Source organism: Oncorhynchus tshawytscha, linkage group LG05, assembly GCF_018296145.1.
Source record: "Oncorhynchus tshawytscha isolate Ot180627B linkage group LG05, Otsh_v2.0, whole genome shotgun sequence".
NCBI classification, from domain to species: Eukaryota; Metazoa; Chordata; class Actinopteri; order Salmoniformes; family Salmonidae; genus Oncorhynchus; species Oncorhynchus tshawytscha.
The window spans coordinates 58,287,300-58,359,388 of record NC_056433.1 but is presented as its reverse complement, the minus strand read 5'-3'; the positions used below and the strand labels follow the sequence as shown (position 1 = coordinate 58,359,388).

The 72,089-nt window shown below is 42.0% G+C and overlaps 2 protein-coding genes across 6 annotated transcripts; one reads left to right on the top strand and one right to left on the bottom strand.

The window, feature by feature from the left end:
• The first annotated feature begins 29,798 nt into the window (after positions 1-29,798).
• Positions 29,799-31,649, top strand: dnajc19 (DnaJ (Hsp40) homolog, subfamily C, member 19). Of its 3 annotated transcripts, XM_024421542.2 has the most exons (7): positions 29,800-29,950; positions 30,212-30,266; positions 30,420-30,471; positions 30,562-30,635; positions 31,174-31,253; positions 31,326-31,396; positions 31,510-31,649. In XM_024421542.2, exons 3-7 carry the CDS (start codon positions 30,429-30,431, stop codon positions 31,578-31,580), a joined length of 339 nt encoding a protein of 112 aa, XP_024277310.1. In that variant the 5' UTR covers positions 29,800-29,950; positions 30,212-30,266; positions 30,420-30,428; the 3' UTR covers positions 31,581-31,649. The 3 variants fall into 3 exon arrangements, with proteins under 3 accessions (XP_024277309.1, XP_024277310.1, XP_024277311.1); XM_024421541.2 differs by lacking the exon at positions 30,212-30,266 and having other exon boundaries at positions 29,799-29,950; XM_024421543.2 differs by lacking the exon at positions 30,212-30,266 and having other exon boundaries at positions 30,420-30,467.
• A 43-nt stretch (positions 31,650-31,692) lies between these two features.
• On the bottom strand, positions 31,693-66,028 carry fxr1 (fragile X mental retardation, autosomal homolog 1). 3 transcript variants are annotated; one of them, XM_042322149.1, is made up of 17 exons: positions 65,918-66,028; positions 63,920-63,972; positions 63,708-63,801; positions 63,540-63,611; positions 63,222-63,370; positions 63,016-63,109; positions 51,619-51,735; positions 51,310-51,480; positions 35,426-35,504; positions 35,228-35,337; positions 35,024-35,116; positions 34,726-34,930; positions 34,331-34,522; positions 33,979-34,179; positions 33,687-33,764; positions 33,172-33,257; positions 31,693-32,646 (listed from the first exon to the last, which is right to left on the bottom strand). In XM_042322149.1, the coding sequence occupies exons 1-17, from the start codon at positions 65,984-65,986 to the stop codon at positions 32,476-32,478; spliced, it is 2,034 nt and encodes a 677-aa protein (XP_042178083.1). In that variant the 5' UTR covers positions 65,987-66,028; the 3' UTR covers positions 31,693-32,475. The 3 variants fall into 3 exon arrangements, with proteins under 3 accessions (XP_042178083.1, XP_024278319.2, XP_042178084.1); XM_024422551.2 differs by having other exon boundaries at positions 35,024-35,110; XM_042322150.1 differs by lacking the exon at positions 33,687-33,764 and having other exon boundaries at positions 35,024-35,110.
• Positions 66,029-72,089: the final 6,061 nt, after the last annotated feature.

The following is a 72,089-nucleotide window of genomic DNA, read 5'->3' as shown; positions in this document are numbered from 1 at the left end:
GGGCACATGCTCTTGTGCCCCATATGAACATGACACCTCTGCCAGTGGTGCTATAAAGTGTCATAGAGCAGATGTGTTCTTACTGCGGTCTGAGCTGAATACAATTTATATTTCATTGCATTCATTTCACAGCTCATTTCAAATCATTTACAAATGATGACCACTGCGGGCCATAATGAGAGTCCACCCGCAAGCATAACCATTTGTCTATCGTTATGATAGATAGACCACAATTATCCATTTAGGTGGAATTGAATATTGCATTGATTAATATTAATGTTGCAAATGTGCTTCAAACCAATATATCAATGCATGCTTTATGATTTGTCATATTAGTTGACCTGCTCTTGAGTCTCAGGGCCTGCCTGTTCCAGTAGGCTAGCCCTTCACATGCCAGTTCAGAGTGACATGTGGAAAGCAGAGCCAGATCGCGCTGGTGGAAAGTGTCAAATCAAATCAAATTTATCACATACACGTGTTTAGCAGATGTTTGTGTTTCTATCTCTAACAGTGCAGTAATATCCAACAGTAATATCTAAAAATTTCGCAACAAAACATACACATCTAAAGTAAAGGAATGGAATTAAGAATATATAAATATTGGGCGAGCAATGTCAGAGCGGCATAGACTTAGATACAGTAGAATAGGATAGAATACAGAATATACTTATGAGATGAGTAATGCAAAATATGTAAACATTATTAAAGTGACTAATGTTCCATTATTAACCTCTACGGCAGTGGTTCCCACACTTTTTATAGTCCCGTATCCCTTCAAACATTCAACCTCCAGCTGCGAACCCCCTCTAGCACCAGGGTCAGCGCACTCTCAAATGTTGTTTTTTGCCATCATTGTAAGCCTGCCACATATTTATTAAACATAAGAATGAGTACGAGTTTCTGTCACAATCCGGGTCGTGGGAAGTGACAAAGAGCTCTTATAGCTCTTTAATAATAATATAATAATATCAATCATTTTGCTCTATATTTAACCATCTTGCATATAAAACCTTATTTGTTCATCGAAAATTGTGAATAACTCACCACAGGTTAATGAGAAGGGTGTGCTTGAAAGGATCATTTTCCAAATCATTTTCCACACACAGTCTGTGCCTGTATTTAGTTTTCATGCTAGTGAGGGCCGAGAATCCCCTCTCACATAGGTACATGGTTGCAAAGGGCATCAGTGTCTTAACAGCGCGATTTGCCAATGCAGGATACTCTGAGTGCAGCCCAATCCAGAAATCTGGCAGTAGCTTCTGATTAAATTCAATTTTCACAGAACCGCTTGTTGTAATTTTGATGGGGCTCTCTTGCTCAGATATCGGTAAGTGGACTGGAGGCAGGGCATGAAAGGGATAACAAAACCAGTTGTTTGTGTCATCCGTTTCGGGAAAATACCTGCGTAATTGCGCACCCAACTCACACAGGTGCTTCGCACATTTGACATTGTCCGTAAGCTTGAGTTAATTTGCACACAAAAAAATCATACAATGATGGAAAGACCTGTGTGTTGTCCTTGTTAATGCAGACAGAGAAGAAGTCCAACTTCTTAATCATAGCCTCAATTTTGTACCTCACATTGAATATAGTTGTGGTGTAAGGGTCTGTGTGTAGCTGGTGCAGAGGAGTCAGGCGCAGGACAGCAGAGATGAGTAAATAAAACTTTACTCAAAGTCATCAAAATACAAGAGAATTACCAAGCCCACAATACAGACCACAATACAACAAACAATCACTCACAAACATACATGGGGAAACAGAGGGTTAAATAATCAACAGGTAATTGGGGAATTGAAACCAGGTTTGTAAGACAAAGAAAAACAAATGGAAAATGGGTGACGTCGAACGCCGCCCGAACAAGGAGAGGGACCGACTTCGGCAGAAGTCGTGACGTGGAGAGTCCCTGTAATCCTAGATTCAGATCATTCAGGCGAGATGGGCCAGATAGGCCAGTCATGTGAGAAACTCGTTATCATGCAAGTGGACACACAAGTGAAAATTATGATCAGTAAAGAAAACAGCTCATCTCTCAATTTTACAAAAATGTGTCAATACTTTGCCCCTTGATAACCAGCGCACTTCTGTATGTTGTAAAAGCGTTAAATGGTCGCTGCCCATATCATTGCATAGTGCAGAATATACACAAGAATTCAGGGGCTTTGCTTTTTTTTCCAAAACGCCTTTCAAGCTGTCAGGCATTCCCTCAGCAGCAAGAGTCTCTTGGTGGATGCTGCAGTGTACCCAAGTGGCATCGGGAGTAACTGCTTGCATGCTCGTTACCACTCCACTATGTCTCCCTGTCATGGCTTTTGAGCCATCAGTACAGATACCAACACATCTTGACCATTTGATGTCACAAAGCTGTACAGTACTTTAAAAATATCCTCTCCTGTTGTCCTGGTTTCCAGTGGTTTGCAGAAGAGGATGTTTTCCTTAATTGACCCCCCATAAACGTAAAGGACGTATACCAGGAGCTGTGCCAGGCATGCCACGTCTGTTGACTCATCCAGCCGTAAAGCATAGAATTCACTGGCTTGTATGCGAAGCAGTAATTGTTTCAAAACATCTCCTGCCATGTCATTGATGCTTCATGAAACAGTGTTTTTTTGGCCTTTTCCCCCAGCATTGTTCCAGCCATATCTGCGGCAGCAGGAAGAATTAAGTCCTCCACAATAGTATGGGGCTTGCCTGTCCTAGCCACTTGGTAGCTCAACTTATAATACGCTTCTAACCCCTACTTATTAATGGTATCTGTTGTTTTTATACATGTCTTACTACTCGAAAGTCGACTTAATTCTCGCTCAAAAAACTCCTGTGGCTTATTTTTCAAACGGGCATGTTTTGTTTCTAAATGTCTGCGCACGAGTGAAGGTTTCATCGAGTTGTGAGATAATACTTTTTGCACATATAACACACTGTGGCTGAGGAAAGGCACTACTCCAAAAATAAGTGATATTTGCGCCTCTTCAATGGTCCAACATCCCTGTCTGTTGTTCGGTGCTTTCCCGGGTAAGGGGGCAGTAGCTCTTTGACTGCATCAGAATCACAACTGTCAGTGTCCATGCTAGCTGGACTAACAACAAATGTGGAATTACTGATGCGAGCATTGGATGTGCATGTGGAAGCAGAACAACTTGTGTCGTCGACAGGTGCAGGTGTAGTACTGCTGGTAGTAGCAGCACTACCAGTAGAGCTGGTATATGTTTCTATGGATGCGGGCCTTACTTTTTCAAAAGTTTTATAAAAAAATAAAAAAATTGAAAGGGAAAGAGCATCAGCTACGTTTGACTACATACGGACCATTAGTGGAATTCCCGCGAGAGAGTATAATGGTTAATGTGATTGGATGTTAATTATTTGACTAGGCTACATGTATTTGACATTGTGTTGTTATTTCGCTGAACACTAGATGGTTTAATTTTATTTTTGGCAGTGAAACCAGGTGACTCAGGTGAGAATAAAACGTCACCCAAATGTATAGCCCCGTTGGAAAATATGAATGGACTGTTTGAAAGTGTGAATAAGAAAAAAATGATTTATATATTTTTAAAATATATTTTTAAAATGTGAATCACACTTTTATTTGGCGTACCCCTGCCAGCATTACGTGTAACCCAGTTTGGGAATACCTGCTCTACGAGATCGGTGTCCCCACCACAGGACGGTTGATCTAACGTGCGCTAATGTGATTAGCATGACGTTTTAAGTAACAAGAAAATTTCCCAGGACATAGACATATCTCAAATGGGCAGAAGCTTAAATTATTGTTAATCTAACTGCACTGTCCAATTTACAGTAGCTATTACAGTGAAAGAATACCATGCTATTGTTTGAGGAGAGTGCACAGTTATAAACTTGAAAATGTATTAGGCCCAATTGGGCAGTCTTGATACAAAATTTTGAACAGAAATGAAATGGTTCATTGGATCTGTCTAAAACGTTGCACATACACTGCTGCCATCTAGTGGCCAGAATCTAAATTGTGCTTAGATTCCTAAGTCACATATTGGCCTTTCTCTTGCATTTCAAAGATTATGAAAAAAATAACATATTTGTATTATCTTTTACCAGATCTAATGTGTTATATTCTCCTACATTAACTTCAAAGTGTTTCCTTTCAAATGGTATCAATAATAAGCATATCCTTGCTTCAGGTCCTGAGCTACAAGCAGTTAGATTTGGGTATGTCATTTTAGGCGAAAATTGAAAACAAATGCTCTGATCCTTAAGAGGTTATATAAAGTGGCCAGCTTTAAGTCTATGTATATAGGTCAGCAGCCTCTAATGTGCTAGTGATGGCTATTTAACATATTTTAACAATCTAATGGCCTATAGATAAAAACAGTTTTTCAGTCTCTTGGTCCCAGCTTTGATGTACCTGTACTGACAAAGCCTTCTGGATGATAGTGGGGTGAACAGGCAGTGGCTCGGGTGGTTGTTGTCCTTGAGGATCTTTTTGGCCTTCCTGTGACATCGGGATCTGTAGGTGTCCTGGAGGGCAGGTAGTTTAACCCCGGTGATGCATTGGGCAGACCGCACCACCCTCTGGAGAGCCCTGCTGTTGTGGGCGGGGCAGTTGCCCTACCAGGCGGTGATACAGCCTGACAGGATGCTCTCAATTGTGCATCTGTAACAGATTGTGAGGGTTTTAGGTGCCAAGCCAAATTTATTCAGCCTCCTGAGGTTGAAGAGAAGCTGTTGCGCCTTCTTCACAACACTGTCTGTGTGGGTGGACCATTTCAGTTTGTCAGTGTTATGTACACTGAGGAACTTGAAGCTTTCCACCTCCTCCACTGCTGTCCTGTCAATGTGGATAGGGGGGGGCTCCCTCTGTTGTTTTCTGAAGTCCACTATCAACTCCTTTGTTTTGTTGACGTTGGGTGAGAGGTTATTTTCCTGGCACCACACTTCCACACCACATTGAGGGGATTCGATTAAGAGGGTCCAGTTCACCAGGTGGTGGAGTTTGTATGGAGTTCCTTTTGTGCCATTAATATCAAGTAAAACTTTTGAAGGTGAGAACAAAATTCTTTGTATTGCAAACAAAATCATGATATTGAAAGCAGAACATAAACCCAAAAGAATTGAGAGCAAAAATATTGCAAGGAAATAATTTAGAAATGCCAGAACAAATGTATTGTAAATTGATGCCCCCATGTTTGATGCATTTATATGATAACACATTTAAGTAAACGCCTCCCTCTTTGCCTGCAAATGTTCCTTGCTTTTGTTACATTACCCTGGTGTTTGCTTTGGTTTGTAAGTTCTGGTGTATGCTTTCCAGTAGCATAGCAACCTGCTTTCCACTGCTGGTTTGTCTCCAAAGCTAAGCAGTGTTGGTTCTGGTCAGTCCCTGGATGGGAAACCAGATGTTCCTGGAAGTAGTGTTGGTGGGACAGTAGAGGGAACCCTTCCTTCTGGTCTTTTGGATGGGCTGTTAAACTGATGTCCTGACTCTCTGTGGTCATTTAAAACCCTATGGCACTTATTGTAACATAAAGCTGAATTATCACGACAAAGCTGGTTGGCTAATGAAGATGCATTATATATGCTGTCCTCTAAACCCTACCTACATTGACTGATATGATTTATAATAGTGTCTTTCTACTTTTTTACATAGTAAGGGGGAAACTCACCTTATCCACCCCTTGGGTGATGTACAGCAACCATTTTGTGCTAAAAAACACTCACCCACAATACTTTAAAGTAATACTTAAGTAGTTTTTTGGGGTATCTGTACTTTGCTTTACTATTTATATTTTTGACAACTTTTACTTTTACTCTTTTACTACTACATTCCTAAAGAAAATAATGTACTTTTACTCCATATATTTTCACTGATTACTGGTTACATTTTGAATGCTTAGCAGGTCAGGAAAATGGTCCAATTCTTGCACTTATCAAGAGAACATCCCTGGTCATACCCTGCCTCTGATCTGGCAGACTGACTCAACATAAATGCTTTGTTTGTAAATGATGTCTGAGTTTTGGAGTGTGCCCATGGCTATCTGAACATTTTTAAAAAGAGAATTGTTCTGTCTGATTTGCTTAAAAATGAACTTGAAATTATTTATACTTTTACTTTTCATACTTGACTATTTTTTAGCTATTACATTTACATTTGATATTTAAGTATATTTAAAACCAAATACTTTTTGACTTTTAATCAAGTAGCATTTTACTTGGTGATTTTCACTTTTATTTGAGTCATTTCTATTAAGGTATCTTTACCTTTACTCAAGTATGACAATTGGATCGTTTTTTCACCACTGCCTGGGGTCCACACAATACTTGAAACATGACATAATACAGAACATTAATAGACAAGAACAGATCAAGGACAGAACTACATACATTTAAAAACAGCACACATAGCCTACATATCAATACATACACACAAAATATCTAGGTCAAATAGGGGAGAGGCGTTGTGCTGTGAGGTGTCGGTTTATCCGTTTTTTTAAACCAGGATTGCTGTTCATTTTAGAAATATGAGATGGGAGGGAGTTCCATGCAATACTGACTCTATATAATACTGTACATTTTCTTGAATTTGTTCTGGATTTTGGGACTGTGAGGAGGAGGTGTTATGGTGTGGGGGTGCTTTGCTGGTGACATTGTCTGTGATTTATTTAGAATTCAAGGCACACTTAACCAGCATGGCTACCACAGCATTCTGCAGAGATATACCATCACATCTGGTTTGGGCTTAGTAGGACTATCATTTGTTTTTCAACAGAACACTACATGATTCTCCTATAGGATTATCTGATACAGAGCAGAATTCATGGTTCCTTCTAGTAAGGCAAGTCATCCAGGTCCTGAGGCAACAAAGCATCCCCAAACCATCACCCTTGACCACCATGCTTGACCATTGGTATGAGGTTCTTACACTTGGAAGCACCTGAAGGATCATCAATAATGTTCTATGGACAGATGATTCAAATGTATAACTGTTTGGATGACATGGTCACATTTCAACTGGTGAAAACCAATCACTTAATTCCACAATGTTGACTCAAGTTTGCCATAAAAGCACCTGGAAGCATTTGTAAGCACCTGCATGATCATCAAGACTCTTGGAAGAATGTTCTATGGACAGATTATTTAAAAATATAACATTTTGGATGACATGGGTCCCATTATGCCTGGTGAAAACCAAACACTTCATTCCACAGTAAGAAAGTATGGTGATGGTAGTGTGATGGTTTGTGGATGCTTTGCTGCCTCAGGACCTGGACATCTTGCCTTAATAGAAGGAACCATGAATTCTGCTCTGTATCAGATAATTATATAGTAGAATGTCAGGCCAACCGTCTGTGAGCTGAAGCTTAAGCGCAGCTGGGTCATGCAGCAGGACAATGATCCAAAACACACAATCAAGTCTAAATGAAAATGCAAGAAATTTGAAGTTTTGGAATGGCCTAGTCAAGTCCAGACCTAATCCCAATTGAGATGTTGTGGCAGGACTTGAAACGCACAGTTCATGCTTGAAAAACCACAAATGTTGCTGAGTTACAGCATTTCTGCATGGAAGACTAGGCCAAAATTCCTCCACAGCAACGTGAGAGCTTGATAAACAACTACAGGAAGTGTTTGGTTGGAGTCATTGCAGCTAAAGGTGGCACTTGAGTGTAAGGGGGCAACTACTAGGGGTGTTGCTTAATAACTTTGATTATGAAATAAATTAAATACATATGTAATTATTGTGTTATTTGTTCACTCAAGTTCCCTTTATCTAATATTAGGTTTTGCTTGAAGATCTAATGATGTTCAGTATCCAAAATATGCAAAAGTTGAGACAATTAGAAAGGGGGCAAATACTTTTTCACGACACTGTAACATATATCCGTGGCCATAGAGTCAGCCACCATACTCAGTAGCTTTCCATCTAAGTTGTCAATGTCAGGAGGTTTGTCATTATTGATCGATAACAATCATTTCCCCACTTCTCCCACACTAACTTTACAAAATTCTAACTTACAATGCTTTTCTTTCATTATTTTGTACATTTTATGCATGAATACATTGGCTCACTGTTCGTTGTTGGCATTTCCTGCCTAAGTCTGCCCACTTGGCCAATGAAGTAATCATTCAAATAATTGGCCTATATCAAATTATTTTGTGATGAATAAGCCATCTGATTCGATGAAAGATGGAGTTGAATCTGTCTTTCTGTCCATAATTTCATTTAAAGTACTCCAAAGTTTTTTTCCCATCTTTCTTTATATCATCGATCTTGGCTTCATAATATAGTTTCCTCAATTTGCAGTAAGTCAGCCAGTCAGATGTGCAGACAGACTTATTAGACACTCCTTTCACCCCATCTCCTTCAACCATAGAGTTTTTAAATTCCTCATAAATCAATGGAGCCGTAATAGTTCTAATAGTCCGTTTCATAACAGGGGTAATAATTGAAAGAAGTTCAGCGTCTGGATGCTCCTCATTAATCACATCAGACCAACACATATTTTTAACATCAAACATATGAGTCACAGCAACATCTTTTGTATGATCTCTAATACATTATTGTAGGCCCAGCTTTTGGAACTTTGGCTCTGCTAGATACAGCTACTAGATTGTGATGACTGCATCCAACGGGTACGGATACAGCTTTAGAACAAAGTTCTACAGTATTAGTACAAATGTGATCAATACATGTGGATGATCTTGTTCCTGTAGTGTTTGTAGACACCCTGGTAGGTTAATTAATAACCTGAACCAGATTACAGGCACTGTTTACAGTGAGAAGCTTTCTCTTGAGCGGACAGCTTGATGTAAACCAGTCAATATTCAGGCCACCAAGAAAGCTGGCCTCTGTTTACATCACATACACTATCAAGAATTTCACACACATTATTTAGATACTTACTGTTAGCACTTGGTGGCACATAGCAACATCCCAAAATAATATGCTTTAGATGTCAGGTGAACCTGCAACCACAGCACTTCAATAACACTTGACACGAAATCTTCTCTAAGCGTTACAGGGATATGGCTCTAAAAGTATATAGCAACACCTCCCCTATGAGAATTCCTGTCTCTTCTATAGATGTTATATCCTTGTATTGTTACTGCTGTATCATCAAAGGAATTATCTAAGTGAGTCTCAGAAATGGCTAATGTATGAATGTTATCTGATGTTAGCAAGTTATTGATTTCACAAACCTTATTTCTAAGCTACATATATTAATATAGGCTATTTTCTGGGTAGCTTTTCAGAGATAAACATAATATGGGAAATAACAAACGAAACAAACAAACATTCAGAAGTCCATCAATCAGGTGTGTGTAAGTATGTGTGTGTGCTGAAGCTACAAACCCATAGGTAAGGCTCTCTCATACCTTCTAGGCTTTTGGGAGGGAGGGTGGACAATGACCCTATCATAGCGGATGTAAGCAATGCCCCTACGCGCTCTGGCAGCTTTCATGGCCATGATAAGTTATTTTCTCTTCTGGCACATAGCTTCAGAATGGTCCTTGTTGAGGAAGATGTACATTCCTCTCAAGTTCTTGGCTATTTCCAGAACAGCTACCTTGTCCTTGAACCTCTGGAACTTGACTGGGCCGGTCACCTGAGCCGGTGGTTGGTTTTCCAATCCTGTGGGCACACTTCACTTCAATATTCCTGTCGTCCATCTTCAATTTCTAAGAGATCATTTCCCTCACTTTGTCCTCAGACTCCATCCAGGTCTCATGTGGAGATTCTGCAAATAGTTCCGCCTTGATTATCCCTTGAAATAATCTGATTTCTCCATCATTGTTATCATGGATTCACATACAGAACTGATGTCCTCTCTCAATGACATGCAGATTGCTGTTATCTTGCCTTTTAACTGTTTGAACTCATCGAGCTGACCCTGGGAGAACTATGTACTGTTCTTCAGGTCCTGGACCTCTGGTCAGGTCGTCCATTATTTTATTAGTTGACTCCACCAGTAATTATCAACATGGAATTGGGCCATGTTGGTAATTTAGCCATGACATCAGGTAATTACCACCCCTAGTCTTACATTAAGTACCATGGGATTTTTTTAAAGAACCACACAGAATCAGGACATCAGTTTAACGTCCCATCACAAAGACGGCACCCCAGACAGGGCGATGACCCCATCACTGCCCTATGGCACTGGAATATGATAGTAAAACCAGAGGGAAAAGTGTCACCTACTGGCACTCCAACACTACTTCTAGCAACATCTGGTCTCCCATTCAGGGACAGACCTTGCTTCGCTTCAGAGGTAAACCAGCAGTGGGATGCAGTGTGCTATGCTGCTGGAATCGATGTGATAAACTTGCAACTGCAAAAGAAGTCAGTGAAAGCAAAGGCCAGGGTACAATAACCAGGCAAAGAGCAAGGCATTTGACCACAATCACCTCATCATCGAAAATTATTTTCCTGCATTCAATTAATTTACAAGCCTGGGTGTGAAGTTGGTGATGTAAAACATTGTTTATTATAATGCATTTCTTTATAATTATGAAATAAACATGTCTCCAACCACCATATCAGACACTCACAAAGTGAAATCATATGTGTGTACATTGAACAATCAATTGGTGAGCCTCAAATATTCCATTCATATGTACACTGAGTGTACAAAACATTAGGAACCCCAACTCCTTCTATGACATAGACTGACCAGGTGAATCCATGTGAAAGCTATGATCCCTTCTTGAAATCCACTTATATCAGTGTAGATGAAGGGGAGGAGACAGGTTAAAGAAGGATTTTTAAGCCTTGAGACAACTGAGACATGGAGTGTGTATGTGTGCCATTCTGAGGGTGAAAAAACAAAATATTAAAGTGCCTATGGACGGGGTATGGTAGTAGGTGACAAGTACACCGGTTTGAGTGTGTCAAGAACGGCAGTGCTGCTGGGTTTTTCACACTCAACCGTTTCCCATGTGTATCAAGAATGGTCCACCACCCAAAGGACATCCAGCCAACTTGACACAACTGTGGGAAGCATTGGAGTCTTCATAGGCCAGCATCTCTGTGGAACGCTTTCGACACCTTGTTGTCCATGCCTCAACGAATTTAGGCTGTTCTGAGGGCAAAGGGGTGGAACTCAATAGTAGGAAGATGTTCCTAATGTTTTGAAAACTCAAAGTATATATCCACTGCGTAGCCTACATGAATCGCAGCAAAGTTGGTTCCTGTTTCAGTCACATCTGTGGCAGGGGTGAAAGTAGATTTAATTTCTTCCAAGTGTGGTGAAACTGATGGTTTGTCGGGAACTGATGGCTTCTACGATTGTAGCTAGATGGAGTTAGGAGGTTAGGAGAATTAGATTAAGGTTAGGAAAAGAGTTATGCTTAGCTAAAATGCTCGGTTGTCCCTAATGCGACAACTAAGTGGAGCTATACTCCATCTAGCCACAAACGTAGAATCCATCAGCTCTGAGAAGCCGTCAGTATCACCATACCAGCTCACTTTTACCCCTGGTCTTTGGTCATACTTGTGTGGGTAAAATAAACACCATAATGATTGGTTGACAATAGAGCCTACCACAATGCAGGCGATGGCTGCAGAATGAAGATGATAAAGAGAATCTGCGGCAACTTGCAGTCAACTGAAGTTAAAACTTCATGACTGTTGATCACGTGGCTTTTATAAAGTTCATGCAGTCTACATAAAGGTGCAGGTCAGACAGTTTATTCCCATAATGCAACACACTGACTTTGTAAAACCAAACCGCCCAATATGATCAGTTTTGGAGTATTTTCCAAAACTGAGATTTGCGAGATTTAGGGAAAACTATTATGTTCCTAAATCCTTCGATATTTTAGGGTTGGATTTTGATTTCAGTCATGCCCAGTAATGCCCACTTGCCCACTAACATGGAATGGTAATGCTGTATTCGTAACCAGGTAGGAATTTACCAGTTGTGAAGTTGTAAATATCAGTTGGATGCATTCATGTGCTTTGAACTCATTGAGAAATGCAGATTGGCTAATGGCCAACAAGCTGCATCAACCATAAAACGAAAAGTATCATGCTTGTAAATTCTAGTGTTCAAAATCCATAGATTACTTTTTATAAATAATGTTTTATTGTAGCATTTAACTGCCAAAAATGCTGTTATCGAGGTGACATCAGAGGTTAGTATGTGGGAGAAGTTGCAGCTAAGGATTAAAGACGAGTTTCCCACAAATAATTACCAGTTTGAGGGCCATTCAAGTGGATTTTTCCCAGTCATATGTGGTTTATTCGCACTTCCCACTTGGTTACGAACACAGCATAATGCCTAAGAAGAATTATCATGCAAGGACAAACAGCTGCACTGAGTGCGCTCTGTCCAATCAACCAACATAATCAACCTACAGAAATACATGAGACAGCAATACATAGACATCTTTGCCAATGTTATGTTGAAATAAGGAGACTTGGTGTTTATAAAGGACTTTCCAACTCAAACATCCTCACATTGGTGAGCTAACAAACACAATGGTCATCAAAGATAGAGGTTGTGTTCCCCTGCTCAGATGCTTCTGAAGCATGCCAGATATTACAACGCCTGGATACTGTAGGTAGGCTATTTTCCTTATCAGCTAGCCACATCTTATGTTATAACAATCTGTTGCCCGAAGCTACAGTTAATGATGTGACATGCAAAACCTGAGCAGGGGAACATGACCAGATACTGATACTCTAGATACTCTACTTTCTGATACTCTACTTTAGGAAATGCTCGGAGGTTGGGATTCTTGACAAATCACATTCATGTTGTCATGCGTCACAAGGATGCTAAGCCATTCGTCAGTGGCTGTTTGGGATGTTTCAAGTAAAGAGGAAGCATAGAGATAGAGGACTCTAGTGCCAAAAAGCCAGTTTTAGCATGGGCATTTTCAAGTAGTAAACTGGATGGGACTTCCTATGGTCTAATGATGAATCACATAATTCCATCCAGGTCACCAGGAAGGATCAGCCAATTAATTCTACTAGTAAGGAAACATTCCATAACTGCAGGAGGCAGTAAATTGCCAAACTTGGCTTTATATCTGTTGAAACAACACACTCTAGGTGTCAGTGTGCACCTGTTCAGTTTTTTTGCCAACTCATAGAAGTAGTAAAAAGTACAATTGACTACTACAAAATAGAGCCCCACAGTGGAGGTGTCATAACACCCATAAAACCTAGCGGTCAAACAGGGAAATGGTACCAATCATTTTTCCACCATTCATTTTTTTCTCATAGGGAATTTTATCAACACTTAAAATAAGTGCTGTGTTTCGTGTAGGCTTATCTCGACGTGACGTTTTGATAACCATGTAAATCTCCGGACAAGGTGACTTTTATCAATATATTCAGCTTAATTTACTCTCAGATCCAGAAATGCTAATTAGGATCAGCAGACATCATGCAAGACTACAAATCCCTGCAAGCTCCTGCACGTCCTCTCTAGCTGACACCTTTGTCAACAGGTATTGGGTCAATTTAAAACTTGCACAAGGCAGTTCACAGAATTGTACATTTAAAGACATTTTGCCAATTTATTCATTACTAAATTTAGCTAACATTAGATAGTTAATCCAGAGATTCTTACCTTTGCCTCGATATGGCAGTCTCGTCTAGATCATCATGGCATTTGTAGTTCTTTATGATAGCCACATTATCAGCTAATTAGCATTCATTTTTATGGGGTAAATACAGGCAAATATATTGATAAAAGTCACCTTGTTCTAGAGCAATTTACACAGTTATCAATATGTCACACCAGGGTAAGCCTACACTGAACACAGCCCTTTAGCATTTCTAAAATCCGCTATAGGAAAAATGAGTGGTGGAAAAACGATTAGAACCATTTCCTTGTTTGACCTCTAGGTTTTATGGGTATTATGACGTATACTGTGGTATTCTATCGAGATGGCCTAAGTGGCGCTGCCTGTGCTCTCACAGACACCATAATGGGACAGATACAATGATGTGATCAGTGTTGGGGAGTAGTGAACTACATCTAATTCAATGAGTAATTTAATTACATTTTGCAGTAGCTTGGTGGCAGTTGAACTCAATTCAAGTCTTGGTAGTGCTGTCAGTAGTTAATGACTTTTTTGTCATGCAGTGGTGTAGCCAGCTAATGGAACTACACAGAATTGTCTTTGCTAAAATAAAATATGGGTGAAATAGGCAAGAATGTCCTTTCTTTTTCAGCATCAGACCTGCCTAATTCTTACTTGAAACATCGTTTTTGTGGATAATAGGCTAAATTACACATTCTGCTAACATCTGACTCCAGAGTGATCTGACCTTGCAATTTGTAGTCTATAACATTTCAGATTTAGATATGATAATTTATCACAGAGTAGTTTGGATGTGGTGAACTGCTTTTTCAAAGAAACTTTAATTAAGTAAACTATATGTTTCCCAAGGGCTTTAGTGTAGCTTAACTTTTCCACTGTGAAGGTATTGGTAGCTTGGTAAACTATATTTTCAGAGTAGCTTCCCCAACACTAGATGTGATGTCCATCTAACTCTACGAGAGGAACACACAATGGTAGCGAACATAACACACCCACTTCAAACACTTCAAGTTCAGCCCTCCTTTAATCAACTCCATCAGTTTTTGATGACGCTGGTATTGTCACACCCAGATCAGTTTCACCTGTCTTTGTGTTTGTCTCCACCCCCTCCATGTGTCTCCTATCTTCCCCATTATCCCCTATGTATGTGTACCTGTGTTCTCTGTTTATATGTTGCCAGTTCAAATCAAATCAAATTTTATTTGTCACATGCGCCGAATACAACAAGCCCTTAACCAACAATGCGGTTTCAAGAAAATACCTAAAAAAAAGTAAGAGATAATAATAACAAATAATTAAAGAGCAGCAGTAAAATAACAATAGCGGGGCTATATACAAGGGGTACTGGTACAGAGTCAATGTGCGGGGGCACCGGTGTCGAGGTAGTTGAGGTAATATGTGTATGTAGGTAGAGTTATTAAAGTGGCTATGCATAGGTAATAACAGAGAGTAGCAGCAAAGTAGAAGAGGGGGGCAATGCAATAGTCTGGGTAGCCATTTGATTAGATTTTCAGGAGTCTTATGGCTTGGGGGTAGAAGCTGTTTAGAAGCCTCTTGGACCTAGACTTGGCACTCCGGTACCACTTGCTGTGCGGTGGCAGAGAGAACAGTTTATGGCTAGGGTGGCTGGAGTCTTTGACAATTTTTAGGGCCTTCCTCTGACATCACCTGCTATTGAGGTCCTGGATGGCAGGAAGCTTGGCCCCAGTGATGTACTGGGTCGTATGCACTACCCTCTATAGTGCCTTGAAGTCAGAGGCAGAGCAGTTGCCATACCAGGCAGTGATGCAACCCATCAGAATGCTCCTGATGGTACAGCTGTGAATCCTTTGAGGATCTAAGGACCCATGCCAAATCTTTTCAGTCTTCTGAGGGGGAATGGGTTTTGTCATACCCCCTTCACGACTGTCTTGGTGTGCTTGGACCATGTTAGTTTGTTGGTGATGTGGACGCCAAGGAACTTCAAGCTCTCAACCTGCTCCACTACAGCCCCATCGATCAGAATGGAGGCGTGCTCGGTCCTCTTTCCTGTAGTCCACAATCATCTCCTTGTCCTTGACTTGATCATGTTGAGGGAGAGGTTGTTGTTGTTATTGCACCACACGGTCAGGTCTCTGACCTCCTCCCTATAGGCTGCCTCATCGTTGTCAGTGATCAGGCCTACCACTGTTGTGTCATTGGCAAACTTAATGATGGTGTTAGAGTCGTGCCTGGCCATGCAGTCATGAGTGAACAGGGAGTACAGGAGGGGACTGAGCACACACCCCTGAGGGTCCCCCTTGTTGAGGATCAGCATGGCGGGTGTGTTGTTACCTACCCTTACCACCTGGGGGCGGCCCGTCAGGAAGTTCAGGATCCAGTTTCAGAGGGAGGTGTTTAGTCCCAGGGTCCTTAGCTTAGTGATGAGCTTTGAAGGCACTATTGTGTTGAACGCTGAGCTGTGATCAATGAACAGCATTCTCACATAGGTGTTCCTTTTGTCCAGGTGTGAAAGGACAGTGTGGAGTGCAATAGAGATGGCATCATCTGTGGATCTGTTGGGGCGGTATGCAAATTGGAGTGGGTTTCTATGATAATGGTGTTGATGTTAGGCATGACCAGCCTTTCAAAGCATTTCATGGCTACAGACGTGAGTGCTACGGGTCAATAGTCATTTAGGCAGGTTACCTTAGTGTTCTTGGGCACAGGGACTATGGTGGTCTGCTTGAAACATGTTGGTATTACAGACACTTGCCAGTTGGTCAGCGCATGCTTGGAGGTACACGTCCTGGTAATCCATCTGGCCCTGCGGCCTTGTGAATGTTGATCTGTTTAAAGGTCTTGCGCACATCGGTTGTGGAAAGCGTGATCACACAGTCATCTGGAACAGCTGATGCTCTCATGCATGTTTCAGTGTTATTTTCCTCGAAGTGAGCGTAGAAGTTATTTAGCTCGTCTGGTAGGCTCGTATCACTGGGCAGCTGTTGGCTGTGCATCCCTTTGTAGTCTGTAACAGTTTGCAAGCCCTGCCACATCCAACCAGCATCAGAGCCAGTGTAGTACAGTTTGATCTTAGTCCTGTATTGACGCTTTGCCTGTTTGATGGTTCGTCTGAGGGCATAGCGGGATTTCTTATAAGCTTCCGGGTTAGAGTCCCGCTCCTTGAAAGCAGCAGCTCTACCCTTTAACTCAGTGCGAATGTTGCCTGTAATCCATGGCTTCTGGATGGGGTATGTAAGTACAGTCACTGTGGGGACGACATCATCGATGCATTTATTGATGAAGCCAGTGACTGATGTGGTGTACTCCTCAATGCCAATCGAAGAATCCCTGAACATATTCTAGTCTATGCTAGCAAAACAGTCCTGATCTGCTTCATCTGACCCCTGGTGCTTTCTGATTCAATTTTTTATGTGTAAGCAGGAATCAGGAGGATAGAATTATGGTCAGATTAGCCAAATGGAGCGCGAGGGAGAACATTGTACGCTTCTCTGTGTGTGGAGTGATGGTGGTCTAGAGTTTTTTCCCTCTGGTTGCACATTTAACATGCTGATAGAAATGAGGTAAAACTGATTTAAGTCCCCGGCAACTAGGAGTGCCACCTCCTAATGTCTTGTCAGGTCTTACTAGCGTGCTTTCCATGTCTTCCTGCTTTCTCAAGTTTCTGTTTCCTAGTTTCCCGGATTACGAACCTCTGCCTGCCCTGACCCCGAGTCTGCCTGCCATTCTGTACCTTACTGACTCTACCCTGGATTACGGACCTCTGCCTGCCCTTGACCTGTCTTTTGCCTGCCACATGTTTGGGTCAATAAACATTTGTGATTCTAGCTGTCTGCATCTGGGTCTTTTCCTGAGTTCTGATAGATATAGTCAAATGGAATTTTGGCAAAGTTGGGAATCCCCTGAAAGAAACAGATAAGAAGGCTTTTGTAGCCACGCCCTTAAAGTAGCACTCCAGTCTCCTTTTCACCTCATTTATCACTTGACTTACTTAACAAAAGGCACATCTTAATAGGTGGTCCAGGTATGTCATGACATAGTACAAGTTCTCTATTGTTCAAGAAGAGGGAAAGCAGATGACATCGCAGATTCTCATCAGACCAACTCCTTGAAGTTTGCAGTTGTGTCTAAAAAAATAAATTTTGCTCAAAAAGTATTTTTTTACCCTTCAGTGTGTGTATTTTACTGAATTTATACTTAGGATATTGCTTTTCAACAGTAAAAGTTAAAAATCACTGAAAGACGTCTTTAATTGTACAGTGGCTTGCGAAAGTATTCACCCCCTTGGCATTATTCCTATTTTGTTGCCTTACAACCTGGAATTAAAATAGATTTTTGGGAGGGTTGTATCATTTGATTTACACAACATGCCTACCACTTTGAAGATGCAAAATATTTTTGTTGGTGAAACAAACAAGAAATAAGACAAAAAAATGGAAAACCTGAGCGTGCATTACTATTCACCCCCCAAAGTCAATACTTTCTAGAGCCACCTTTTGCAGCAATTACAGCTGCAAGTCTCTTGGGGTATGTCTTTATAAGCTTGGCACATCTAGCCACTGGGATTTTTACCCATTCTTCAAGGCAAACTGCTCCAGCTCCATCAAGTTGGATGGGTTCTGCTGGCGAACAGCAATATTTAAGTCATACCACAGATTCTCAATTGGATTGAGGTCTGGGCATTGACTAGGCCATTCCAAGACATTTAAATGTTTCCCCTTAAACCACTCAAGTGTTTCCTTAGCAATATGCTTAGGGACATCGTCCTGCTGGAAGGTAAACCTCTGTCCCAGTCTCAAATCTCTTGAAGACTAAAACAGGTTTCTCTCAAAAAATGTCTCTGTATTTAGCACCATCCATCATTTCTTCAATTCTGACCAGTTTCCCAGTCCCTGGCGATGAAAAACATCCCCACAGCATGATGCTGCCACCACCATGTTTCACTGGGATAGTAATCTCGAGGTGATGATAGGTGTTGGGTTTGTGCCAGGCATTTTCCTTGATGGTCAAAAAGCTAAAGTTTAGTCACATCTAACCAGAGTACCTTCTTCCATATGCTTAGGGAGTCTCCCACATGCCTTTTGACAAACACCAAATGTGTTTGCTTATTTTTTTCTTTAAGCACTGTTTTTTGTTCACCCCACTCTTCTGTAAAGACCAACTCCGTGGAGTGGATGGCTTAAAGTGGTCCTATGGACAGATACTCCACTCTCCGCTGTGGAGCTTTGCAGCTCCTTCAGTTTTATCTTTGGTATCTTTGCCTCTCTGATTAATGCCCTCCTTGCCTGGTCCATGAGTTTTGGTGGGCGGCCCACTCTTGGCAGGTTTGTTGTGGTGCCATATTCTTTCCATTTTTGTAATAATGGATTTAATGGTGCTCCGTGGGATATGCAAAGTTTCTGATATTGTTTTATAACCCAACCCTGATTTGTACCGCTCCACAACTTTGTCCCTGACCTGTTTGGAGAGCTCCTTGGTCTCCATGGTGCCACTTGCTTGGTGGTGCCCCTTGCTGAGGGGTGTTGCCGACTCTGGGGCCTTTCAGAACAGGTGTATATCTACTGAGATCATGTAACAGATCATGTGACACTTAAATAAAGTCCACCTGTGTGCAATATAACTAATTATGTGACCTCTGAAGGTAATTGGTTGTACCAGATCTTATTTAGGGGCTTCATAGCAAAGGAGGTGAATACATATGCACGCACCACTTTTCATTCATTCTTTCCTTTACACGGATCAGTCGTCCTGGTCCCGTTGCAGAAAAACAGCCCCAAAGCATGATGTTTCCACCCCCATGCTTCACAGTAGGTAGGGTGTTCTTTGGATGCAACTCAGCATTCTTTGTCCTCCAAACACGACGAGTTGAGTTTTTACCAAAAAGTTATCTTTTGGTTTCATCTGACCATATGACATTCTCCCAATCCTCTTCTGGATCATCCAAATGCTCTCTAGCAAACTTCAGACGGGCCTGGACATGTACTGACTTAAGCAGGGGGAGACGTCTGGCACTGCAGGATTTGATTCCCTGGCAGCGTAGTGTGTTACTGATGGTAGGCTTTGTTACTTTGGTCCCAGCTCTCTGCAGGTCATTCACTAGGTCCCCCCGTGTGGTTCTGGGATTTTTGCTCACCATTCTTGTGATAATTGTGACCCCACGGGGTGAGATCTTGCGTGGAGCCCCAGATCGAGGGAGATTATCAGTGGTCTTGTATGTCTTCCATTTCCTAATAATTGCTCCCACAGTTGATTTCTTCAAACCAAGCTGCTTACCTATTGCAGATTCAGTCTTCCCAGCCTGGTGCAGGTCTACAATTTAGTTTCTGGTGTCCTTTAACAGCTCTTTGGTCTTGGCCATAGTGGAGTTTGGAGTGTGACTGTTTGAGGTTGTGGACAGGTGTCTTTTATACTGATAACAAGTTCAAACAGATGCCATTAATACAGGTAACGAGTGGAGGACAGAGGAGCCTCTTAAATAAGAAGTTACAAGCCTGTGAGAGCCAGAAATCTTGCTTTTTTGTAGGTGACCAAATACTTATTTTCCACCATAATTTGCAAATAAATTCATTAAAAATCCTACAATGTGATTTTCTGGATTTTTTTTCTCATTTTGTCTGTCATAGTTGAAGTGTACCTATGATGAAAATTACAGGCCCCTCTCATCTTTTTAAGTGGGAGAACTTGCACAATTGGTGGCTGACTAAATCATTTTTAGCCCCACTGTATGTGGGAACTCCTTCAAGACTGTTGGAAAATTATTCCTCATGAAGCTGGTTGAGAGAATGCCAAGATTGTGCACAGCTGTCATCAAGGCAAAGGGTGGCTACTTTGAAGAATGTCAAATATAAAATACATTTTGATTTGTTTAACATTTGTTTGGTTACTACATAATTCCATATGTGTTATTTCACAGTTTTGATGTATTCACTATTATTCTACGATGTAGAAAATAGTAATAATAAAGAAAAACCCTGGAATGAGTAGTTGTGTCCAGGGAGCTGACAGAAGCAGAAGGGTGTGTTAAAAATCAACTCTGTTACATTGAAAAACTGCTGAAATGTAGAGGCAAAATGTTGTATGATCGATTTATGATTGGTTTCAAGTGCGTAACATTACTATCCTGTGCATAGGAATTACATTTTTGTACCATCAATAAATATTTTTGCTTAAGTCTTGTGAGCACTGTCAATAGTCACCAGGTTTAATTGTACTTGCAATACCTGGGCTCGCTAGTTTTTAATCAATGCTATTGATTGATAACATTGCAATACATCTAGGCTAAACATGCATTATCTTCTATTCCCTGATGAATCTGAATAACCATATAGTATCACTTTACAGTGCATTCAGAAATTATTCACACCCCTTGACATTTCCACATTTTGTTGTGTTGCAGACTGAATTTAAAAATGATTAAATTTAGATTATTTTTGTCACTGGCTTACACACAAAAACCCATCATGTCAAAGTGGAATTATGTTTTTTGAAAATGTTTAAAATGAATAAAAAAATGATCAATAAATATTCAACACCTTTGTTATGGCAAGCCTAAATAAATTCAGGAGTAAAACATTTCTTAACAAATTGCATATTAAGTTGCATGGACTCATTCTGTGTTCAATAATAGTGGTTAACATGATTTTTGAATGACCCCCATCTCTGTACCCTTCACATACCATTATTTGTAAGGTCCCTCAATCAAGTAGTGAATTTCAAGCACAGACTCAACCACAAAGACCAGGGAAGTTTTTCAGTGCCTCGCAAAGAAGGGCACCTACTGGTAGATGTGTTAAATATAGAAAAAGCAGATGCCGAATATCTCTTTGAGCATGGTGAAGTTATTTATTTAGCTTTGGATGGTGTATCAATACATCCAGTCACTACAAAGATACAGGTGTCCTTACAAACTCAGTTGCCGGAGAAGGATTTCACCTTGAGCCTAATGGGGATTTTAAAACAGTTACAGAGTTTAATGGCTGTTATAGGAGAAAACTGAGGATGGATCAACACCATTGTAGTTACTCCACAGTACTAACCTAATTGACGGAGTGAAAAGAAGGAAGCCTGTAGAGTATAAATAAATATATAGTGCTGGGAAAAGTGCCCAATTGTCATACTTGAGTAAGTAAAGATAACTTTTATTTTATTTTATTTTTTTATTTCACCTTTATTTAACCAGGTAGGCCAGTTGAGAACAAGTTCTCATTTGCAACTGCGACCTGGCCAAGATAAAGCATAGCAGTGTGAGCAGACAACACAGAGTTACACATGGAATAAACAATTAACAAGTCAATAACACAGTAGAAAACAAAGGGGGGAGTCTATATACAATGTGTGCAAAAGGCATGAGGAGGTAGGCGAATAATTACAATTTTGCAGATTAACACTGGAGTGATAAATGATCAGATGGTCATGTACAGGTAGAGATATTGGTGTGCAAAAGAGCAAGTAAATAAATAAAAACAGTATGGGGATGAGGTAGGTGAAAATGGGTGGGCTATTTACCAATAGACTATGTACAGCAGCAGCGATCGGTTAGCTGCTCAGATAGCTGATGTTTGAAGTTGGTGAGGGAGATAAAAGTCTCCAACTTCAGCGATTTTTGCAATTCGTTCCAGTCACAGGCAGCAGAGTACTGGAACGAAAGGTGGCCAAATGAGGTGTTGGCTTTAGGGATGATCAGTGAGATACACCTGCTGGAGCGCGTGCTACGGATGGGTGTTGCCATCGTGACCAGTGAACTGAGATAAGGCGGAGCTTTACCTAGCATGGACTTGTAGATGACCTGGAGCCAGTGGGTCTGGCGACGAATATGTAATGAGGGCCAGCCGACTAGAGCATACAGGTCGCAGTGGTGGGTGGTATAAGGTGCTTGATAGAAAATGACTCGAGTAAAAGTGAGTCACCCAGTAAAATACTACTTGAGTAAAAGTCTAAAAATGTTTGGTTTTAAATATACTTCAGTATCAAAAGTAAATGTAATTGTTAAAATGTATAAATAATATCAAATTCCTTATATTAAACAAACTAGACAGCATGATTTTCTTGTTATTTAAATTTACAGATAGCCAGGTGCATATTTCAACACTCAGACATAATTTACAAACAAAGCATTTGTGTTCAGGAAGGAAACTGCTCAGGGATTTCACCATGAGGCCAATGGTGACTTTAAAAGAGTTGCAGAGTTGAATGGATGTGATAGAAGAAAACTGAGGATGGATCAACAACATTGTAGTTACTCCACAATACTAACCTAATTTACAGAGTGAAAAGAAGGAAGCCTGTACAGAATACAAATATTCCAAAACATGCATCCTGTTTGCAATAAGGCACTAAGGTAATACTTTTTAAAAATGTGTCAAAGCAATTCACTTTTTATTCTGAATACAAAGCGTTATGTTTGGGGCAAATCCATTTCAACACATTACTAAGTACCACTCTCCACGTTTTCAAGCATAGTGGTGGCTGCATCATGTTATGGGTTTGCTTGTAACTGGGGAGTTTTTCAGGATAAAATAGAAATGGAATGGCACTAAGCACAGGCAAAATCCTAGTGGAAAACCTAGTTTAGTTTGCTTTCCATTAGATACTGGGAGATTAATTCACCTTTCAGCAGGACAATAACCTAAAACATAAGGCCAAATATACTCTGGAGCTGCTTACCAAAAAGACAGTGAATGTTCCTTGAGTGGCCGAGATACAGTTTTGACTTCAATCTGCTTGAAAATCTAGGGCAAGACCTGAAAATGGTTGTCTAGCAATAATCAACAACCAATTTGACAGAGCTTGTATAATTTTGAAATGAATAATAGGCAGATGTTGCACAAACTAGTTGTGGAAAGCTCTTAGAGACCCAGAAAGACTTACAGCTGTAATCACTGCCAAATGTGCTTCTACAAAGTATTGACTCAGTGGTGTGAATACTGATTTAAATAAGATATTTCTGTATTTCATGTCTAAAAACATGTTTCTCTTTCATCATTATAGGGTATTGTGTGTAAAAGGGTGTGAAAAAAGTTATATTTAATCTATTTAGAATTTAAGTTGTAACACAACAAAATGTGGAATACGTCAAGGGGTATGAATCCTTTCTGAAAGCACTGTACACGTAGCAGAAACACTCTGATTTATACAGACTAATAGACTTATAAACCATTAGGCCTAGTGGGTTATTGATAAATTGAATGCTGATATTTGGCATCAGTCAGCTGCTGATGAGGTTTCAGCAGTGGGCAATGTGAACAGTCAGCAAAGGATGCCTACATGTACAGTATATAGGCTCTGTTTAGTATTCACCCAGCATTCTTCCTATTATGACCTAGAAAAATGACATGAACCATGATGATTACTGAAAATAAAAAAATTAAAAAGGAGGAAAGAAATGCCTTCCCAAAATGTATTGGAAAAACTGCATTATAGCTAAGCCCACAACGCACTGTAGCCTAAGATATGTAAGATGCTGATGCGGCAACAATGACAGTTCAAGTAGGTTACCATATTTTGCTGACATATTGCCATCATCACCTAGACATTAACATTGCATATCCTCAGACAGCCATGTATGTTCAAATTTATAGAAATGTTAAAAGGGAGAGAAAACTGTACTGCTGATTATTGCAAAGATTTCTTCCTGTGGATTCTCTGAACATTCATCAGCCATAGTGTGTTGAACTAGAAGTAATTATTGTCTCTGAAGATAAAAAGAGAGTGGGCAATTTTGGAAAATAAACTAGTGATAGAATGACCTTAAATATTTTTTAACTCCTTTTCCAATAAGACCATTTCATCTGAGTTTTTGATAAAGGGATTACTGGATTGCATTATGCAGCACTAGTCGAATCTGGATGTGGAGGTGCCAATTTGATTGAATAATTCTTGTTTCCTTTTTTGCAAACCTTGCAATCCTTTTGGAAGCTAAAATTCAGCATAATGCAAGATTTACTTGTGGTCTGGGAAAGCGATGAGGTTCGTCCCTCATGCCACATCCGTTCACTTCAGACGTGGGGAAAAGCTGCAGCCAACGCCATCACCAGTCAGAGCTGGTCAGTTCAGAATCCATTATCGTCCTAAAACTCAAATGACAGAGCACAATTTGCCTGTCAGTGCATCTATTATTTGACACTAGTGGTTGTTTTTTTATCTCACAAGCTGAAACCCTGACCCACAATCATTAGGTCTGTCAGGGTTAATCAACAGACTCTTGACTTGCCCAATTTTCTGATAAGACCTTATTGCAGGTATGGGGTAAGTGGGATGGGGTCATGGTGGAGGGGGCATATGTTGGGGCCTCTGTTTTGTCTGGATGTTTCAGAGCATTCAAATGCTTGGAATGAATCACTTTAAAAAAGTGCCCAATTTCTCACGCAAAACATTATCAGTCCACAGCCCTCTCTACTACTTCTTTGATACATACAGGTAGTGAGATCTGAGACAACAAAGCCAACAGTTGAAGTAATCTGCATTCATTGAAATCATTCAGTCACCCACTGAAAACATCTTAGGGGGCCATATATTCCCCCATTATCTGGGAGTTTGTTCTCCTATACACATAGCATACTTAAAGGAAAATACTTTGTCATGTTTTTTTGCAGCAAGCAAACATTCAAATGTGTAAACTGACATCCTCCATGAAGATATATGTGTGATGTATGATGATCAACATAACTGTTATGAACCTGTAATGTAATGAAATTATTACCAACAACATACTATTAGGATAACACACTTTTAATAAGCTGACATTAGCAACTTATCAAAACAGCTATGCTCTGCTCAACAACAAAAAAGTTTATTCCCAATAATCATTCTATCTTAGACTTATTTAGAACCTATGATTTAATATGTGCTCACACATTTTTGCTATGACAGAATTTGCTATGCATTTGCCTCTTCAAAACACTTGACGACTTGATAAAGTTGACAGGATCCAATTCTAGTAAACCATTCTAAAATTCACAAAGTACTGTTTCCTAAACTTGGCTAAACATCTGTGTGAGAAAATATCATATTAACATGTAAAGTAGAGTTGAATATTATCAAAACTGCTGTTATCAGATCAAAGTTACAATATCAATACTCTCTTAGGAGTAAGTAAGCAAACACATATAACAAGACATCTATTAGAGGTCACCTCTATGTCAACCTGACAATAAACAAACCACTAAACATCTATCTTTACTCCAGACTATCTATACATTATTTCACCAACAAATGTAGTAATATGTCTGTTAAAGGTATAAGGAATGACCCCTAGTTATACAATACGACATATTCTTTCTATATAACCTCTTTCCTTTAGATGCAATCACACATCAATTAAATGAACCACTACATAAAGTATACGACTTAAACTGAACACTACTAAGTTAAACGTTGCATAATATAACGACTTTGAATATACCCCCTCTCTGCATCACAGACATGGGGAGAATGCACCCAGATCCATAAATGTAAAATAAATGCCCCATGTCCCTGAAGTGCCACATTGTCATGCTTAATCATCTGAGTCTGAATCATAAACAATCTGAGAACTTTTATTGTGTTTCTCTATTTATGCATATCCCTGAAGGTGTTGCCTTTAGATACTTCCTACGAAAAAAGGGAAACAAATAATTACAAAAACAAAAAAATGAAATACCTTTCAGATGCCCAGAGGAAGGCTGTGGACAGACAGATGATGTGATATATTTCTCCCCCTCATTCTTAGGCAGCTTCCTCTCTCTGCGGCTGAAAGCAAATGCTTTGAGACTCTGTGGCATATTTAATTAGAAGCAAGCTGTTTGCACTATCAGTGTGAGGATCTACCTCTCCAATCTCTCGTGAGTCAATCTTCCCCATCTCTGATTTTCTTTTATATTTATGCTGGAATATTTAATTGTAGACAAAAGGTTACTCTGGCAGCATTCACCGCACAGAGGCAGAATAATCTGCTTTAAAAGGCTTGACATTTCAGGCTTTTCAAAAAGGCTGAAAAAATTATATCCCTGCTTTTGTTAATCAATGAAGTAGAACTCCCCTGAACAAAAGAATTAAATTGCTTGGTTGGTTTAATAAAACCAACAGAAATAGCTGCTTCCTCTGGGCTTTTTGTGTGTAGGCTCACCACATGCACCCAGCACTGTAATTCCATATGATTTTGGGGCAAAACTCTAATTTATCCACACAGTTGGCTTTTTAAATCCTATTGAAACTCCAGCCCTCCAGCCAGTGTGCCTGCCTGATGGAGGACAGATTCATCATTAAACCTGACTTTCACTGACTGCTGCAGGTCCACTACAGTTTGAAATTTCTATACTGCCCTTGCCTTGGAAAACATTGTAATTATGCAAATGATAGGGGCAATAATTAGGACCTTCAACATCTCATTGTGTTGCTCCAGTGTGCTTCATTCCAATGGGAAGAGAGATAACCATGTTCTATTCTATTTTAAATTGCTCAGAGCAGATGTTTGGTTAAAGTTCTGTTCAGTCCTATATTATTGCAATCCTTGGGAACTGACCATGTAAGGTAAGATCAATTATGTTCTTTCTAGTTACACTACATTACCAAATGTATGTGGACACCTGCTCGTCGAACATCATCTCGAAAGTCATGGGCATTAATATGGAGTCACCCCCCTTCGCAGCTATAACAGCCTCCACTCTTCTGGAAAGGCTATCCACTAGATGTTGGAACATTACTGAGGGGACTTGATTCCATTCAGCCACAAGAGCATTAGTGACGTCGGCCACTGATGTTGGGTGAATAGGCCTGGCTCGCAGTCTGTGTTCCAACTTATCCCAAAGGTGTTCGATGGGGTTGAGATCAGGGCTTTGTGCAGGCCAGTAAAGTTCTTCCACACCAATATCAACAAACCATTTCTGTATGGACCTCACTTTGTACACGGGGGCATTGTCATGCTGAAACAGGAAGGCCCTTACCCAAACTGTAGCATTAAGATTTCCCTTCACTGGAACTAAGGGTCATAGCCCGAACCATGAAAAACAGCCCCAGATTATTATTCCTCCTCCACCAAACTGTACAGTTGGCACTATGCATTGGGGCAGGTAGCTTTTTCCTGGCATCTGCCAAACCCAGATTCGTCCTTCGGACTGCCAGATGGTGAAGCATGATTCATCACTCCAGGGAATACATTTCCACTGCTCCAGAGTCCAATGACTGCGAGCTTAACACCACTCCAACCGAAGCTTGGCATTGCACATGGTGATCTTAGGCTTGTGTGCGGCTGCTCAGCCATGGAAACCCATTTCATTAAGCTCCCGATGAATAGTTATGTTGCTTTCAGAGGCATTTTGGTACTTGGTAGTGAGTGTTGCAACTGAGGACAGACGATTTTTACACTCTATGCACTTCAGCATAGCGAGTTGTTGCTCCTAGACGTTTCCACTTCACAACAACAGCACTTAAAGTTGACTGGGGCAGCTCTTGCAGGGCAGAAATTTGAGGAACTGACTTGTTGGAAAGGGGGCAGCTTTTTAGTAAGGCCATTCTACTGCCAATGTTTGTCTTTGGAGATTGCATGGCTGTGTGCTCGATTTTATACGCCTGGCTGAAATAGCTGAATCCACTAAGTTGATGGATTGTCCACATACTTTCGTATATACAGTGCATTCGGAAAATACTCAGACCCCTAGAATTTTCCCACATTTTGTTGAGCTACAGCCTTATTCAAAAATTGATTACATAGTTTTCCCCCCTCACCAATCTACATACAATACCCCGTAATGACAAGGCAAAAACAGGTTTCTACCATTTTTTGCAAATGTATTAAAAATAAAAAACTGAAATATCACATTTACATAAGTAATCAGACCTTTTACTCAGTACTTTGTTGAAGCACCTTTGCCAGCGATTACAGCCTCGAGTCTTCTTGGGTAGGACACTACAAGCTTGGCACACCTGTATTTCGGGACTTTCTCCCATTCTTCTCTGTAAATCCTCTCAAGCTATGTCAGGTTGGATGGGGAGCATTGCTGCACAGCTATTTTCAGGTCTCTCCAGATATGTTCGATCAGGTTCAAGTTCGGGCTCTGGCTGGGCCACTCAAGGATATTCAGAGACTTGTCCCGAAGCCACCCCGGCGTTGTCTTGGCTTGCTTAGGGTTGTTGTCCTGCTGGAAGGTGAACCTTTGCCCCAGTCTCAGGTCCTGAGCGCTCTGGAGCAGGTTTTCAAGGATCTCTCTGTACTTTTCTCCATTCATCTTTCCCTTGATCCTGACTAGTCTCCCAGTACCTGCGGCTGAAAAACATCCCCACTACATGATGCTGCCACCACCATGCTTCACCATACAGATGGTACCAGGTTTCCCCCAGATGTGACACTTGGCATTCAGGCCAAAGAGTTCCTTGTGCCTCGACACAATCCTGTCTCGGAGCTCTATGGAGAATTCCTTCAACCTGATTGCTTGGTTTTTGCTCTGACATTCACTTTCAACTGTGGGACCTTATATAGACAGGTGTGTGCATTTCCAAATCATGTCCAATCAATTGAATTTACCACAGGTGGACTCCAATAAAGTTGTAGAAACATCTCAAGGATGATCAATGGAAACTTTGAGTCTCATAGCCAAGGGTCTGAATACTTATGTTAAAAAGGTATTTCTGTTTTTTATTTGCAATACATTTGCTAAGATTTCTGTTTTTGCTTTGTCATTATGGGGTATTGTGTGTCGATTGATGAGGAAATGTTTTAATGTAATCCATTTTAGAATAAGGCTGTGACATAACACAATGTGGAAAAAGGGAAAGGGTCTGAATACTTTCCGAATGTACTGTATAGTGTATGAATGAGTGCCTGTTGTAATTTGAGTGACTAACGTGTGACTATTTGGCATTACATTCCCACTGCTGTACAATACTGCGTGTTTGTACTGGACATATATGTATTATACATGCACCGTTGTTCCATTGGATAAAATAAAAAAAATAAAAAAAATGTGTATATATACACATATATATTTTTTTAGCATGTCAAACAAGCAGGTCTCTGGACAAAAAGTATCTAAACAATAGTATTACATCTGGGGAATAGGTAAAAAGGCTGATTTATAAGTATGTTATACATTACCTTAATAATGTGTTCTGAAAAACACTGTATCTGCACAATTCTCTTTTATTAATGCATGAGCATTTTCAGGTCCAGAGACGCTGGACCAGATAGGCAACATATTTTATAGGACACTAAATTACTAGGTAGGAAGTAGCTAGGGACTAGGCATACATTTCTATAGAATTGGGACCCTATCATTTTGCGACAGTGCTGAGCAATTGACTTGAGTCTTTACGACATGTGCCTTTAATTTCTGTCAGGCCAGAAATATACAACAGAGAAGTCACGGATCAAAACATGAGGGGTCATCTGTGACTTTGTTCATCGTAGACAAGTGTATAAAAAGTTATGTTGCAAGTCTTTGATAGAGGCGGATCTTAGCAATAAAACATGGTGAGTTAGTATTGATTATATCGATGCTACCGTGAAAGGATAGCTTACTGCATTGAAGTGTTTAGACAAGAGCAGAAGCTTTAGAATTGCGTTAGTAAAGCTGGCTAGCTCGCCAGTTAGCTAACTAGCGACTGTAGCAGCATACTAGTGAAAGTGAGCAAGCTGATAAGTGTGTGTAACTACGACTAACAGCCATACAGTTGGTGGCTAGCTAACATTACTCATCCTAGACCCCTGACGCATAAATGGTTAACGTTACAGCTAGAAACAAATAGCAGCATGACTACTGCAGCGCCATCATGTGGAAACCATTAAGGTACATGACCTACAGATCACACAGGTTTTGACCACATATCTGAGATGTGACCACTGCACTAGCTGACTTTGATTATACACATGTCTTGTAGGCTTTATATGAAAAGGTTGCGATATCTTCCTCTACTAATGAACATCCATAATCGATTCACAGGCCAGTTCCATGGTGGCAGTGGGGCTCACCCTAGCAGCAGCTGGATTTGTAGGTCAGTTTATCTTTAAGGTACAGAATATGCAGTTGAAGAAACGATTTGATGGATTTTGTGACACTAAAATGCGGATCCTCCTTGATTCAGGTCGCTATGCCATGCAGGCCATGAAACACATGGAACCCCAAATGAAGCAAGCTATGCAGAGTTTTCCCAAATCGGTAAGATTGTATGGGCTTTCACAAGACAATGAATGGCATTAGTCTGACTGAACTCACATTGGTGCTGTGGTGGAACAAGTACGTAATTGTCATAGTTGAGTAAAAGTAAAGATACCTTAAATAGAAAATGACCCAAGTAAGTCACCTAATAAAACATTAGGTTTGAAATGTATAGTTTTACTTTTGATACATAAGTACATTTCAAATTCCTTATTAAGCAAACCATATGGGACCATTTTCTTAATTTACAGATAGCCAGGGGCTTTCTCCAACACTCAGACATAATTTACAAATGAAGCATTTGTGTTTAGTGAGTCTGCCAGATCAGAGGCAGAAGGGATGACAAGGGTGGTTCTCTTGATAAGTTTGTGAATGGACCATTTCTGTCCTGCTAAGCATTCAAAATGTAACAAGTACTTTTGGGTGTCAGGGAAAATATGGAGTAAAAAGTAGTTCTTTAGGAATGTAGTAAATTGAAAGTTGTCAAAAATAAGAGCCAACAAAAACTACTTACACAATTGTAACTGTCTTGTTGCAGGCTTTTGGTGGTGGATACTACAGAGGTGGATTTGATCCCAAAATGAATAAGAGAGAGGCGTCGCTCGTTCTAGGAGTCAGGTACTGTAAATTTCACTGTGATAAGCAAATGCTTGACTTTATTGCACTAATTCATCATATTGTTGTCCCCAGTCCCACAGCTAACAAGACCAAGATCAGAGAAGCCCACAGAAAACTGATGATTCTTAATCACCCCGATAGAGGTTTGAGGAACTAGTACAATGTGTGGTCATGCCTTTTATTTAGACCCATTGCGCTTGTAAAAATGTATTGGATCACACTGTACTCTAAAAATGCACATTTTGTTCTATTGCAGGTGGATCACCATATCTTGCAGCTAAAATAAATGAAGCAAAGGATTTACTTGATGGACAACTAAAGAAATAGATCAGATAATCACATTGCACTTGGTTTTTCTTATTAATTGTGCCCAAATAAATAATGTAAGAGATCAAACTCAGTCTTCCTCTCTACATTACTCATGTTCTCAGGACAAAGGTGGTTTTGGATCTAAATGGAAGATCGGGTTTTATTTAAGAACTACCGGCATACAAAACATATTGCACATCAAACCAGAATGAGCATAAAAAAACAGAATTGTAGTTTACCAAACCAACATCTGGGAACTTCTTTCAGTAGTCCAAATTGTCACCTGCATGAAAATACGGTCTTCAGCCAGTGTTAGGAATAACAGCTTTTTAAATACTGTACATTTGATAAACCAAATAAAGCTCCTTCATGAGACCAGTTACTGCCACCATAATTCCAGCCTCTGGTGGGTGCATTTCAGCATACAGGTTCACTACTATGTGGAGTGTCATTCAGAAAAAGAAAAAAAAAATTGACATTGAACATTAACAGACCAGTTTCCAGACTAATGTTATTCTTATGGAAAATAAATTACATTTCAGTGCAAAACTCTCTTCCAGACTGCATTTCCTCGTATGAAGAAGTGGTTGCATATTAAAATGTAACAAAAAGCAGCTAACTCAACAAATATTAGGATAACTGGATTCTTCCTATCTTTGCCATCACTGACAAAACGTTTACTACAGCCAGGCAACTAACTATGTTGAATCTATTCTCAAGGCACAACATCAGATCATGTACTTGAAACATACTCTTATGTCTCGGGTTCAGTGCTAAATCTCTCTGTGTCCCATGTTGAGGGAACTGAAAAGTGCAGTAGAGAATCTGGAAGTCCATGACTATCTTTGGCAAGCTTGTACAATAACTATTGTAAAAATGTAGTACAATTAATGAGTTTGAGTGGATTCGTAGATTAGGAAACCCCGTTCAGGACAGGCTGCTGGTCACCATTCCCTTGGTAAGTAACTTTGGCAACCTGTTCTGTGGAAGCCCTGCCTGGTTCGTCACCTCTTCCATTGCTGGGTCCGTTGCTTGTATTTGCTTCTGCAGATAGGCTGTGCTCCGCGATACACTCAACCTGCCCCTAAAAGACACAGGTAGAAACAGTTACAGAAGCTACAGAAGCTTGACCAAAGACACACTTCACATTCATGAATTGAAAACCAGCCTGGTCTCAACTCATGGGCAGGGTTTGGTACATTACCATGATTCTTTCTCTGGCCTGGGACCGACCTGTATGTAACAAGTATCTCATAGTAGTAGTGCTGATTTAGGATCAGTTTAACCTTTTAAATCACAATGAGTCATTTATTTAACCAGGCAAGTCAGTTAAGAACAAATTCATGATTGCCTACCCCGGTCAAACCCTAACGACGCTGGGCCAATTGTGCGCTGCCCTATGGGACTCCCAGTTAGTCAGTTGTGATACAGCCTGGAATCGAACCAGGGTCAGTAATGACGTCTATAGCACTGAGAAGCAGTGCCTTAGACCGCTGCGCCACTCGGGAGCCCCAAGTAAGAACCGGGGGGTCTGATCCTAGATCCGCACTCCTATTCTGATACATACAGGCCCTGAAGTCTGATTTGTAGCATTGTTTTCCAGACTCACCAGTTCTTTTTTGTTCTTTTTCAGTTCTTTTTGGTTAGTCTGTCTGCTTTGTGATTCAGCACGGGATATGTAATCTGCCACTGTAACTGCAAAACAAAGAATGTTAGAACCACTTTTACATTGGTAATTCATTTAACTAGAACTTAAATCAGATGTCATCATAGCTAATTAAATAAAAACAATGAAAAAACAGACAATGCAGTTAAAAATAACTAAAAAGGTAGTCTTAGGAGTGCAAGTGAGAAATACAGGCAACTAGTATTATAGCAAGGAAAACTCAATGAATGTTGTCAACCAGTAGCTGACATGTTAGTGAATTGGAGTGGAAACATTAAAAACAATGGGTCTTCTTGATGGCATGCCTTTCCTAAGTTTCTCCCTCAGCTCCAGATAGAGAAATTGAAGAGGCTTCCCAGAGCAAGTTGATGGTTACTGGTTGAATCACTTTACTGCTAGCGAGGGAAAGTGTTAAGCACACGCTTTGGTAAACAAACAGGCCGTTCACCACCGGTTACCTGGTTGCTTTTCCTCTGGTGGGCGGACACTGCGTCTGCTGCTACGGTTACGCCGTTGTGGTTTAGCTTTTGAGTCATCTATGTGGGGGAGAATTTGTGCAGAGCCCTCAGTGAGAGTATTGCATAAGGATAGACTTGGGATTGGTGTAAATTTATGATTCTATCCTTTTTTGGTCTGTCACGGAGGTAATTGCCTCCCATCTAATGCTTATGAGAGTGTTTGTTGTTGAATCCCATTGGCTCCCAGGGATTGTTTATTTTACTCAGACACCTTTATCCAGAAGGGACTTACCAAGGCTATTCTCACTGAGGGAAGCGTTATCTGATTCACTCATGCCATCAATGACTGTTGTGTCCTCGTCAGTCCGGCGGCGGCGGGAGCGGCGGCGGCGGTTTGTGTTGAGGTTGGAGTCGCTTGCATCAGTGTCAGCCGTCTGGTCTGTCTCTGTGTTGTCAAGCACACTGTATGGGTTGCCATAAGGATCCTTCAGAGCTACAGAGTAAGCAAAATGGCTTAATATTTAATACCTATCGTTTGAGGAACAATTCAAACCTTCATGTGATCATTCATGATAAAGGATAACAATTGATTGTCTGATGTCATCAGCATGTGTATGACCCGTCAATTGTGTCTGCAGCTGTACCGGTGTTGGGGGCTCCTCTCCCTGCTCCACGGCCCCTGGGCCCTCTACCCCTCCCTGGACCAGCTCTCCTCCTGCTGTCTCTCTGTTGTCGAGTCCCCCTCTCCGGTTCTTCTCCCGCCAGGGACCAGTCACTCAGCTCATCCTTACGCTCAGAGTCAGTCTCAGAGGCATTGGATTGCTCAGAGTTTGTGCCTGAAAGTCAAACATAGCTTTTTAATACCACATGGCTGATGACTATCACATTCTGTTGAGCTATAGCATTATATCCCAATATCAATATTCCCCTCTCTAGACTGTCTTAACTTTTGACTGACCACCTGATAGGTGTGGAAGACTGGCTTGTAATGGGAGAATCTACAAAATGTCTTCAGTATCATTGTAAACATGACACTCACCATAGCCGGAGGTGTAGTTGGGGCCCCTGCGTCCGCGGCCTCTGCCGGTGTAGGAGCGGCTGGTGTGCACGGCGGTAGCAGCCACACTGTCGTCTGTGGTGTAGCCCTTGTCTGCTGGGCGGCCAGATGAAGGCCTGTGGCCCATCCCAATCTGCCTCAGCTGCTCGTCTATCTGCAGTCTCTCCATACGCAGCTGCTCGACTTCCTGCAGTCGACGACAGGCAAACATGTCACAAAACAAACTCCTACAGCGCTGACTCAAACCATTAGGAGTGTGTTACTGTAGATCACTGCTTACGTTCAGGTAGGCAATGTGGTACTCCAGAAGTACCTGGACATTCCCAATATTCTCCTTAGTGCCGACAAATGTAAACGGGACCATTCCCTGTGTCAGCGCATCACAAATAAATTATGTTATTATGGGTGAAGAGTGTTTTGATGACAATATTGATCTCTTTGTCTACTAAGTGAGCTAGAAAGTAGCACAAAAGTAAGGGCTTACTTCTTGACGTGGCTGTGTGCCATCCTTGTCCCCTTCAATCCTAACTCTCACCACTCCAGACTTGTCAACGATCTCCTGAATGACTTTCCCATTCTTGCCAATTACCTTGCCTGAAAAAGCCACAAAGAACTTGTGTGAACTGCCACAAACACACCATCACTTTAATTTTATAATGATCAAATCCATCTCCATACATACCGACCAAGTTCCTGGGGATCTGAACAGAATCTTCAAGAAACTCCAGATAATTCCTTGCCTTCTTAACTGCCTCCTCATTCTTGAAGAATACAAAAGATTGTTTTTCTTAAAAAGGTCCTGGTGGTAAATACACGTCTGTAGTTCACACACACAAACGTCTATAGTTCACACACACGCCCATAGTTCACACACACATACGTCTATAGTTCACACACACACACACACACGTCTATAGTTCACACACACACGTCTATAGTTCAAACACACACACACACGTCTATAGTTCACACACACACACACACACACACACACACACACACGTCTATAGTTCACACACACACGTCTATAGTTCACACACACACGTCTATAGTTCACACACACACACACGTCTATAGTTCACACACACACCCCACACACACACGTCTATAGTTCACACACACACGTCTATAGTTCACACACACACACACGTCTATAGTTCACACACACACACACGTCTATAGTTCACACACACACGTCTATAGTTCACACACACACGTCTATAGTTCACACACACACACACACACACGTCTATAGTTCACACACACACACACACACGTCTAGTTCACACACGTCTATAGTTCACACACACACGTCTATAGTTCACATACACACACACACACACACACACGTCTATAGTTCACACACACACACACACGTCTATAGTTCACACACACACACACGTCTATAGTTCACACACACACACACACACACACGTCTATAGTTCACACACACACACGTCTATAGTTCACACACACACACACACACACACGTCTATAGTTCACACACGTCTATAGTTCACACACACACACACACACGTCTATAGTTCACACACACACACACGTCTATAGTTCACACACACGTCTATAGTTCACACACACACACACGTCTATAGTTCACACACACACACACGTCTATAGTTCACACACACACACACACGTCTATAGTTCACACACACACACACGTCTATAGTTCACACACACACACACACGTCTATAGTTCACACACACACACACACGTCTATAGTTCACACACACACACACACGTCTATAGTTCACACACACACACACACGTCTATAGTTCACACACACACACACACGTCTATAGTTCACACACACACACACACGTCTATAGTTCACACACACACACACACACACACACACGTCTATAGTTCACACACACACACACGTCTATAGTTCACACACACACACACACGTCTATAGTTCACACAAACACACACGTCTATAGTTCAAACACACACACACACGTCTATAGTTCACACACACACACACACACACACACACACACACACACACACGTCTATAGTTCACACACACACGTCTATAGTTCACACACACACGTCTATAGTTCACACACACACACACGTCTATAGTTCACACACACACACCCACACACACACGTCTATAGTTCACACACACACGTCTATAGTTCACACACACACACACGTCTATAGTTCACACACACACACACGTCTATAGTTCACACACACACGTCTATAGTTCACACACACACGTCTATAGTTCACACACACACACACACACACGTCTATAGTTCACACACACACACGTCTAGTTCACACACGTCTATAGTTCACACACACACGTCTATAGTTCACATACACACACACACACACACACACGTCTATAGTTCACACACACACACACGTCTATAGTTCACACACACACACACGTCTATAGTTCACACACACACACACACACGTCTATAGTTCACACACACACACGTCTATAGTTCACACACACACACACACACACGTCTATAGTTCACACACACACACACGTCTATAGTTCACACACACGTCTATAGTTCACACACACACACACGTCTATAGTTCACACACACACACACGTCTATAGTTCACACACACACACACACGTCTATAGTTCACACACACACACACACGTCTATAGTTCACACACACACACACACGTCTATAGTTCACACACACACACACACGTCTATAGTTCACACACACACACACACGTCTATAGTTCACACACACACACACACGTCTATAGTTCACACACACACACACACGTCTATAGTTCACACACACACACACACGTCTATAGTTCACACACACACACACACACACACGTCTATAGTTCACACACACACACACACACACACGTCTATAGTTCACACACACACACGTCTATAGTTCACACACACACGTCTATAGTTCACACACACACACACACGTCTATAGTTCACACACACACACACACACATCTATAGTTCACACACACACGTCTATAGTTCACACACACGTCTATAGTTCACACACACACACACGTCTATAGTTCACACACACACGTCTATAGTTCACACACACACACACACACACACACACACACACACACACGTCTATAGTTCACACACACACACACGTCTATAGTTCACACACACACGTCTATAGTTCACACACACACACACACACGTCTATAGTTCACACACACACGTCTATAGTTCACACACACACGTCTATAGTTCACACACACACACACACACACACGTCTATAGTTCACACACACGTCTATAGTTCACACACACACACGTCTAGTTCACACACACACACACACGTCTATAGTTCACACACACACACACGTCTATAGTTCACACACACGTCTATAGTTCACACACACGTCTATAGTTCACACACACACACACACACACACACACACACACACACACACACACACACACACGTCTATAGTTCACACACACGTCTATAGTTCACACACACACACACGTCTATAGTTCACACACACACACGTCTATAGTTCACACACACACACACACACACACACACACACACACACACACACACACACGTCTATAGTTCACACACACACACACGTCTATAGTTCACACACACACACACGTCTATAGTTCACACACACACACACGTCTATAGTTCACACACACACACACACACTATATAGTTCACACACACACACACACACACACACACGTCTATAGTTCACACACACACACGTCTATAGTTCACACACACACACACACGTCTATAGTTCACACACACACACACACACACACGTCTATAGTTCACACACACACACACACACGTCTATAGTTCACACACACACACACACACACACAGACGTCTATAGTTCACACACACACACACAGACGTCTATAGTTCACACACACACACACACACAGACGTCTATAGTTCACACACACACACACACACACACGTCTATAGTTCACACACACACACACACGTCTATAGTTCACACACACACACGTCTATAGTTCACACACACACACACACACACACACGTCTAGTTCACACACGTCTATAGTTCACACACACACACGTCTATAGTTCACACACACACACACACACACACACACACCTATAGTTAACACACACACGTCTATAGTTCACACACACACACACACACGTCTATAGTTCACACACACACACACACGTCTATAGTTCACACACACACACACACGTCTATAGTTCACACACACACACACACGTCTATAGTTCACACACACGTCTATAGTTCACACACACACGTCTATAGTTCACACACACACGTCTATAGTTCACACACACACGTCTATAGTTCACACACACACACACACACGTCTAGTTCACACACGTCTATAGTTCACACACACACACGTCTATAGTTCACACACACACACACACACGTCTATAGTTCACATACACACACACACGTCTATAGTTCACACACACACACACGTCTATAGTTCACACACACACACACACACACACACGTCTATAGTTCACACACACACACACACACACACACGTCTATAGTTCACACACACACACACACAAACGTCTATAGTTCACACACACACGTCTATAGTTCACACACACACACACCTATAGTTCACACACACACACACACACACACACACGTCTAGTTCACACACACGTCTATAGTTCACACACACACGTCTATAGTTCACACACACACACACACACACACACACACACACACACGTCTATAGTTCACACACACGTCTATAGTTCACACACACACACGTCTAGTTCACACACACACACGTCTATAGTTCACACACACACACACACGTCTATAGTTCACACACACACACACACACAAAAACGTCTATAGTTCACACACACGTCTATAGTTCACACACACACACACACACACGTCTATAGTTCACACACACACACACACACACACGTCTAGTTCACACACACGTCTATAGTTCACACACACACGTCTATAGTTCACACACACACACACACACACACACACGTCTATAGTTCACACACACGTCTATAGTTCACACACACACACGTCTAGTTCACACACACACACACGTCTATAGTTCACACACACACACGTCTATATTATTCACACACACGTCTATAGTTCACACACACGTCTATAGTTCACACACACGTCTATAGTTCACACACACACACACACACACACACACACACACACACACACACGTCTATAGTTCACACACACACACACACGTCTATAGTTCACACACACACGTCTATAGTTCACACACACACACACGTCTAGTTCACACACACACACACACGTCTAGTTCACACACACACACGTCTATAGTTCACACACACACGTCTATAGTTCACACACACACACGTCTAGTTCACACACGTCTATAGTTCACACACACACGTCTATAGTTCACACACACACACACACACACACGTCTATAGTTCACATACACACACACACACACACGTCTATAGTTCACACACACACACACACACACGTCTATAGTTCACACACGCACACGTCTATAGTTCACACACACACGTCTATAGTTCACACACACACACACGTCTATAGTTCACACACACACACGTCTAGTTCACACACACACACACACACACGTCTATAGTTCACACACACACACGTCTATATTATTCACACACACGTCTATAGTTCACACACACGTCTATAGTTCACACACACGTCTATAGTTCACACACACGTCTATAGTTCACACACACGTCTATAGTTCACACACACACACACACACGTCTATAGTTCACACACACACACACACACACACGTCTATAGTTCACACACACACACGTCTATAGTTCACACACACACACACACACGTCTATAGTTCACACACACACACACACGTCTATAGTTCACACACACACACACACGTCTATAGTTCACACACACGTCTATAGTTCACACACCGTCTATAGTTCACACACACACACACGTCTATAGTTCACACACACGTCTATAGTTCACACACACACACACGTCTATAGTTCACACACACACGTCTATAGTTCACACACACACACACATCCATAGTTCACACACACAAACACACACGTTTATAGTTCACACACACACGTCTATAGTTCACACACACACACACACACAAACACACACGTCTATAGTTCACACACACACACACACACACACACACACGTCTATAGTTCACACACACACACACACGTCTATAGTTCACACACACACACACACGTCTATAGTTCACACACACACACACACACGTCTATAGTTCACACACACACACACACACACACACGTCTATAGTTCACACACACACACACACACACGTCTATAGTTCACACACACACACACACACACACACACACAGACGTCTATAGTTCACACACACACACACACACAGACGTCTATAGTTCACACACACACACACACACACACAGACGTCTATAGTTCACACACACACACACACACGTCTATAGTTCACACACACACACACACACGTCTATAGTTCACACACACACACACACACACGTCTAGTTCACACACGTCTATAGTTCACACACACACACGTCTATAGTTCACACACACACACACACACACACACACACACACACCTATAGTTCACACACACACACGTCTATAGTTCACACACACACACACACGTCTATAGTTCACACACACACACACACACACGTCTATAGTTCACACACACACACACACACGTCTATAGTTCACACACACACACACACACGTCTATAGTTCACACACACGTCTATAGTTCACACACACACACACACACACGTCTATAGTTCACACACACACGTCTATAGTTCACACACACACACACGTCTATAGTTCACACACACACACACACGTCTATAGTTCACACACACACACGTCTATAGTTCACACACACACACACACGTCTATAGTTCACACACACGTCTATAGTTCACACACACGTCTATAGTTCACACACACACACACACGTCTATAGTTCACACACACACGTCTATAGTTCACACACACACACACGTCTATAGTTCACACACACACACACACACGTCTAGTTCACACACGTCTATAGTTCACACACACACACGTCTATAGTTCACACACACACACACGTCTATAGTTCACATACACACACGTCTATAGTTCACACACACACACACACGTCTATAGTTCACACACACACACACACACACACGTCTATAGTTCACACACACACACACGTCTATAGTTCACACACACACACACACACACACACGTCTATAGTTCACACACACACACAAACACACACACACGCCTATAGTTCACACACACACGTCATAGTTCACACACACACACACACCTATAGTTCACACACACACACACACACACACACGTCTAGTTCACACACACGTCTATAGTTCACACACACACACACACACACACACACACACACACACACACACACACACACGTCTATAGTTCACACACGTCTATAGTTCACACACACACACGTCTAGTTCACACACACACACACACACGTCTATAGTTCACACACACACACACACACGTCTATAGTTCACACACACACACACACACAAACACACACACACGTCTATAGTTCACACACACACGTCTATAGTTCACACACACACACACACGTCTATAGTTCACACACACACACACACGTCTAGTTCACACACACGTCTATAGTTCACACACACACGTCTATAGTTCACACACACACACACACACACACACACACGTCTATAGTTCACACACACACACGTCTATAGTTCACACACACGTCTATAGTTCACACACACACACACGTCTAGTTCACACACACACACACGTCTATAGTTCACACACACACACGTCTATATTATTCACACACACGTCTATAGTTCACACACACGTCTATAGTTCACACACACGTCTATAGTTCACACACACACACACACACACACACACGTCTATAGTTCACACACACACACACGTCTATAGTTCACACACACACACACGTCTATAGTTCACACACACACACACGTCTATAGTTCACACACACACGTCTATAGTTCACACACACACACACGTCTAGTTCACACACACACGTCTATAGTTCACACACACACGTCTATAGTTCACACACACACACACACACACGTCTAGTTCACACACGTCTATAGTTCACACACACACACGTCTATAGTTCACACACACACACACACACACGTCTATAGTTCACATACACACACACACACGTCTATAGTTCACACACACACACACACACGTCTATAGTTCACACACGCACACGTCTATAGTTCACACACACACGTCTATAGTTCACACACACACACGTCTATAGTTCACACACACACACGTCTATAGTTCACACACACACACGTCTAGTTCACACACACACACACACACACACACGTCTATAGTTCACACACACACACGTCTATATTATTCACACACACGTCTATAGTTCACACACACGTCTATAGTTACACACACGTCTATAGTTCACACACACACACACACACACACACACACACACGTCTATAGTTCACACACACACACACACGTCTATAGTTCACACACACACACACGTCTATAGTTCACACACACACACACACACGTCTATAGTTCACACACACACACACACGTCTATAGTTCACACACACACACACGTCTATAGTTCACACACACGTCTATAGTTCACACACACACACACACACGTCTATAGTTCACACACACACACACACGTCTATAGTTCACACACACGTCTATAGTTCACACACACACACACACACACACACACGTCTATAGTTCACACACACACGTCTATAGTTCACACACACACACACACATCCATAGTTCACACACACAAACACACACGTTTATAGTTCACACACACACGTCTATAGTTCACACACACACACACAAACACACACGTCTATAGTTCACACACACACACACACGTCTATAGTTCACACACACACACACACGTCTATAGTTCACACACACACACGTCTATAGTTCACACACACACACACACCTATAGTTCACACACACACACACGTCTATAGTTCACACACACACACACACACACGTCTATAGTTCACACACACACACACACACACACACACACACACACACGTCTATAGTTCACACACACACACGTCTATAGTTCACACACACACACACACTCTATAGTTCACACACACACGTCTATAGTTCACACACGTCTATAGTTCACACACACGTCTATAGTTCACACACACACACACAGACGTCTATAGTTCACACACACACACACAGACGTCTATAGTTCACACACACACACACACACAGACGTCTATAGTTCACACACACACACACACACACACACACAGACACATAGTTCATACACACACACACACACACACACACGTCTATAGTTCACACACACACACGTCTATAGTTCACACACACACACACGTCTATAGTTCACACACACACACGTCTATAGTTCACACACACACACACGTCTATAGTTCACACACACACACACACGTCTATAGTTCACACACACACACACGTCTATAGTTCACACACACACACGTCTAGTTCACACACGTCTATAGTTCACACACACACACGTCTATAGTTCACACACACACACACACGTCTATAGTTCACACACACACCTATAGTTCACACACACACACACACACACACACGTCTATAGTTCACACACACACACACGTCTATAGTTCACACACACACACACCTATAGTTCACACACACACACACGTCTATAGTTCACACACACACGTCTATAGTTCACACACACACGTCTATAGTTCACACACACACGTCTATAGTTCACACACACACGTCTATAGTTCACACACACACACGTCTATAGTTCACACACACACACGTCTATAGTTCACACACACACACACACGTCTATAGTTCACACACACACACACGTCTATAGTTCACACACGTCTATAGTTCACACACACGTCTATAGTTCACACACACGTCTATAGTTCACACACACACACACGTCTATAGTTCACACACACACACAGACGTCTATAGTTCACACACACACACACACAGACGTCTATAGTTCACACACACACACACGTCTATAGTTCACACACACACGTCTATAGTTCACACACACACACACACGTCTATAGTTCACACACACACACACACGTCTATAGTTCACACACACACACACGTCTAGTTCACACACGTCTATAGTTCACACACACACACACACGTCTATAGTTCACACACACGTCTATAGTTCACACACACACACACACACACACACGTCTATAGTTCACACACACACACGTCTATAGTTCACACACACACACACACACACACACACACACGTCTATAGTTCACACACACACGTCTATAGTTCACACACACACACACGTCTATAGTTCACACACACACACACACACACACACACACACGTCTATAGTTCACACACACACACACACACACACGTCTATAGTTCACACACACACACGCACGTCTATAGTTCACACACACACACACACACACACACACGTCTATAGTTCACACACACACACACACACACGTCTAGTTCACACACACACACACACACACACGTCTATAGTTAACACACACACACACGTCTATAGTTAACACACACACACACAAACACACGTCTATAGTTCACACACACTCGTCTATAGTTCACACACACACACACACGTCTATAGTTCACACACACACACACGTCTATAGTTCACACACGTCTATAGTTCACACACACACACGTCTATAGTACACACACGTCTATAGTTCACACACGTCTATAGTTCACACACACACACGTGTCTATAGTACACACACACACGTGTCTATAGTACACACACACGCGTCTATAGTTCACACACACACACGTCTATAGTTCACACACACACGTCTATAGTTCACACACACACGTCTATAGTTCACACACACACACACACACGTCTATAGTTCACACACACACACAAGTCTATAGTACACACACGTCTATAGTTCACACACGTCTATAGTTCACACACACACGTGTCTATAGTACACACACACACGTCTATAGTACACACACACACGTCTATAGTTCACACACACACGTCTATAGTTCACACACACACACACGTCTATAGTTCACACACACACACACACACGTCTATAGTTCACACACACACACACACACGTCTATAGTTCACACACACACACGTCTATAGTTCACACACACGTCTATAGTTCACACACACACACACACGTCTATAGTTCACACACACACACACACACACGTCTATAGTTCACACACACACGTCTATAGTTCACACACACACACACACACACACACACACACACACGTCTATAGTTCACACACACACACGTCTATAGTTCACACACACGTCTAGTTCACACACACGTCTATAGTTCACACACACACGGTCTATAGTTCACACACACACACACACACACACGTCTATAGTTCACACACACGTCTATAGTTCACACACACACACACACCTATAGTTCACACACACACGCCTATAGTTCACACACACACGCCTATAGTTCACACACACACACACACATCTATAGTTCACACACACGTCTATAGTTCACACACACACACACACACACACACGTCTATAGTTCACACACACACGTCTATAGTTCACACACACGTCTATAGTTCACACACACACACGTCTATAGTTCACACACACACACGTCTATAGTTCACACACACACACACACACACACACACACACGTCTATAGTTCACACACACACACACATCTATAGTTCACACACATCTATAGTTCACACACACACACACACACACACACACACACACACACGTCTATAGTTCACACACACACACGTCTATAGTTCACACACACACACACACGTCTATAGTACACACACGTCTATAGTTCACACACACACACACACACACACGTCTATAGTTCACACACACACACACACGTCTATAGTTCACACACACACCTATAGTTCACACACACACACACACACACACACATCTATAGTTCACACACACACACACACATCTATAGTTCACACACACACACACACACACACACGTCTATAGTTCACACACACGTCTATAGTTCACACACACACACCTATAGTTCACACACACACACACACACACCTATAGTTCACACACACACACACACACCTATAGTTCACACACACACACACACCTATAGTTCACACACACACACACACACACATCTATAGTTCACACACACACACACACACACATCTATAGTTCACACACACATCTATAGTTCACACACACACACATCTATAGTTCACACACACACATCTATAGTTCACACACACACACATCTATAGTTCACACACACACACACACACATCTATAGTTCACACACACACGTCTACAGTTCACACACACACACCTATAGTTCACACACACACACATCTATAGTTCACACACACACACATCTATAGTTCACACACACACACATCTATAGTTCACACACACACATCTATAGTTCACACACACACACGTCTATAGTTCACACACACACATCTATAGTTCACACACACACACATCTATAGTTCACACACACACACACACACACACACACACACACACACACACACACACACACACACACACATCTATAGTTCACACACACACACACACACACACATCTATAGTTCACACACACACACACGTCTATAGTTCACACACACACATCTATAGTTCACACACACACATCTATAGTTCACACACACACACGTCTATAGTTCACACACACACATCTATAGTTCACACACACACACATCTATAGTTCACACACACACACACACACACACACACACACACACACACATAGTTCACACACACACACACACACACACACACACACATCTATAGTTCACACACACACACACACACACACATCTATAGTTCACACACACACACACGTCTATAGTTCACACACACACATCTATAGTTCACACACACACACATCTATAGTTCACACACACACACATCTATAGTTCACACACACACACATCTATAGTTCACACACACACACATCTATAGTTCACACACACACATCTATAGTTCACACACACACACACACATCTATAGTTCACACACACACACACATCTATAGTTCACACACACACACACACGTCTATAGTTCACACACACACGTCTATAGTTCACACACACACACGTCTATAGTTCACACACACACACACACGTCTATAGTTCACACACACACGTCTATAGTTCACACACACACACGTCTATAGTTCACACACACACACGTCTATAGTTCACACACACACACATCTATAGTTCACACACACATCTATAGTTCACACACACACACACACGTCTATAGTTCACACACACACACACGTCTATAGTTCACACACACACGTCTATAGTACACACACGTCTATAGTTCACACACGTCTATAGTTCACACACACACACACGTCTATAGTTCACACACACGTCTATAGTTCACACACACACATCTATAGTTCACACACACACACACACACCTATAGTTCACTCACACACACACACACACACACACGTCTATAGTTCACACACACACACACACACACACACGTCTATAGTTCACACACACACACACACATCTATAGTTCACACACACACACACACACACACACACACACACACACATCTATAGTTCACACACACACACACACACACACACATCTATAGTTCACACACACACACACATCTATAGTTCACACACACACACACACACACATCTATAGTTCACACACACACACACACATCTATAGTTCACACACACACACACACACACACACATCTATAGTTCACACACACACACACACACACACACACACATCTATAGTTCACACACACACACACATCTATAGTTCACACACACACACACACATCTATAGTTCACACACACACACACACCTATAGTTCACACACACACACGTCTATAGTTCACACACACACGTCTATAGTTCACACACACACACACACACACACACGTCTATAGTTCACACACACACACACACGTCTATAGTTCACACACACACACACACACGTCTATAGTTCACACACACACACACACGTCTATAGTTCACACACACACACACACACGTCTATAGTTCACACACACACACACACGCCCGTATAGTTCGCCCACCCACAGACGCGCCCGTATACAGTTCGCCCACCCACAGACGCGCCCGTATACAGTTCGCCCACCCACAGACGCGCCCGTATACAGTTCGCCCACCCACAGACGCGCCCGTACCCACCCACAGACGCGCCCGTATACAGTTCGCCCACCCACAGACCCGCCCGTATACAGTTCGCCCACCCACAGACGCGTCCGTATACAGTTCGCCCACCCACAGACGCGCCCGTAGTTCACGCACAGACGCGCCCGCAGTTCACGCACAGACGCGCCCGTAGTTCACGCACAGACGCGCCCGTAGTTCACGCACAGACGCGCCCGTAGTTCACGCACAGACGCGCCCGTAGTTCACGCACAGGCGCGCCCGTGAGTTCACGCACAGGCGCGCCCGTAGTTCACGCACAGGCGCGCCCGTAGTTCACGCACAGGCGCGCCCGCAGTTCACGCACAGGCGCGTCCGTAGTTCACGCACAGGCGCGTCCGTAGTTCACGCACAGGCGCGTCCGTAGTTCACGCACAGGCGCGCCCGTAGTTCACGCACAGGCGCGTCCGTAGTTCACCCGCAGGCGCGCCCGTAGTTCACCCGCAGGCGCGTCCGTAGTTCACCCGCAGGCGCGTCCGTAGTTCACCCGCAGACGCGTCCGTAGTTCACCCGCAGACGCGTCCGCAGCTCACCCACAGACGCGCCCGCAGTTCACTCACAGACGCGTCCGCAGTTCACACAGACGCGCCCGTAGTTCACTCACAGACGCGCCCGTAGTTCACTCACAGACGCGCCCGTAGCTCACTCACAGACGCGTCCGTAGTTCACTCACAGACGCGTCCGCAGTTCACTCCCAGACGCGCCCGCAGTTCACCCACAGACGCGTCCGTAGTTCACCCACAGACGCGTCCGCAGTTCACTCACAGACGCGTCCGCAGTTCACTCACAGACGCGTCCGCAGTTCACTCACAGACGCGCCCGTAGTTCACTCACAGACGCGTCCGTAGTTCACTCACAGACGCGTCCGTAGTTCACCCACAGACGCGTCCGTAGTTCACACGTCCATAGTTCACACTCAGACACGTCCATAGTTCACACGTTCACACGCACACATCCGTCCATAGTTCACACGTCCATAGTTCACACGCACCCACACGATCACATGCACACATCCGTCCATAGTTCACACGTCCATAGTTCACCATCACACACGTCCATAGTTCACACTCACAGACACGTCCATAGTTCACACTCACAGACACGTCCATAGTTCACACGCACCCACACGTTCACACGCACACATCCGTCCATAGTTCACACGTCCATAGTCCTGTCATACAGATTACTGTTCAAAAGTTTGTGGTCACTTCGAAATGTCCTTGTTTTTGAAAGAAAAGCATATTTTTTTGTACATTAAAACATCAAATTGATCAGAAATAGTGTAGACAATGTTGTAAATGAATATTGTAGGCCAGCAAGGCCAGCATCCCAAAGTCGCCTCTTCAGTGTTGACGTTGAGACTGGTGTTTTGCGGGTACTATTTAATGAAGCTGCCAGTTGAGGACTTGCGAGCCGTCTGTTTCTCAAACTAGACACCCTAATGTACTTGTCCTCTTGCTCAGTTGTGCACCCGGCCTCCCACTCTTTCTATTCTGGTTAGAGACAGTTTGCACTGTTCTGTGAAGGGAGTAGCGTTGTACGAGATCTTCAGTTTCTTGGCAAATTCTCACATGGAATAGCCTTCATTTCTTAGAACAAGAATAGACTGACGAGTTTCAGAAGAAAGTTCTTTGTTTCTGGCCATTTTGCGCCAGAAACAAATCAAACTCACAAATGCTGATGCTCCAGATACTCAACTAGTCTAAAAAGGCCAGTTTTTTTATTGCTTCTTTAATCAGCACAACAGTTTTCAGCTGTGCTAACATTATTGGAAAAGGGTTTTCTAATGATCAATTAGCCTTTTAAAATGATAAACTTGGATTAGCTAACACAACGTGCCATTGGAACACAGAAGTGATGGTTGCTGACAATGGACCTCTGTATGCCTATGTAGATACTCCACTAAAAATCATCTTTTTCCAGCTTCAATAGTCATTTACAACATTAACAATGTCAACACTGTATTTTACATCAAATTCATGTTATTTTAAAGGGGCAATTTTTTTGATGCTTTTCTTTCAAAAACAAGGACATTTCTAAGTGACTCCAAACTTTTGAACGTACGTCTATAGTTCCCTCATAAGGTCTTGAAGCAGCAAAAGCATTAGCACACCTCTCCGTAAATTCTGAACGTCCCGCTCCCCTCATCCAGCTCGATAGCAGTGACTCCAGGCAGTTTTCTGGCTTGTTGAATGTTGCTTCCATGGCTTCCAATGGCAAGGCCCATGAGGTCCACCCTGACTGTAAACTCCTCTTGGAAACCAGATGCCAGTTGCTTTGTACTCTTGAGAGGAGATCGTTTTGAGTGAAAGATCTTACATTCACAGATGCCATTCATTTGACTATTATCCAATTTAATTCTGTCATGCGCATGAATTCATGTGTTTTTATGCCAGGATGCAATTATGAAAATGGCCCTTACCTCCAGATGTTTAGTGGCTTCCTCATTTCGGGACATGAGCATGAGCTTAGTACGAATGCTCCTCAGGTGCATGTCACTGAGCAAAGACACTCGCTTAACTGTGGCTTCATTTATGGACTGCAAGGAAACAAGAATATAAACATAAATAAATGGTCAAAACACATTAACTGGTAGGGGGAAAAATGTATAGTTACATATCGGGATATTATTTTTGACGATATATCATATTTTCACAATATTATTTTGCGCTAGTTGGCTGTGCCTGCACCAAAACTCCAGTATTTTTTTCCCATAGCTTGTTCTCCATCTTTTTAAATTAGGGACCAAATTTGTTTTCAGGACTTATTTCCATAACTGGTCCAAACTAGTTCTCTCATGTCTCTTGCCCCTCTGCAGCAGACATACAGCTGAAGTCGGAAGTTTACATACACTTAGGTTGGAGTCATTAAAACTCGTTTTTCAACCACTCCACAAATTTCTTGTTAACAAACTATAGTTTTGGCAAGTCGGTTAGGACATCTACTTTGTGCATGACAAGTCATTTTTCCACCAATTGTTTACAAATGGAGTATTTCACTTGAAATTCACTGTATCACAATTGCAGTGGGTCAGAAGTTCAGATACACTAAGTTGACTGTGCCTTTAAACAGCTTGGAAAATTCCAGAAAATGTCATGGCTTTAGAAGCTTCTGAAAAATAATGTCTATTAGCCTGAGTCAATTGGAGGTGTACCTGTGGATGTATTTCAAGGCCTACCTTCAAACTCAGTGCCTCTTTGCTTGACATCATGGAAAAATCAAAAGAAATCAGCCAAGACCTCCACAAGTCTGGTTCGTCCTTGGGAGCAATTTCCAAACGCCTGAAGGTACCACGTTCATCTGTACAAACAATAGTACGCAAGTATAAACACCATGGGATCACGCAGACGTCATACCGCTCAGGAAGGATACGCGTTCTGTCTCCTAGAGATGAACGTACTTAAGTACGAAAAGTTTAAATCAATCCCAGAACAGCAAAGGACCTTGTGAAGATGCTGGAGGAAACAGGTACAAAAGTTTCTATATCCACAGTAAAACAAGTCCATTATCGACATATTGCTCAGCAAGGAAGAAGCCACTGCTCCAAAACCACTATAAAAAAGCCAGACTACGGTTTGCAACTGCACATGGGAACAAAGATCGTACTTTTTGGAGAAATGTCCTCTGGTCTGATGAAACAAAAATATAACTTTTCGGCCATAATGACCATTGTTTTGTTTGGAGGTAAAAGGGGAGGCTTGCAAGCCGAAGAACACCATCCCAGCCGTGAAGCACAGGGGTGGCAGCATCATGTTGTGGGGTTGCTTTACTGCAGGAGGGACTGGTGCACTTCACAAAATAGATGGCTTCATGAGGGGGGGAAATGCTACTCACTGGACCCTATGATCACTCGGCTACACATGCTTCTCCCTAATGTCAATATGCCTTGTCTATTGCTGTTTTGGTTAGTAATTTGTCTTATTTCACTGTAGAGCCTCCAGCCCTGATCAATATGCCTTATGTTCCAACCCCCCACACATGCGGTGACCGCACCTGGCTTAAATGGTGCGTCTGGAGACAAAACCTCTCATCGTCACTCAATTCCTAGGCTTACTTCCACTGTACTCACATCCTACCATACCCTTGTCTGTACATCATGCCTCAAATCTGTTCTTCTGTGCCCAGAAACCTGCTCCTTTTACTCTCTGTTCCGAACGCACTAGACGACCAGTTCTTTTAGCCTTTAGCTGTACTCTTATCCTACTCCTCCTTTGTTGCTCTGGTGATGTAGAGGTTAACCCAGGCCCTGCAGCCCTCAGCATCACTCCCATTCCCCAGGCAATTGCATTTGTTGACTTTTGTAACCATAAAAGCCTTGGTTTCATGCATGTTAACATTAGAAGGCTCCCCCCTAAGTTTATTTTATTCACTGCTTTTATTCACACTCTGCCAACCCGGATGTCCTAGCCGTGTCTGAATCCTGGCTTAGGAAGGCCACCAAAATTCCTGAAATTTCCATACTTAACAATAACATTTTCCGACAAGACAGAACTGCCAAAGGGTGCGGAGTTGCAATTTTCTGCAGAGATAGCCTGCAGAGTTCTGTCATACTATCCAGATCTGTGCCCAAACAATTTGAGCTTCTACTTTTAAAAATCCACCTTTCCAGAAACAAGTTTCTCACCGTTGCCGCTTGTTATAAACCCCCCCCAGTTGTGCCCTGGACACCGTATGGGAATTGATCGCCCCCCCCATCTATCGTCAGAGTTTCTACTGTTAGGTGACCTAAACTGGGACATGCTTCTTGACAACTTCCGGTGAAATTGTAGAGCGCAAAATTGAAATTACAGAAATATAAATATTTAACATTCATGAAAATACAAGTGTCATACATCAAAATAAAGCTTAACTTCTTGTTAATCCAGCCGCTGTGTCAGATTTCAAAAAGGCTTTAAAGCGAAAGCACGCCATGCAATTATGAGGACAGCGCCCCGCATACAAAAGCACGAAAAACATTTTTTCAACCAGGCAGGTGCGCCACGAAAGTCAGAAATAGCGATAAAATAAATGCCTTACCATTGAAGATCTTCTGTTGGTGCTCCAAACGTTACCAATAAACTTCTCCAAACAACGTTTTTAATCAAACCTCCGGTATCACTTAATAAACAATAAATTTAAGACCGAGAATCGTTATCGTCCTTACCGGAGATAAACAACAAAGAATGCGCGCTCATCCACACGCATGAAAACACTACGGCCAAAATAGGAGCCACTTAGAAAAACTACCAATTCTAGCTAATTTTTCCAAAAACAAGCCTGAAACTCTTTCTAAAGTCTTGACATCTAGTGGAAGCCCTAGGAACTGCAATCTGGGAGGTTTTTGCCTCATAATAAACATGACAGCCATTGGAAACCGTGGTAGGCCGAATATTTTTTGGGGGGGATGGTTTGTCCTTGGGGTTCCGCATGCCATATAAGTTCTGTTATACTCACAGATATTATTTTAACAGTTTTAGAAACTTTAGAGTGTTTTCTATCCAGGCAGTTTACTTTGGGCACGCTTTTCATCCAGATGTCAAAATACTGCCCCCTAGCCTAAAGAGGTTAACTTTGGGATAGGAGGCAGTATTTTCACGCCCGGATGAAATGCATGCCTGTTTAAAGTAAACTGCCTGTTTCTCAGGCCCAGAAGCTAGGATATGCATATAATTGGTAGATTTAGATAGAAAACACAAAAGTTTCTAAAACTGTTAAAATTATGTCTGTGAGTATAACAGAACTTATTTGGCAGGCGAAACCCAGAGGACAAACCATCCAGGGGGAAAAAAACGAGGTCACTGTGTTTTCAATTGGGTTTCTATGGGAAACTATATTTATGAGGAACATGGTTGCAGTTCCTATAGCTTCCACTAGATGTCAGTCTTTAGAAATTGCTTGATGTTTTTCTTTTGAGAAATGAAGAAGTAGGGCTGTTCATTGTGAGTGTCAAGCCAAGTGGACTCTCCTGCGTGGTGCGCGTGAACTGGCGCTCACTCCACATTGTTTTTATCCGCTATTGAACACAGTATATTCCGTTCCGTTAAATTGTATCGATTATTTACGTTTTAGGATATCTAAGGTTGGATTTGGAAAGTTGTTTGAAATGTTTGGACCAAGTTTACAGGTAACTTATTAGATCCTTTGTTGTCATGTTGGGCGAGTTGGAGCCGGTGTATTTCTGAATCAAACTTGCCAAATAAATGGACATTTTGTGGATATAAAGAAGGAATTTATCGAACAAAAGGACCATTTGTGGTGCGACACGGTTGAAATATGTTTTTCATGTGTTGGTATGCGTGGCGCTGTCCTCAGATAATCGCATGGTTTGCTTTCCCGTAAAGCCTTTTTGAAATCTGACACGGTGGCTGGATTAACATCAAGTTAAGCTTTATTTTGATGTATTGCACTTGTGACTTTATGAAAGTTAAATATTTATATAGTAATTTAATTTTAATTTGGCGCTCTGCAATTTCACTGGATGTTGTCGAGGTGGGACGCTACCGTCCCACTGATCCGAAAGAAGTTGAGCTGTGGCCAATGGGAGTTGACCTGGTTAAAGGGAGGTCTGGGAAAGGAAAAAAAAAGAGAGGGAGAGAGACATTGAGAAAAGGTTGGATTTTTACATCAGGACCGTTGGTGAAGAAAATGATAAAAGACGACGACAAAACTAGAACAAAAACCCATACCTACTAAGACATGAAGGGAAATACCAATTTTATTTTATAAGAGTTGTTATGATTTTGTTATGACTTAGGAAAGACTGAAGCTACCGTCTCATCATGGAGGTATTTGCCAGCCTTGAGGTTAGCCTAGCATCGTGTAACACCGAGAGAGAATTGCATGGGAAAGCTTAACAAGTTCATGTTCCCATGGGATATCGGTTATGGCTAAGGAGTACTGTCTGCATTGATAGCGGTGCTTGCTGTGGATCTTGTTAGGAAACCTGCAAGGAACTGCCATACTTCGCTCAAGGAATATCTACAAGTGGTGAGTAACCACAACGTGAGGTGCTTCTGGACTTTATGTGTGTCGCCATTTTTTTTTATAGCTCCAACGCGCGCCACCGGGATAAACAAGCTTTAAATCATTTGGACATGGGTTGTGCACGACTCATTGATGTTTATTATTTTTATATATTTTGATTTTGTGCTATGAAAATGTAATACACATATTGAACCTTATATATGTTGCCTTGGAGTCATTTACTGTTTCAATTAAATTTAATGCATGGGATAGCCTACCCTGATACAATAAGAGAAACCTATAATCATTTCATCTGAAGTTAATACCCTATTGTCATCACCCAAGACAGTTTACAATAGGAATTATTATTGGAGATGTCCTTCTCACCTAACATCCCATGCTGTTGAGATACTCTACGTAAGTTAATATCGTGAGAGTCAAATTTGAGCCTGGTGAGAGGGTTACAACTGTAAGCTCTACTTCCAGACTCACATTAAGCATCTCCAATCCAAAATTAAATCTAGAATTGAATTGGCTTCCTATTTTGCATCCAAGATGGCGTAGCAGTGAAGACGTGTTTGTTTTGTCCTCTTGTGTACTTTTGTATTTTTTCAAATTTTTTGTATATATTTAAATTTATTTTCAATCTCTTCTTGATTTTTTATTCGATTATACCTTCCGGTAACCTGCCTCACCCAATGTGATACGGAATCGCTATTATTTTAAATTTTAGAACACATTGAAGAATCTCCAGAAGCTAACCAGCTAATAAGCTACAAGCTATTTATTGTTAGCCACTGCTAACAGCTTTTACCTTCTGCACAGATACCAGCCCTGTTTTTAGCCTGGACAATACTCGCCTGTCTACCAATATCGGACTGTCTCTCCACAACAACGCCGGATTCCTGCCGTAATCCCTGGACCACTACTTCTGATCTTCACAGCTAGCTCGCTCACAGCTAGCAAGCTTTCACTCACCGTGGCACCTAGTACCGAAGCTATTCCCTGAGGCCCACCTCCCGGCCTACTCAGCTGTTCACCCGAACCCCACTCATACACGGCTAGAGCCCAAAACTCCACCGGATCCTTGCTGTAAACTCTGGACTCTGGACCTTGGCACCGGATCACCGCTGCTACCGATTGGATAGTGGCTAACGCCACTGCCACGAAGCTAGCACCAGTTAGCCGTGAGCCAGGCACATCTCCCGGCTAGCAAACTAAATTCCACAATACCTCTTTCGCCATCTGGCTTGGATTCTCTGTCGACATGGCGCCCCGCCGCACCACCACGACTGGTCTGCCGACGAATACTCCATCCGCTGTGCCTTCATCCGGCCTCCGTCGGAGCAGACGCTACTAACTTTAAAACGCTGTGTCGCTTGCGTAGTGGGGCTCCTGTTCCATCGACTGCTGCCCCCTGGACACTATGATCACTTGGCTACATAGCTGATGCCTACTGGACTGTCCATTAATCACGGTACTCCATTCTGTTTATTCATTTTTTATCTTTTCGGCCCAGCCGCAAACTCAGGCTCTGTGTGTAGTTAATCCGACCCTCTCTGTCTAGTCATCACCATTTTACCTGCTGTTGTTGTGTTAGCTGATTAGCTGTTGTTGTCTCACCTGTTGTTTTAGCTAGCTCTCCCAATCAACACCTGTGATTACTTTATGCCTCGCTGTATGTCTCTCTCAAATGTCAATATAACTTGTATACTGTTGTTCAGGTTAGTTATCATTGTTTTAGTTTACAATGGACCCCCTAGTTCCACTCTTCATACCTCTGATACCTCCTTTGTCCCACCTCCCACACATGCGGTGACCTCACCCATTACAACCAGCATGTCCAGAGATACAACCTCTCTTATCACCCAGTGCCTGGGCTTACCTCCACTGTACCCGCACCCCACCATACCAGTCTGCGCATTATGCCCTGAATATATTATATCACGCCCAGAAATCCGCTCCTTTTATTTTTTGACCCGAACGCTCTACGCGACCAGTTTTGATAGCCTTTAGCCGCACCCTCATGCTACTCCTCCTCTGTTCCGCGGTGATGTGGAGCTAAACCCAGGCCCGGCATGTCCCCAGGCACCCTCATTTGTTGACTTCTGTGATCGAAAAAGCCTTGGTTTCATGCATGTCAACATCAGAAGCCTCCTCCCTAAGTTTGTTTTACTCACTGCTTTAGCACTCTGCCAACCCTGATGTCATTGCCGTGTCTGAATCCTGGCTTAGGAAGGCCACCAAAAATTCTGAGATTTCCATACCCAACTATAACATTTTCCATCAAAATAGAACTGCCAAAGGGGGAGGAGTTGCAGTCTACTGCAGAGATAGCCTGCAAAGTAATGTCATACTTTCCAGGTCCATACCCAAACAGTTCAAACTTCTAATTTTAAAAATGAATCTCTCCAGAAATAAGTCTCTCACTGTTGAAGCCTGCTACCGACCCCCCTCAGCTCCCAGCTGTGCCCTGGACAACATTTAAGAATTGATCGCCCCCCATCTAGCTTCAGAGTTTGTTCTGTTAGCTGACCTAAACTGGGATATGCTTAACACCCCGGCAGTCCGAAAAATGTAAGCTAGATGCCCTCAAACTCACACAAATCATCAAGGAACCCACCAGGTACAACCTTAAATCTGTAAACAAGGGCACCCTCATAGACGTTATCCTGACCAACTGGCCCTCCAAATACACCGCCGCTGTCTTCAATCAGGATCTCAGCGATCACTGCCTCATTGCCTGTATCCGCTACGGGTCCGCAGTCAAACGACCACCCCTCATCACTGTCAAACGCTCCCTAAAACACTTCTGCGAGCAGGCCTGTCTAATCAACCTGGCCCGGGTATCCTGGAAGGATATTGACCTCATCCCGTCAGTTGAGGATGCCTGGTCATTCTTTAAACGTAACTTCCTCACCATCTTAGATAAGCATGCTCCGTTCAAAAAATGCAGAACTAAGAACAGATTTAGCCCCTGGTTCACTCCAGACTTGACTGCCCTCGACCAGCACAAAAACATTCTGTGGCGGACTGCAATAGCATCGAAAAGTCCCCGCGATATGCAACTGTTCAGGGAGTCAGGAACCAATACACGCAGTCAGTCAGAAAAGCAAAGGCCAGCTTTTTCAAGCAGAAATGTGCATCCTGTAGCTCTAACTCCAAAAAGTTCTGGAACACTGTAAAGTCCATGGAGAACAAGAGCACCTCCTCTCAGCTGCCCACTGCACCGAGGCTAGGTAACACGGTAACACACCACCGATAAATCCATGTTAATCGAAAACTTCAACAAGCATTTCTCAACGGCTGGCCATGCCTTCCTCCAGGCTACTCCAACCTCGGCCAACAGCTCCACCCCCCCCCCGCAGCTACTGGCCCAAGCCTCCCAAGCTTCTCCTTTACCCAAATCCAGATAGCAGATGTTTTGAAAGAGCTGCAAAACCTGGACCGGTACAAATAAGCTGGGCTTGAAAATCTGAACCCTCTATTTCTGAAACTATCTGCCACCATTGTCGCAACCCCTATTACCAGCCTGTTCAACCTCTCTTTCATATCGTCTGAGATCCCCAAGGACTGGAAAACTGCCGTGGTCATCCCCCTCTTCAAAAGGGGGAGACACCCTGGACCCAAACTGTTACAGACCCATATCCATCCTGCTCTGCCTATCTAAGGTCTTCGAAAGCCAAGTCAACAAATAGATCACTGACCATCTCGAATCCCACCGTACCTTCTCCGCTGTGCAATCTGGTTTCCGAGCCGGTCACATGTAAACCTCAGCCACGCTCAAGGTACTAAACGATATCATAACCGCCATCGATAATAGACAATAATGTGCAGCAGTCTTCATCGACCTGGCCAAAGCTTTCGACTCTGTCAATCACCCTATTCTTATCGACACAGTAGCCTCGGTTTTTCTAATGACTGCCTTGCCTGGTTCTCCAACTACTTTGCAGACAGAGTTCAGTGTGTCAAATCGGAGGGCCTGTTGTCCGGTCCTCTGGCAGTCTCTATGGGGGTGCCACAGGGTTCAATTCTCGGGCCGACTCTTTTCTCTGTATATATCAATGATGTTGCTCTTGCTGCGGGAGATTCCCTGATCCACCTCCACGCAGACGACACCATTCTGTATACCTCTGGCCCTTCCTTGGACACTGTGCTATCTAACCTCCAAACGAGCTTCAATGCCATACAACACTCCTTCCGTGGCCTCCAACTGCTCTTAAACGCTAGTAAAACCAAATGCATGCTTTTCAACCGTTCGCTGCCTGCACCAGCACGCCCGACTAGCATCACCACCCTGGATGGTTCCGACCTAGAATATGTGGACATCTATAAGTACCTAGGTGTCTGGCTAGACTGTAAACTCTCCTTTCAGACTCATATCAAACATCTCCAATCCAAAATCAAATCTAGAATCGGCTTTCAATTTCGCAACAAAGCCTCCTACACTCACGCCGCCAAACTTACCCTAGTAAAACTGACTATTCTACCGATCCTCGACTTCGGCGATGTCACCTACAAAATGGCTTCCAATACTCTACTCAGCAAACTGGATGCAGTTTATCACAGTGCCATCCGCTTTGTTACTAAAGCACCTTATACCACCCACCACTGCGACCTGTATGCTCTAGTCGGCTGGCCCTCGCTACATATTCGTCGCCAAACCAACTGGCTCCAGGTCATCTATAAGTCAATGCTAGGTAAAGCTCCGCCTTATCTCAGTTCACTGGTCACGATGGCAACACCCACCCGTAGCACGCGCTCCAGCAGGTGCATCTCACTGATCATCCCTAAAGCCAACACCTAATTTGGCCACCTTTCCTTCCAGTTCTCTGCTGTCTGTGACTGGAACGAATTGCAAAAATCGTTGAAGTTTGAGACTTACCTCCCTCACCAACTTGAAACATCTGCTATCTGAGCAGCTAACCGATCGCTGCAGCTGTACATAGTCCATCGGTAAATAGCCCACCCAATTTACCTACCTCATCCCCATACTATTTTTAGTTATTTACTTTTCTGCTCTTTTGCACACCAGTATCTCTACCTGCACATGACCATCTGATCATTTATCACTCCAGGGTTAATCTGCTAAATTGTAATTATTCGCCTACCTCCTCATGCCTTTTGCACACCATGTATATAGACTCTTTTTTCCCCCCTACTGTGTTATTGACTTGTTTATTGTTTACTCCATGTGTAACTGTGTTGCTGTCTGTTCACACTGCTATGCTTTATCTTGGCCAGGTCGCAGTTGTAAATGAGAACTTGTTCTCAACTAGCCTACCTGGTTAAATAAAGGTGAAATAAAAATAAAATAAAATGAACAAAGCCTCTTTCACTCATTCCGCTAAACATATCCTCGTAAAACTGACAATCCTACCGATCCTTGTCTTCGGCGATGTCATTTACAAAACAGCCCCACTCAGCAAATTGGATGCAGTCTATCACAGTGCCGTCCGTTTTATCACCAGAGCCCCATATACTACCCACCACTGCGACCTGTATGCTCTCGTTGGCTGGCCCTCACTACATATCTGTCGCCAAACCCAGCAGGTATATTGCACTGGTCATCCCCAAAGCTAACACTTCCTTTGGCCGCCTTTTCTTCCAGTTCTCTGCTGCCAATGACTGGAACCAATTGCAGAAATCTCTGAAGCTGGAGTCTTATATCTCCCTCTCTTACTTTAAGCATCAGCTGTCTGAGCAGCTTACCAATCACTGTACCTGTACAGAGCCAATCTCTAAATAGCACACCCGACTATCTCCTCCCCATATTATTACTTACCCTCTTGCTCTTTTGCACCCCAGTATCTCTACTTGCACATCATCATCTGCACATCTATCACTCCAGTATTAATGCTAAATTGTAATTATTTTAGCTTCTATGGCCTATTTATTGCCTACCTCCCTACTCTTCTACATTTGCACACACTGTACATAGATTTTTATATTTTTCTTTTATTTTGTGTTATTGACTTTACGTTTGTTTATGTGTAACTCTGTGTTGTTGTTTCTGTCGCACAGCTTTGCTTTATCTTGGCCAGGTCGCAGTTGTAAATGAGAACTTGTTCTCAACTGGCCTACCTGGTTATTAAATAAAAGGTGAAATAAAAAAATATATAAAATAATAATGGGTCTCCCAAATGGACAATGACCCCAAACATACATACAAAGTTGTGGCAAAATGGCTTAAGGACAACAAAATCAAGGTATTGGAGTGGCCATCACAAAGCCCTGACCTCAACCCTATAGAAGATTTGTGGGCAGAACTGAATAAGCATGTGCAAGCAAGGAGGCCTACAAACCTGACTCAGTTACACCAGCTCTGTCAGGAGGAATGGGCCAAAATTCACCCAACTTATTGTGGAAAGCTTGTGGAAGGTTACCCGAAACATTTGACCCAAGTTAAACCATTTAAAGGCAATGCTACCAAATACTAGTTGAGTGTATGTAAACTTCTGACCCACTGGGAATGTGATGAAAGAAATAAAAGCTGAAATAATTCACTCTACTATTATTCTGACATTTCACATTCTTAAAATAAAGTGGTGATCCTAACTGACCTAAGATTCTTACTAGGATTAAATAACAGGAATTGTGAAAAACTGAGTTTGAAATGTATTTGGCTAAGGTGTATGTAAACTTCCGACATCAACTCTATTGTGAGTAATATGTTTGGAGCATCAAATAGCAATAAAATCACAGTATCGAAATACATATAGAATTGTGAGAATCCCAATACATATCGTATCAGCACCTAAGTAACATGATAATATCATATCGTGAGGTCCCTGGCAATTTCCAGCCCTATTTCATTCGTATACTCAAATCTGCTGGAACTGAAGAAAGAGTGTCAGAAAGATGTATACATACTTACCAGTACAACCAAGCTACTTGTTTCTGAACAGTAGACAATCCGACAAGCTCCCACTGCCTTTTTGAAATCTTTATGCGCTTGTTCACTTTCGCACCTGAAGTAGAAGGAACTATAATCAGATTCTAAATTATAATGCATGTAAATAACATCCAACAAATAACCCGTCTATATCACAATCAGAAACTACTTTTAAACAAGGTACATACGCTGCTTTCAGGTCGTCGGGAACTGGGACTGTGCACTTGAAGAAGGAGCTCTTTGACACCGCCTTGTTGATATTTACAGGCCGAAGACGTTCAAATGTGACTATTTCATTGTATGTGGCGTCACAGGCAGCATACTCGATCACATAGAACTACATAGTAAACACAACACAGGTTACATATCGACTTGCATGAAACTAACAAACATAACAGGATGAGGAAACCAGAGGACAAACATCAAATAAACATCTCCTTGATTAAACAACTCTCCACAATTACATTATAGGACCAGTGAAATTGTAACCACAGTTAACTACTCACATCTCCCTTCATCATGCGCACTTTGGCAAGCCACCAGCCACATGGCTCCTGCTCATTGGCCCGGGAGAAGATCTGGTACAGAGAGAAACAAGGGGAGATAATTAAAAATAAGACATCCTATGGAAACTGTGTGTTAAATTTCTATGAAGATAGAGAGCCAGTTCTCACCTCCACCTCTTCTCCCTCCCCGATGTCCTTTTTACCATCGGCTGGAGGTGGCATCCGAACATCACTAAAGGGAACTTGTCTCTCTGGTTGCCAACTTCATTAACAACAACAAGCATTTAGATCAGTATCAAAGTTATGCCCAAACTAATACCACTATCACTCCAATATGACAAACTACAACCTGACAAGAACTGACGAATTACCACACTTACTTGTTCTCAAAGGCAATAGCGAGTGAATCGTCATGGACATCTTTGACAAATCCCTAGAGAAAGGACAGCAGTACTTTAAATTCAGAAGTGCTCCCCTAGCCCTAGATTATATATACAGTGCAGTGAAAAAGTATTTGCCCTCTTTCTAATTTGATCTACTTTTGCATATTTTGATACTGAATGTTTTCAGATCTTTTCAGAACCAAAACAGCTGTCCAAAAAGTTATACTTTTGACTCATCTTTCCAGAGAACATTCTTCCAAGAGTTGACAATAATCCAGGTGTTTTTTGGCAAACTTCAGTAATTTTTATGGATGAGATGGGTCCCATTATGCCTGGTGAAAATCAAATACTATAGTCCACAGGAAAAACCTCATACCAATGGTCAAGCATTGTGATGATAGTGTGATGGTTTGGGGATGATTTGCCTTAATAAAAGGAACCATGAATTCTGCTCTGTATCAGAATTTTAGTCAGGCCATCCATCTGTGAGATGAAGCGCAGCTTCATGCAGCAACACAATGATCCAAAACACACAATCAAGTCTACATGAAATTGGCTAAAAAGCAACAAATTGGAATGGCCTAGTCCAGACCTAATCCCAATCGAGATGTGGCAGGATTTCAAACAAGCAGTTTCTGCTTGAAAACCCACAAATGTCACCGAGTTAAAGCAGTTCTGCATGCAAGAGTGGGCCACAATTCCTCCACAGCGATGTGAGAGACTGATCAACAACTACAGGAAGCATTTGGTTGCAATCATTGCAGCTAAAGGAGGCACAACCAGTTATTGAGTGTACGGGGGCAACTACTTTTCACACAGGGAATTGGGTGTTGCACAACTTTGTTAATTAAATAAATAAAATAAGTATACATTTGTTGTGTTATTTGTAAACTCAGGTTCCCTTTATCTAAGATTAGGTTTTGGTTGAAGATCTGATTACATACAGTATAAAAATGTGCAAAAATCAGAAAGGGGGCAAATACTTTTTCACAGCACTGTAGCTTGTTGCTAGGGTATGTTTAGGTCTATTCTAGTCAAGAACTCGACCAGGGCACTGTGATATCCCTTCACTATGTGGATCTTTGATTCAGTGAATACAAAAATAGACCTGGTGCCTAAAGTATCTGCTGAATCTGACGACAGCTGAGCTGAGGACTGAGAGCAGCTGACACGGCATAGATCAATCAGTGGGCCTAAGACTGGGCATTTCATGGAATAACTTCAGGATAATGTGTTGTTCACATTTCCAACTTTCTGCAATAGTCTAACAACATCCACAACGAGTGCAAACATTTTCACCAAATATATGTTCTTAAACGGGCAAGTCCTTCTATACACAACATTTCAGCTAGCTAGCAAGTTAGTTCCTTATTCAGACTTCAATGAGGAGCAAATGAAAACAGTGAGCTGGCTATGATTAAAATATGAATTTAACCAACGTTTTACTTTACAATTGTTTTAGGATTAACACATATGGTTAGCATATACACTTTTAGATAGTCTAGCAGGTCATAAAGTTACTCAGATCCATGCTGATTCAAGACGAGCAAAGTCAAAAGAGCAACCGAACCCGTTAGTTCAGCTAGCCAAGTTAACTAGCTAGTACCTAGCTAGCTGGTTGATGCTAACAATAGACAACCCGCCCGACTAGCTGTTAATTAAGTCAGAAACATTCCTCAGTGTTTTCGTCCAAGAAAACTAATATCGTAATCATGTAACGTTAAGACAAACAGGATGTGAATAAACGTTGTTGCAACAACAAAAACGGACAAGAGGCCAAAGAGCTATAATATTTGGCCATCAAGATAGCGTATCTAGCTAACGTTTCGTAATAGCTAGCTAACTACCAACGTCAGACATGTTGAAAACACATATCTAGTTTAGTGTGTGTCGCTAGATTACGTTTGTTGACAATAGTTGGGGAACAGATGTGTGAGTCATGTTTTATAAAACATGATTATGGTCAGTTTACATGAATGTTAAGAATTGATTTACCTTATAATATGCTCCGTTGGAGCCACGGACCTCCACCGTCAGTTCATCCATGTTGGGCATGCAATGCATGCCGGGGAGGAGTTCTAGAAGTTTACAAATGGTACAAGTCTAGAAGTGAACTTGCAAATTGATAGGCCAAATTCAATGTGCACATAATCCATACTCCAGGATTACAACATTGTTGTCCATAACATAGGCCTACATTTAACAGATTTAGTTAGCTAAATGAAAACATGGGGTAAATAATGTGACACTTCACAGTGTTGCACAACATATATTCTATGATTTAGGTTAGCTACATTGTAAAATGTGGATATCAAACAAGACCTATCATTGATTTTTGCACACTGTAAATCACCTGAGCGAGTGCATTTTAGAAATGTGGACATGTATCATCCATCAACTTTGCTATCCATGACATTAGACAGAGGACCAAGATGAGGACCAAACTTTGAAATGGCCTGATGTGCTGGCAATTGTAGTCAATGAATTGACAGGCATAAAGGCTAAACTTGTGAATCAGAAATCCGAGATGAATAATGAAAAGGTTTTTGTGTCACTCATAAATGGTCAATTTATTCAGATGTAAATGTTGTTATGATGCTGGAATTCAATCAAAACCACACTGCAGGACAACATTGTTCCTGGGCCATAGCACATTCTCCTGATACAGTGCCTTAAGAAAGTACACCCCTTGGACTTTTTCCACATTTTGTTGTGTTCCAGCCTGAATTTACAATGTATTCAATTTATATTTTTGTCACTGGCCTACACACAATAGCCCATAATGTCAATGTGGAGTAATGTTTTTAGAACATTGAATGTTCCCGAGTGGACTAGTTACAGTTTTGACTTAAATTGGCTTGAAAATCTATGGAAAGACTTGAAAATGGCTGTATAACAATGATCAACAACAAACTTGACAGAGCTTGAAGAATCTTTCAAAGAATAATGTGCAAATATTGTACAATACAGGTGTGTCTTAGAGATTTACCCAGAATGACTCACAGCTGTAATAGCTGCCCAAGGTGATTCTAATGTGTATTGACTCAGGGGTGTGAATATGAGATACAGTCTATTTATGTTTGACATTTTCAACAAATTTGCCAACATTTCTAAAAACATATTTTCACTTTGTCATTATGGGGTATTGTGTGTAGATGGGTGACAAGAAAATTGATTTGCTGGTTTTAAGCATTAAACTTTCAAATAGCTCTTTGTTGACTGTTGCTGGTTGTTATCATTCACCATCAGCTCTGGCCTGTACCCTAAATGCCCTAAGCTCTCTTCTGGCCCCTTACACTAAATCTGTATTTGTCCTTCTAGGTGACCTAAATTGGGACTTGTTTAAACCACCTGACCAAGTCCTAAAGCAATAGGACTCCCTAAATCTCACTCAGATTATTACCAATCGCACAAAGTATGACTCCAAACCCCCCAAAAAGGCTACTCTCCTTGATGTTATCCTCACAAATAATCCTGATAGGTATCAGTCTGGTGTTTTCTGTAATGACCTTAGTGATCACTGTTTAACAGCCTGTATTCACAATGGCTGCTCAGTGAAACGACCTGTCCTGATTTGTCACGCTTGCTAAAAAACTTTGCCTTCCTTCATGAACTGGCCTCTGTAAATTGGTATAGAATCAACTTGATCCCCTCTCTCGAAGATGCTTGGACCTTCTTTTTTGATATTTTCAGTGGTATTGTTAACAAAACTCCCCCATAAAGAAAATGAGAATTAGAAACAGGTTCAGCCCCTGGTTCGACTATGATCTGGCAAAGTTACTCCACCTCAAGAATTCCATTTGGCGAAAGGCTCGGCACACGCATACTCAGGCTAACTGGCTCTCGTTCAGGCAAATGAAAAATAAGTACACTCAGGCTATCCGGAAGGCCAAAGTTAGTTACTTTAAGGAGTAGTTCTCTCTCCCTGTGGGTCTAACCCCAAGAAGTTATGGAAAATGGTTAAAGACCTGGAGAAGAAACCCTCCTTCTCACAGCTTCCCATGTCCCTTAATGTTGATGATGTGGTTGTTACTGACAAGGAGCACATGGCTGAGCTCTTTAATCACCACTTCATTAAGTTAGGATTCCTATTTGACTCAGCCATGCCTCCTTGCCCATCCAACATTTCCTCATCTCCCACCCCTCCTAATGCGACTAGCCCCGATGCTCCTCCCTCTTTTTCCCCTACCCCGCTACAAAGTTTCTCCCTGCAGGCGGCCACTGAGTCCGAAGTGCTAAAGGAGCTCCTTAAACTTGACCCCCAAAAAACTTCTGGGTCTGATGGTTTAGACCCTTTCTTCTTTAAGGTTGCTGCCGCTAACATCGCCAAGCCTATCTCTGACATTTTTAACTTGTCTCTTCTCTCTGGGGAGGTTCCCATTGCTTGGAAGGCAGCCACGGTGCGTCCTTTATTTAAAGGGGTTGATCAAGCTGGTCCTAACTGTTATAGGCAAATGTCTATTTTGCACTGTTCATCAAAAGTTTTGGAAAAACTTGTCAGTAATCAACTGACCAGCTTTCTTGATGTCTATAGTATTCTCTCTGGTATTTATTTATTTATTTTATTTATTTTACCTTTATTTAACCAGGTAGGCAAGTTGAGAACAAGTTCTCATTTACAATTGCGACCTGGCCTGCAATCTGTATGCAATCTGGTTCCGCTCAGGTTATGGATGTGTCACTGGAACCTTAAAGGTCCTAAATGATGTCTCTATTGCCTTTGATTCTAAGCAATGTTGTATTGCTATTTTTATTGACTTGACAAAAGCCTTTGATACGGTGGACCATTCCATTCTTGTGGGCCGGCTAATGAGTATTGGTGTCTTTGAGGGGTCTTTGGCTGGTTTTCTAACTACCTCTCTCAAAGAGTGCAGTGTATAAAGTCAGAACATCTGCTGTCTCAGCCACTGCCTGTCACCAAAGGAGTACCCCAAGGCTTAATCCTAGGCCCCACGCTCTTCTCAATTTATATAAACAACGTAACTCAGGCAGTAGGAATCTCTCTAATCCATGCAGATGATATAGTTTTAAACTCAGCTGGCCCCTCCCCGGATTTTGTGTTAAACTCCTTACAACAAATCTTTCTTAGTGTCCAGCAAGTTTTCTCTGCCATTCACCTTGTTCTGAACACCTCCAAAATGGGTTTGGTAAGAAGAATGCTCCCTCTCCCCACCGGTGTGGTTACTACATCTGAGGGTTTAGAGCTTGAGGTAGTCACCTCATACAAATACTTGGGAGTATGGCACTGTCCACTGTCCATCTCTCAGCACATATCAAAGCTGCATGCTAAGATTAAATCTAGACTTGGTTTCTTCTACCATAATCGTTCCTCTTTAACCCCAGCTGCCAAACTAAGCCTGATTCAGATGACCATCCTATCCATGCTAGATTACGGAGACATAATTCATAGATCATCAGGTAAGGGTGCTCTCAAGCAGCTAGATGTGCTTCACCATTCGGCCATCAGATTTCCCACCAATGCTCCTTATAGGACACATCAATGCACTCTATACTCCTCTGTAAACTGGCCATCTCTGTATACCTGTCGCAAGACCCATTGGTTGATGCTTACTTATAAAACCCTCTTAGGCCTCACTTCCCCCTATCTGAGATACCTACTGCAGCCCTCATTCTCCACATACGACACCCGTTCTGCCAGTCACATTCTGTTGAAGGTCCCCAAAGCACACACATCCCTGGGTAGCTCCTCTTTTCAGTTCGCTGCAGCTAGCAACTGGAACGAGCTGCAAAAAACACTCAAACGGGACAGTTTTATCTCCGTCTCTTCATTGAAAGACTCAATCATGGACACTCTTACAGACATTTGTGGCTGCTTCGCGTGATGTATTGTTGTCTCTACCTTCTTGCCCTTTGTGCTGTTGTCTGTGCTCAATAATGTTTGTACTATGTTTTGTGCTGCTACCATGTTGTGATGCTGCCCTATTGTGTTGCTACCATGTCATGTTGTGTTGCTACCATGCTATTTTGTTGTCTTAGATCTACCTTTATGTAGTCTTGTGGTGTCTCTCTTGTCGTGATGTGTATTTTGTCCTAGATATGTATTTTATATTTTGAATCCCGTCCCCGCAGGGGGCCTTTTGCCTTTTCGTAGGCCGTCATTGTAAATAAGAACAGACTTGCCTAGCTAAATAAACGTTCAATAGAAAATAGATAAATACAATCGTGGCTTGGGGACAATGTTGTGGCTGGGACTGTTGTGAATCAATCTATAGAGTAAACTGAAGCATGCAAACACCCAATATTTCCTGTGCAAATAGGCCTTTTTTACTTGATTTGAATTAAAGTTTCCCTCCCAGTGCATAAACAATGTGCTTTTCCATCGTGCATGTTTCACAGTGTGGATGTATTGAATCTGATTATTTTATTTAAAACTATTTTGTGACATCTAGTGGCCAATATAAAATATTTTTTATTACGAGTCTGCTCCCATATACCCGCCAGGAACATCACTGTCCTTCCACACAAGACCGTATTTGAATGGATTCTAATTGTACACAGACTGTTTCTGAAATAAATAATACAGCAGAATGCATACTGCAGTTTTCTGAAAATAAATTCTGTAGAAAATATTGAGTGATAGACAAACACTTGATTTGATATTTACAGTTATAGCCAGACATGTTTTAATTGCAGTGCCTTCAGAAAGTGTTATGGTGTTACAACCTAAATTTAAAATGGATTAAATCTGGGGGGTTTTCTCACCCATCTACACATAATACCCTATAACGACAAAGTGAAAACGTGCTAATATTTTGAAAATGAAATACAGAAATATCTCCGTTACATAAGTAGTCAATATTTTGTAGAAGCACCTTTTTTTCCCAAGAGCTTTCCACATCTGGATTGTGCAACATTTGCCCATTATTATTTTCAAAATTCTTCAAGCTCTGTCAAATTGGTTGTTGATCGTTGCTACACAACCATTTGCAGGTCTTGCCATAGAAAACTGTAACTCAACCACTCAACATTCACTGTCTTCTTGGAAAGCAACTCCTATGTAGATTTGGCCTTGTGTTTTAGGTTATTGTCCTGCTGAAAGGTGAATTCATCTCCCAGTGTCTGGTGGAAAGCAGACTGAACCAGGTTTTCCTACAGGGTTACTTATTTTCACTCTCAATTAGGTTAGTACTGTAGAGTAACTACAATGTTGTTGATCCATCCTCAGTTTTCTCCTATCACAGCCATTAAACTCTGTAACTGTTTTAAAGTCACCATTGGCCTCATTTAGAAATCCCAGAGTGTTTTCCTTCCTGTCTGGCAACTGAGTTAGGAAGGAAGCCTGTGACTTTGTAATGACTGGGTGTAATGATACACAATCCAAAGTGTAATTAATAAATTCCCCATGCTTAAAAGGATATTCAATGTCTTTTAGACATTTTTTACCCATCTACCAGTAGGTGCCCTTTGCGAGGCATTGAAAACCTCCCTGGTCTTTGTTGAATCTTGTGTTTGAAATTCCCTGCTGGACTGAGGGATCTTATAGTATGTGTGGGGTACAGAGATGAGGTAGTCATTCAAAAATGTTAAACACTATTATTGCATACAGATGCGTCCATGCAACTTATTATGTGACTTGTTAAGCACATTTTTACTCCTGAACGTATATAGGTTTGCCATAACAAAGGGGTTGGATACTTATTGACTCTAATTCAGCTGTTCATTTTTAATTAATTTGTAAACAATTGGAAAACGTAATTCCACTGTGGCATTATGGGGTATTGTGTGTAGGCCAGTGGCACGGTCAACTCAATTTAATCCATCTTAAATTCAGGCTGTAACACAACAATGTGGAAAAAGTCAAGGGGTGTGAATAGGCACTGTAATTATTGCAGAATTTGCAAACAACCCTCAATGAGTATCCTATTTGTGAAAACAACCTTGTTTTTTCAAGTTATTCTGAGTCCTCTGTTTGTTTACACAATCAAATGTAGTGAGAAAAACATAATAATATAAAGACATGTAACTTTCCAACAAAATAAGTATTACAGACATGAATTATGACTTATCATATTCAGTATTTATGTTGGTGCACATATGTCCCTGTGACACCGTCCCAATAAGAAGAAAAAAAATTGAATCAATAAGACATATACTTGTGAAAATATTCCACTGGGCTCCAGAGCTATTACCATATAACCATTTAGGG

Coding starts and splice junctions, on each gene's coding strand:
- fxr1 (XM_042322149.1), bottom strand. CDS start 65,986: ATGCATTGCATGCCCAACATGGATGAACTGACGGTGGAGGTCCGTGGC. Junction 63,110..63,221: donor CCCGACGACCTGAAAGCAGC/GTATGTACCTTG, acceptor CTTCTACTTCAG/GTGCGAAAGTGAACAAGCGC. Junction 34,931..35,023: donor ACCACATTGCCTACCTGAAC/GTAAGCAGTGAT, acceptor CGTCGACTGCAG/GAAGTCGAGCAGCTGCGTAT.
- dnajc19 (XM_024421541.2), top strand. Junction 30,472..30,561: donor AGCAGCAGCTGGATTTGTAG/GTCAGTTTATCT, acceptor TCCTTGATTCAG/GTCGCTATGCCATGCAGGCC. Junction 31,397..31,509: donor TCTTAATCACCCCGATAGAG/GTTTGAGGAACT, acceptor GTTCTATTGCAG/GTGGATCACCATATCTTGCA.